Source organism: Schistocerca cancellata, chromosome 1 (assembly GCF_023864275.1).
Source record: "Schistocerca cancellata isolate TAMUIC-IGC-003103 chromosome 1, iqSchCanc2.1, whole genome shotgun sequence".
NCBI classification, from domain to species: domain Eukaryota; kingdom Metazoa; phylum Arthropoda; class Insecta; order Orthoptera; family Acrididae; genus Schistocerca; species Schistocerca cancellata.
Window position 1 is genome coordinate 941,326,605 of NC_064626.1, and position 72,089 is coordinate 941,398,693.

Sequence of the window (72,089 nt, forward strand, 5' to 3'; positions counted from 1 at the left end):
AACCTATACAGTAAAATCAATGATGATACCTTGATCCTAGACAAACTGGATATTACTGTCTCCCATCAGAAGTCAAACATGCAGTAGACAATATGAAAAAAAGGACTGCTCCAGGTAGTGATGACCTCCCAGGCGATGTTCTAAAGCTGATGGGTGAGGAATCCATAAAGCATTTAGATAAGATATTTTCAGGTTGGTCGCGCTGTGGAACAATACCAAGGGTCTAGAATAAAGTCAAAATAATTCTAATACATAAAAAACGTAGTACCAAAGATATAAAGAAGTATCGCCCTATCAGCTTCCTCTCCAAAGTGTACAAGGTTTTCACTGGGATCTTGAATACCAGATTGAGAACTACACTCGACCAGGCTCAGCCCATTGAGCAAGCCGGTTTCCGATCAGGATTTAGCACAGTTGGCCATATCTTCACGCTATAGGAAATAATTAGTAGAACAAATGAGTACCATCTACCCCTTTGCCTTGCTTTTACAGGCTTTGAAAAGACCTTTGATTCGATGTCACACAGCTATGTCTTTGGGGCTCTACAAGAACAAGGAGTAGAACAGGTCTATATCAAAATAATACATAACATTTACAAAACCCCCACAGCCTTTGTGAGTGTTGACGAAGATAGTGATGAATTTCCCGCTGAAAAGGTTGTAAAGCAAGGTGACATTACATTACGCTTATCGTTTTCCATGGATCCCTTGGTGAGGAGTCTCTGGGATGTGGAAAGAGTCAAAGGTTTTTTTCTCAAAAAATGGTTCAAATGACTCAGAGCACTATGGGACTTAACATCCGTGGTCATCAGTCCCCTAGAACTTAGAACTACTTAAAACTAACTAACCTAAGGACATCACACACATCCATGCCCGAGGCAGGATTCGAACCTGAGACCGTAGCAGTCGCGCGGTTCCGGACTGCGCGCCTAGAACCGCTAGACCACCGCGGCCGGCGGTTTTTTTCTCAGATGCGAGGATATTGCACAATTTTAATGCAGACAGAGTTATGAGCTATAATCCTTGTGAAGATATTCATCGATGGAGTAGAAGGAGTTGGCCAACAGGAAGTTCTTTAATTCACTCTGAAACCGATCTTTATCACTTACAAGACCTTTGATATGCTCTGGTAAGTTATTGAATACATGAGTACCCATGTATTTGACTCCTTTTTGTACTAATGTAAGCTTTCATAGTCCTTATACAGATTGTTTTTGGTTCTGGTATTATAATCATGTTTTACACTATTTTGTGTAAAAAGAGACATGTTTGAAATGACAATGGACATCAGTGAGTATATGCACTGAGAAATAGTAGTTAGAATACCAAGTTTCTTAAAGAGGTCTCTGCATGATGATCTAGGACTGACACCAGATATAATTCTGATGACTCGTTTCTGAATTTTGAAAATGATCTCTTTGTGAGAGGAGTTTCCCCAAAAGATGATTCCATAACTCATTAGTGAATGGAAGTAGGCCGAATAAACTAATTTCTTCATTTTTAATCACCTATTTCTGCTATCATGCGTACTGCAAATGTAGCTGAACTAAGGCGTTTCATTAAGTCTAGAGTGTGAGATTTCCAATTTAGGTTGTGGTCAATATGTAGCCCTAAAAATATGGCACTGTCTGCAGCTTTAATTTCATTGTTTGAATACCTTATAGGGTCAGGTATTCTTTGTGAGGTACTAAACTGTATGTACTGGGTCTTGTCGAAATTCAGTGACAATCCATTTGCTGTGGACTACTCATTGATACTTACAAATATTTCATTAGCTGATTGTTCATTGAGATCATGGGTACTGCTTTTTATACCAGTACTTGTATCATCTGCAAATAAGACAAAATTTGCATTTTGTGGCACTACATATGGAAGGTCATTAATATATAATAGGAACAACAAGGGACCTAAAATAGAGCCCTGGGGCACCCCTTGTCTGATGGTTTCATATTTTGAATTACTATTGTTATATGGTAAGACTGATACAGACACTCACTCTTTTCTTTTAAAAAGATGGGATGAGAACCATGAGCCTGCTACTCCTGTCATCACATAATGTTTTAACTTTTGTATAAGGATATCATGCTTAACACAATCAAAAGCCGCAACCAGGTCACAGAATATTCAAAGTGATAACAACTTTTGATTTATTGCTTCTAATATATCATCTGTAAAAGTGAATATAGCTTGATCAGTTGACAATCCTTTCTGAAATCCAAACTGATTGTGAATGAGAATATTATACTGTACTAAGTGTTTACAAAGTCTATTGTACATAACCCTTTCAAACACTTTTGAAAATATTGCCAATAATGAAATGGGACAGAGGTTTCCCACTGATGATTTTCCTTTTTTGTATAATGGTTTGAGAATAGCATATTTAAGCCTACCTGGAAAAGTACCACTGTGGAGGGATTCATTACACAAGTAATTCAGTACGTCACGAAGTTCTGAGGAGCAACATTTAATTATGGTAGTGCTGATTTCATCATAACCAGTGGAACATTTCTTTTTAAGAGAACTAATAATATTAGGAATATCTTTTGGTGAGGTAGGATATAATTGGATTTTGTCAAACTTCTGTAGAAATGCATTTTTTTAAATATTTTAAGCTGTCCTCTGAGAAACTATACAAACCTAAGTTGTCTGCTACTGAAAGGAAAAAGTTGTTGAAAGTGACTGCAATTTTGGAGGTATCTCCCATCAACTCATTATTTACATTTAACATAATTTCCTCATTTGCATGATTAGGTTTTCCTGTTTCACTTTTTACTATTTTCCATATAGTTTTTATCTTGTTATTAGAGGCATTTATTTTTTCTTGAAAATAAATACATTTTAGGGTTCTGATTACTTTGTTCAGAATTTTACAATAAAATTTGTAATGTGATTTACTCTGTAGTCATCATTTTCCCTTGACATTAAGTACAGTCTTCTTTTTGTTTTGCAAGATACTTTTATTCCATTTGTAATCCAAGGTTTTGAAACATTTAATGTACATGCTTTGATTACTTTCTTAGGGCAGCAGTTTTCAATGTGACCTATGACCATATTAGAGAAACAGGTATATTTCTCATTTATCCCAGGTGAATTGAATACATCTTTCCAGTCAAACAGCTTTTTATAACTTCAATTCCTGTTTCATTTATTATTCATATGGTTTCCTACTTCCCGTTATTAGTTGAATCAGACCCCACTATATTAAATGTAAGCAACTGGGCATCATAATCTGAAAGGCCATTAAACATTGGATTTATTCTATAATTTGCTAGTGTGGTAGTATCTATGAAAATGTTATTAATAGCACTGCTGCTGGTACCTATAACCCTGATTGGGAACTGTACTAAGGGAATGAGATTATAAGAAGTGGTAAGAGACTCTAGTATGGATCTTGAGTAACTATCCTCCAGAAAATTTAAATTAAAATCTCCACTTAGTATGAGTTCATTATTTTTAGAAGTTAAGAAATTTAATACTGCATCAGGTTGTTTAGTGAACAGCTGGAAATCACCAGTTGGAGCCCTGGATATTGTGACTATAGTTATTTTTTCTTTTGTCTGTTTTTATTGGGTGGCACATGTTTCAAAATGCTGATCACTACAGTATTTAAGAATGTTTTTATAATTGTGACCCTTTCTAATGTAAATGTGAACTTCTCCTTTCTCCATCTCTTTTCTATAATACTTTGAAGCTAAGGTATACCCTTCCATATTAAGCATTTCAATTTCACTATCTAAATGATGATCAGAAATACAAATAATATCAACAGGATTTGTAGACTGTAGCTCATCTAAATAGATATGAAATTCATTAATTTTGTTTTTTAAGCCTCTGATATTTTGATGTAGTAAATTTACTGTTACTTTTTTTGTTTTCGTACGTATTATGCTTAACATTTTCAGATGTATTTTGTTTCAATATTGAATGTGTAGTTAATGAGCTTAACCTAAGAAAGAACTACTTCCATGAGTTGCAATGTCCCCCCTTAATGAATTTTCTGTCAACCTAGCCAGTATATCCTTCACTATTCTCCTGAGATGCAGGCCATGGGAAGTAAAGTCCCACCTACCAATAGTGTCAACAGGAACCAAACCAATCCCTGAAACAGCACCAGCCTGAAGCAGTCGATCCAACTCCATATTGATCCTCTTCACAGAGCCATTCAACTAGGGTCGATCGTACCACTTTAAAATAAGCACAAACTTAGCATTAGTATGGTTCGTTGCTGATGCTATTTTTACCAGGTCACTCTCAATGTGGTAGCCTTGGTCCCTATCGATACTGTTCCCTGCTCCACCCACTATTACAACATGATTCTCCTTGGTGAAACCTTTACACAAAGATCCTATGCCGTCTATCACTTGGATGAGAGATGCACTAGGATTGAAAAAGTTTGTGACCTGGTAGCTGTCACCTAATTTTCCCTGCAGAAGTTGGTCCTCACCTCTTCCATAACTGCTACCCAACAGCAGAATTTTCCTACTTCCTACTTTTTCTGAAGCAACAGGCTTCCTAACTGAATTCTGCTGTGCATCAGCTACACCTACATCTACATGAGGGTCTTCATTACATACGTGTGGCAGCAGGGCAAATCTATTTTTTGTACCAACAATGAAACTGTCCTCTTTCTGTGGCCCCTGTTCCGTGCTACCACTTCCCACTTCTCTTCACCCTTCTCCCCCCTTAACCTAATTAGTTCCTTCCTAGCTTCATCTAATTCAGTCTGAAAGGCTCAAATCTTCCCCTCCTGTTCTACTATTTTCACATCCTGTGAAGACATTCTACAGTACCTAGGAAGAGTTTCATTTTGTTCCCCAATTTCCATGCCATTTCATCCCCCCCCCCCCCCCCAGTGAAACCAACTGTCACAACAGCTGCATAGCACCCCAGAACTAACTTTCCTACAGCAGCGAAAACACTGATACTATATCTCCCAAACTATTTTCAGTAGCCAGTGGTTCTAGGAGCTACAGTCTGGAACCGCGCGTCCGCTACGGTCGCAGGTTCGAATCCTGCCTCGGACATGGATGTGTGTGATGTCCTTAGGTTAATTAGGTTTAAGTTGCTTTAAGTTCTAGGGGACTGATGACCTCAGCAGCTAAGTCCCATAGTGCTCAGAGTCATTTGAACCATTATTTTGAGCAGTCTTAGAAAAAGCCATGTCAAAACTGAATTGGTGAGAAAAGAGAATTCAAGTTCTCTGAAAAAGACTGAACAACTTGAGGTTTGCGGATGATATTGTCCTATTTGCTAATGACATAGAAGAACTTCAAGTATTAGTTAACGAACTTGCATTAGTGTGCTCTGAAGTTGGACTATAAATGAACATTGATAAAATCAAGATAATGATCAATGAATGGACACCTGAGGGAATTACATCATCAGTTGGAAGTACACAACTCCAAAGAATCACAGAATATATCTATCTGTGTCAACTGATAAACATGAAAGGAGATCTAAAACCAGAAATATTAAGACGAATTAAATTGAGCTGACAGTCTTATGGGAGGCATTCTTCAATTTTGAAATCTACGATTATGATTGAGCTGAATAATTCTACTTTTGACCAATGAATATTGCCAGTAATAACTTATGGCTGCGAAACATGGGCATTAAATGAGTTCATTTGTTAGGAACCCTTCACTGGCCCAAAAAGGAATGGAAAGATCAATGTCGGGTTACACGAAAAAAAGAAGAGAGCAATTGAAATAAGACGAACTACGAAGGTCACTGACATAATTGAAAGAGTGAATACATTGAAATGGCAGTGAGCTGTACATGTTGCTCGAACAAAAGATGGCAGATGGTCTAAAGAAGTCCTCGACGAGCCCAATTTACCAAAAAGGACCTAGAGGAAGACCACCAGACAGATGGAACAAGGATATAAGGGACAATAGGATTCAATTGACAACAGGAAGATCAGGATCAGAAGAAATTGACGATCTTACTGGGATGTTTTGTTACACGCCTACTCAAAGACGCCACATCATTAAGTGACCGAACTGGCTAATGAATATGATGATGATGATGATGATGATGATGATGACACATGTACCAACGAACCGACCTACCGACAAACTGGAGTGTGCAGGCGCTTTGGCCAACCGATAGAAAAACTTTTCTTGTCGGGTTGTCGGTCGAGTAAGACCACCCGACAGCTGAACCTCCACTGCTGCCCCCCCCCCTCCCCGCTCCCCCCCACAGCCCCACCGGTAGCAATGTAGTGCCAACTGTCCGACAGAAGTTCGTCTTTTGTCACTGCACGCGGAATTAAACGCTGCTCTAATGTACGTGGACAGAGTGAGAGACAGACGAAACTTTATTGACACAGTTCCTGAAGAAATTTAATGTTTGCGAACGTTCGCTGGACATCTTTTGTGCGAGTACGTCGCATCCAAGTTAACCCATTCGCTGAGGATTTGATCACGCAGTACCACCAAATTGCGAGGTTGCTAATGTTGGCGGTTTACCCGCTGTTCCAACACGTCTCACAGATTTTCTATGTGGTTCAAGTCACGTGATATTTCAGGCTAGTCAAAACGCAATAGGATGGAGAAGTGTTCAGAATATCACACACGTATTCTTCCAGCCCGATGAACTCTATTGCTGTTGACTTGAAAAATAGGGTAGTCAATAGGATACCCGTCGTGCAGATGTTGACTGAAAGGCAACACCTGATCATTTCCAATTCTGGTTCATATTGGTGGTCACATGAGTGAGTGGGCACAATTCAGGATAATAAAAACATCACAGACCGGCTTAAACCTGACCTTGCACAAATTCTGGATGAAATGCTTCATTTGGTCTTCGGTGCATTCGACGGCGTGCGTCATTTGAATATAGACAAAACCGTGATTCGTCAATCAGTTATTTTTAGTCCCATTCATCCAGCCTTCTGCTATGAAGAGCAAAGTGTGAGATTTTTTATTTTTCAGATCTAACAGTTGCTAAATGCTTCATTTCATACGTATCAGTTGCATTTATTTGATGACGTGCGCCACCATTTTTAGTCTTTATTCTTCTAATTTGAAATGAGTTTCTTAAACTTACAGTGGCATCTTTTATGCTACATATAGATACATAAATAAATTAATAAAGTTTACACGAAAAACTTTTGTTTTATTTATTTTAGTTTACCTTGACGTATTTCTCAGGCAACTATAAATCGCGTTACAGGTTTTAGGAATGGTTTTAGTTAATGGTTATGGGCTTACAACAGCACTGAATTTGAGGTCACCTTAACTTCTGCAAGCGGCTAGGAACCGTAATGTAGCTAACAGCCTCTTCTCGCATCTTATAGCCTCTCTCATTACTGTTTTCGTTTTCGTTGAGAGTGGTTTGATTGTGTTCAGCAGCTTCTAAATGCATGTTTCATCCATTCTTAGATGATTGCGAAAATCATTGTCTCCCAGCTCCTTAAATAACAGAGCGTGGGTGAATTTCTTTCTTTGCATTAGCCCCTTCTTTGCCCACAGCTTTCTCTCGTTTTTTTTTTTTTCTCCTTGTTCCGTCTAAGACAGACGCGGAATGCCGCAGAACATAAACTTAATGAACGCAAGATAAACGAATCACATGGCGCCGCTGTAATCGCTGAATGGAGTCGGTCGGGATGTGTGTAGGCTGCCAAAAAATTGATCTGTCCGTCGGTGGGCCGATAAATTGATGCCTATTTAGGGGCCCTAAGAAGTGCAAAATAGGAACAGGAAAGGCAAGGAAAAAATGAAAAAGAAAAACAAGATTAGAATTTGACGTCCCCTCCACATCGAGTTCAATAGAGACGAAGCACAAGCTCAGATCGTTCCAAGGATGGTGAAGGAAATCGGCCGTGCTCTTTCAAAGGAACCACCCCAGCATTTTCCTGGAGCGAATTACGGAAATCACGGAAAATCCAAAACTGGATGGCCGGACGCGGATTTGAATCGTCGACCTCCCGAATGCAGGGGCAGTGCGGTAATAACTGTGTTACCTCGCTCGATAGGTAGAAGGGGGAAGAAGTAGCAAGTAAAAAGGAGGACGTAAAAGAACAGAGGAAAGTGAAGTGGGAAGAGGGGGCAGATGAATGGAAGGAAGTATTGAAAAGATTGCAGAGGAGTTAAATATGTATTGCCAGTAACTGCACGTCGCAGTAAGCGTTTCATTTCATTATATGTTAAAATTTAAGCCGCTCAGGATACTTTTATTGGCCGACGATATACAGCATGTGAATTGAAAGTGCCTCCTAATGTAATCTTCATGCGTTTGTTACAGTTTATGTTGTGTTCTTATATTGTACACACGCAAGGAAATTTCTTGTATACAACGCTAATAATATTCAGCTTGCCTAACAGGCTATTGCGAACATATTTGTTCGCTCCAATAGTAAGTAATTAGTTATGTTATCATCTGTCAGCTGTCCGCCTTCGTAGCGTAGCGGTAGTGTTGCCGCCTACCACGCAAGGGGGCCCGGGTTCGATTTCCGGCAGGGGACTGGGTGTTCTGTGTCCTTCATCATCATTGACACGCAAGTCGCCGAAGTGGCGTCAACTAAAAAGACTAGCCCTGAAGAGGCTATCCCGGTCAATAAATGCCATCCGACCATTTCATTTCATGTGTCAGCTACCAATACCCTCGCTTGTAACGGTAGTTTTTGTGTTAGCACGTACGACAATAACGCCTTTACGAGTATATGCACTCACTTGCTGATCTTTTCCACAGATCTGCAGGAGTACTCCAAGGACTCGTCCTGCCACCGCTCCTTTATTTACTATACACCATCCCCTTTCCTGTGTACCTACTCCAGTACCCTAACGACAGCGCCTTCCTTCCCATCCATCCTACCCTTCAGTCATTCAGAACGACCTCTTGAACTCCATCTTAATAGTTTCATCTCCTGCTGTAATCAGTGCTACCGCTCCATCGGTTTCTTAAAAAAAAACAATGTTTGTAGGAAAAACCGCCCGACCTTTCAGTCTCCGAAACCTTTACCTTACAATCCACATCCATCCTGTCACCCTAAAATATCTCGGACTACTCGCTCAGAAACTGACCAGGAATCAACACCTACCTCATCTAGAAGGAAAACCAGAAAAGACTAAAACTATTAAAGTCGTGAACAGACCGAAAATCCTCCTAATATTCTCAACAAAAGACCCTCATACGTCCCATTCTTACATACGCCAATGTTTCATGTACCTCTCCGCCTCCAAACTCACTCCAAATAACGGAGCACCATGCATTCCGACCTGCCTTCCATGTCCGTCTACTTCTCGCCTCCCGCCTTCTTCACCAGTTAATCAAATTTCCTCATCTTCCACAACGCTTAGGACGCCTTTGCCTTTGCATCTTTCATTGACTTTGATCCCAACATCTTGCAGTCAGCTTTTAGAACCTTGGCCTGCTGCCACACCTCTGTCGACAGGTCCCCAACTTCCCTCCATCTCTAGGCACTCCATATTCTTTTCAAACGGAATTCAATCGACTACCTTTACAGACAGAGAATTTATCCTTGAGAAGAAGGGAAACTTTATCATTTCGGGAATTTGTGTGTGCCTCTGCCTTCTACAATGGCACTTGTGTCTGTTTTCATCTACCAGGTGGTGCCACTCTCGTTGTATTAAGCGCGCCAGCACAACGAAAGTTTAATGGGCATGTTTTTCGTTCGTTGTGTTTGGTTGTTGTGGTTTTGCATTGATCGCAGTGAAAGTATGAAAAAGGAACGATGTCACTGTTGCGATCATTACCAACTTGGTTTATTTCCCATGTCTTCAGCCGCATTATTCAAATAAGAGCTACAGCATAATTCGTTCCAGAATCTTACTCGTAGTGCGAAATACCCGTTAAGCGAAACAATTTATCCCACACAAATTAATGTAAAATACGGTGCTGCGCTCCATGCAGAGAAAGTACTAGAATTTCATCTTATTCATGCCATCTATGCAAAGAAAATTATATATATACAGTTGTTGTTGTTGTGGTCTTCAGTCCTGAGACTGGTTTGATGCAGCTCTCCATGCTACTCTACACCGTGCAAACCTCTTCATCTCCCAGTACCTACCGCAACCTACATCCTTCTGAATCTGCTTAGTGTATTCATCTCTTGGTCTCCCTCTACGATTTTTACCTTCCACTCTGCCCTCCAATACTAAATTAGTGATCCCTTGATGCCTCAGAACATGTCCTACCAACCGATCCCTTCTTCTAGTCAGTTTGTGCCACAAACTTCTCTTCTCCCCAATCCTGTTCAATACTTCCTCATTAGTTATGTGATCTACCCATCTCATCTTCAGCATTCTTCTGTAGCACCACATTTCAAAAGCTTCTATTCTCTTCTTGTCCAAACTATTTATCGTCCACGTTTCACTTCCATACATGGTTACACTCCATACGAATACTTTCAGAAATGACTTCCTGTTGTATACAGTATACAGTATGATGTACTTTATTATTTACGATACATAACTAATTCTTTTTCACTTGGAAGGTATCTATAATCACTTGTTTCTGTCGACGCTTCAACACTTGGCGAAAAAGCGACACAGCATTATCGTCAAATAAATTTGTAACGCGGGTAGCCACTGCTTTAGTGTGGTGATGATTTTCAATGTACGATGCAATCGATTCTCATCCTTTCAGCATTTCTCTTATTGCGCCAGAGGATTCCTGCTTTGCTGTTACCACCACCACCTCCTCCTCCTCCTCCTCCTCTGAAGATCTCCTCTCCACAACGTCTTGCTGTGAAACACACTGCAAATCCATAAGCTCTTCGGTGGTCATTTTTTGGCTGTCGTCTTCCGCAAGCTCATCGACATCGTTGTTATCCACATCTAGTGCCATGCTCTAAGCCAAAGACACGATCTCGTTGATACACGCTCCGCAGGTACTGACGCAGGTGCTTCAGAGTCACATTCGACAACGCACTCTGGCCAAACCTTCTTCCGAGCAGAAATAACAGTTCTCTTTATAACCCCTTCCTATGACTTTTCGACCGTCTTGATGAAGGCAACGATGTTGAAGTGATATTTCCAAAACCGTCTGAGAATGAGATTGTTAAGTTCAGTCAACTCAAAGCAATGCTCGAAGAGTACTTTAGTGTAGACCTTCTTAAAGTTAGAAATTATCTGCTGGTCTATAGGGTGGAGTACCGGAGCGGTGCTGGGAAGCAGGAACTGGATCTTGACGAATTGAAATTCTTCAAGGAGATGGGCAGTAGCGTTATCCATAACAAGCAAGACTTGGAATGGCAGGTTCATCTCAAGCAAAAATATGTTCACCGTAGGCCCAAGTCTAGTTGTTAGTCCTCCACATCACATTTAACCCGTTCTTCTGGATTTTACACTTCTTAAGAGGCTCGTGGAGTTTCTGAATGGTAAACAAGCAACGGTTTAATTTTCAAGTCGCCGCCTACATTGGCACAGAACAAGAGCGTGAGACTGTCTTTCATTGGCTTGTGACCAGGCGAAACATTCTCCTCTGCTGTTATAAAGATACGTTTCTGCACGTTTTTCTAGAATAGATCCGTATCCTTACAATTAAAAACCTATTGCGGCAGATAACCCAAGGGATCTACGAGCATCTTGAAGTTGCTGATGAATTTTTCTGCTTCCTTTACGTCAGAGCTGTGGACGCCGTTTCTTCTCTTAAACTTCTTGAACCACACACGGATTCCCTTATACACTTCTTCGGCCGCTGATGATCCTGGCGTCTTCATAACGAAGTCGGAGAAAATAATTCTCGCCTTCTCACAAATGATGTTCTAGTAAATACTGTCGGCCTCCAGTTGCTTTTCATTTATCCATATAAAGAGCAATCTTTCGACATCGTCCAGAACACGAAACCGTTGTTTAGATACTCTTGTCACTCCCTTTGAAGCATCTGTCTCAATAATCTTGTCCCAGCAAATAGTACAAATACACTCCTGGAAATGGAAAAAAGAACACATTGACACCGGTGTGTCAGACCCACCATACTTGCTCCGGACACTGCGAGAGGGCTGTACAAGCAATGATCACACGCACGGCACAGCGGACACACCAGGAACCGCGGTGTTGGCCGTCGAATGGCGCTAGCTGCGCAGCATTTGTGCACCGCCGCCGTCAGTGTCAGCCAGTTTGCCGTGGCATACGGAGCTCCATCGCAGTCTTTAACATTGGTAGCATGCCGCGACAGCGTGGACGTGAACCGTATGTGCAGTTGACGGACTTTGAGCGAGGGCGTATAGTGGGCATGCGGGAGGCCGGGTGGACGTACCGACGAATTGCTCAACACGTGGGGCGTGAGGTCTCCACAGTACATCGATGTTGTCGCCAGTGGTCGGCGGAAGGTGCACGTGCCCATCGACCTGGGACCGGACCGCAGCGACGCACAGATGCACGCCAAGACCGTAGGATCCTACGCAGTGCCGTAGGGGACCGCACCGCCACTTCCCAGCAAATTAGGGACACTGTTGCTCCTGGGGTATCGGCGAGGACCATTCGCAACCGTCTCCATGAAGCTGGGCTACGGTCCCGCACACCGTTAGGCCGTCTTCCGCTCACGCCCCAACATCGTGCAGCCCGCCTCCAGTGGTGTCGCGACAGGCGTGAATGGAGGGACGAATGGAGACGTGTCGTCTTCAGCGATGAGAGTCGCTTCTGCCTTGGTGCCAATGATGGTCGTATGCGTGTTTGGCGCCGTGCAGGTGAGCGCCACAATCAGGACTGCATACGACCGAGGCACACAGGGCCAACACCCGGCATCATGGTGTGGGGAGCGATCTCCTACACTGGCCGTACACCACTGGTGATCGTCGAGGGGACACTGAATAGTGCACGGTACATCCAAACCGTCATCGAACCCATCGTTCTACCATTCCTAGACCGGCAAGGGAACTTGCTGTTCCAACAGGACAATGCACGTCCGCATGTATCTCGTGCCACCCAACGTGCTCTAGAAGGTGTAAGTCAACTACCCTGGCCAGCAAGATCTCCGGATCTGTCCCCCATTGAGCATGTTTGGGACTGGATGAAGCGTCGTCTCACGCGGTCTGCACGTCCAGCACGAACGCTGGTCCAACTGAGGCGCCGGGTGGAAATGGCATGGCAAGCCGTTCCACAGGACTACATCCAGCATCTCTACGATCGTCTCCATGGGAGAATAGCAGCCTGCATTGCTGCGAAAGGTGGATATACACTGTACTAGTGCCGACATTGTGCATGCTCTGTTGCCTGTGTCTATGTGCCTGTGGTTCTGTCAGTGTGATCATGTGATGTATCTGACCCCAGAAATGTGTCAATAAAGTTTCCCCTTACTGGGACAATGAATTCACGGTGTTCTTATTTCAATTTCCAGGAGTGTAGTTGATATAAACCGATTGTATGCGCGTGCTAAATCAGCAACGCTCGCACCACATTCGCGTTTTTAAATGATTTTATGTTTCATTTCTAACGTCATTTTCTTTCTCTTATGGTCGTCTTCTTGTGGTTTTATCTTCGGGGACATTTCTGCGAAGGTTATTAAAATTTCCACACAAAAAAACACTGTGTGAACACAAGTTTAGAAAAATGTGTCCTCACAAGCTGCACTAAGATAGTAGGAGAAAGAGCTCTAAACCCAGACTACAGCACGTACTGAAGACATTGTTCATAAGCCGCTGCCGACAGTGATAAGTGTTCATATTGTTGAACGTTTCTCCCATCGTGCACGAACGGCTAGTGACGTCACACTATATCGTCATCACACATGATGCGAAACATCGCTCGTTGAGCGAGTCATTTTTTCACAATTTGTTTTACTCGTTATGCGAATTGCGCTTCATGGGAGGTGCTCATTAAGCAAAGTTCCACTTGTAAATTGAACTGAGTACCTGTTACTTCATTTTAAAGTTGTGCTGTTCTAAGTAAACAGAATAAACAGGCTAGATAATGACAGTTGAACAAAAAATGGAGATTTCTCGAAAGGTATTGGGGGTGGGGGGGGGGGCGGAAGCGCGAAGTTGAAATTTTCTCTGGGCGCCAGTTAGCCCATTTGCACCTTGCACGGGTTAACTAGGTTACAGCCGTATACACGACTAACAAAAGTCAGATCTCGGCACATCTGATAATTGATAGGTCATATGGTCAAACGTTTCTCGTATTCCTACTTGATCGTAGTAAAAGCACTGCATTATCTTCGAACTGCAGAACAATGACTGTCCAAAAGCGATGGGATGGAAACTTCGCCAGTTCAATGTTCATTCCCGCTCCCTGTGAATTCCTTCCCGCCCATCGTTGAATCTACACCAACATTGACATCAACAGTTACACTTGTACTCCGAAAGCCACCTCACAATGTATGGCATAGCACACATGGGGTAGTGCTCTCAATTACCGATTTTGCATTACAATAACGGATGTTACATGGGAAGAATGGCCATCGGTACCCGTCAGTACGGAACGAAATTCTTCTACTTCTAGAGTCGTATTCTCTAGCTGGTGTGCACTATTTATGTGACAGGTGAAAACCCCTCAGACTTTAAGAACAATGTAATCATTCCTACTTCTACGACCTAGCTCTCTCCAGAAAAACTCGATCGCCAGGTATACCCGAGCAACTAACGCTTAATGATGTAATCATGCAGGGCACGATAGTGCAAAAAGAAAGCAGCAACGGTAGCACATCTTCGTATAAAGCTTGCAGATAGGACTGCTATTAGTTTACCATGAATGAAGAAATGCCCGGCAATACGACAACACCGAATTCTATACCAAAATCATCACTTTAGAGTAGCAGACTACCTTCGATGTATCTGCCAAGTAAAAGCTGACGTCTAACTATTACTTGTGATTCTACTTCTTTACCTCTCTGTTAACACTGACATTCATTCATCTGTAAACTTTACGCCATAGGTTAAAAGACGGTTTTCGCCCAAACTGAATCTCACCCTTTCTGTAAACCGAACCCGATGTTGTGGGTCGTCCTTGCCGAGATGTAATATTTCCGTTTCGGAAACGTGCCATTAGTATGTGGACAAAATAATTATCCACCAGGGTAAGGCATCGCGGTAATAAGCCAGCTGCTTAGGAAAGCGCCCTGACGATGATGGACGAACTAGTCGTCAAGGCCAGCTGATCAGCCCGTAAAAATAGCCACCGTGTTGCGGTCTTTGGCGGGCCGCTCAACTGGGTCATCTCTGGCAACCGACGAGGCACTCCGTTTGTCGCATAAATCTCTCTGGGCGTCCCTCGTCTCGCCTGTCACGCACAATAAAGCGTTCCACCGTTGGCAGCACTGCGCAAAGATGGCGGCTGCGATACTGGCAAGCGCACGGCGCGCCGTTTTATAACGAGGCGGGCCCGGGCGGGCTTGTCTGCCGTTGCGTAACGCGGGCCGCAGATTCGCACATGTTTGGCCGCCGGCCAGCTTCTCATACTCCTGTCTCGGGCTTAAGTTACGTCGAGTTAAATTTGTCAGCCCAGCGTGGGCGGCACGAATTAAATGCTAGCAACCGCTGCTTGCAATAATAAAGGGTGTTCGGGTTCAGTAGGCGCCCAAATCCTGAAATTTGTGATGACTTTATAGACTGTGGAGCACGTGACTCACTTGGGCCGCGCAATGACGGCAGTAGTAGTGCTACCAACTCTACACGGTTTGTCGTGCTAGATGTTCTCGATATGCTCAATTAAATGTGTTGCGAAAGTTCTTTTTCTCTTCTTAATTATGAGATCTGTTGTATGCAGGACCTATAAATAATTTTATGGTATGTTGGCTATTATGACTATGAACATGACTGAATAAAACACAATTTTTGGCGCCATGCGCTTTTCACCATTATTCTTTGCATGGCATCTTCAGTGCCCTGGAATATGTACATATTTTTGTTTATACTGTTTAGTTAACATCCAGAACGTCGTGTATACAGGTTGTTCACAGATCTGGGACTTTTTACTTTCCCATGAAGTAGCTTAGCAATAATGTAAAGTTCTAAATGGTTCAAATGGCTCTGAGCACTATGGGACTTAACATCTGAGGTCATCAGTCCCCTAGAATGTAGAACTACTTAAACCTAACTTACCTAAGGACATCACACACATCCATGCCCGAGGCAGGATTCGAACCTACGACCGTAGCGGTTCGCCTAGAACCGCTCGGCCACTGCGGCCGGTTAAAGTTCTACTAACCGATTTCATACATGTTGATCCGCATGTTACGTTTTAGTTTTTTATTACAGCTGTTTTTCTTCTGATAACTGTCATTTGAAATTTCATTTCCAGACTTCACAGCATTAGGAACTGAACACATATTTTGATGTTATGTTTTGGATGGTGTTGCCAACTGACAAATGTTATTGCAAACTAACATTCGACAGTTGTCAACACCATCTAAAACTCAACATCAAAAATGTGTGTTCAATTCCTAATGCCATGAAAAAGAGTGAAACTGAAATTTCAAGTGGCAGTTATCAGAAGAACAGTAGCTGTAACAAAAGAACTAGAATACGATATATAGATCAACATCCACGAAATCTGCAAGTAGAACTTTAAATTATTACATACCATAAAAAAACGTAAAGTGCCAGAATTGTTTATAACCAATATTTACAATGTCCTAAATGAATACTGAATCGTATAAACAAGTAGGTATACAGTCCACACCACTGAATATGCTTTGCAAAGAATAAAGGCGCAAAAAACGTATGGCACAAAAATTGTATCGTATGTAGCTGAGATTCTACTGTCCCAAAGTAATAATTATCAACACATGGTAACATTATATGCAATTGAGGAGAACAGGTGTACAAAACTTGAAGATGTCAGTAAACAATTGTTTCAAGGAGTACATTCTCAATTCTTATGTTGCTGTACATACACTGAGACTGAATTTAAATCCTAAAATGATCCACTTAAGCTTTCAGTGTATCTAGTTGGCATTCTAAACATAAGAAACAAATTATAAACCTAGGATTGAATGCTGCAGAAATCTGTTACTGACATCTCCTTACCCAGAGAAATCTATCCTGTCTACATATTTTTGAACTATGTAGCACATTTTTCTGTATTTCCTTGATCAGCAGTGATGTTAGTCATATGTTACCTATTCTTTTAATATCCTAAAAGCTCAGTTTTTCTAATAGTAAATTACTGAATCAGATATGGCAGATAGAAAAGAGAGGCAACCACATGGACAAGACAGCAGTATCATTTGCTAAGAATATTATTACTAACAAGGTAAAACACCATTGTGGAATACCACACTTTCACCAAAAAAATTAGAAGCTATGAGTGAATTTCCTTATTATTGAAATCTCTCATATTATATGAAATCTGTGTGTGTGTGTGTGTGTGTGTGTGTGTGTGTGTGTGTGTGTGTGTGTGTGTGTGTGTGAGCATGCTCATGTTCCACACTAACTCTGTAGTACCTGACACATAACGAAGATGACAGAATAGTTTAATATGTCACAAACAGTGAAACAGTATGAGTTATGAATTATATTTCACAATGTTTTTGCCAACCTGGAATCTTTAACTACCAGCAATAACCTTATAGATGGAAAAATGTATTTATAATGATGGACATGTTTACACACTCTCTCACCACTACCACTGTATAACTGTCATTGATATAATATGCTATTAGTTGCCACCTGTGCGTAATATCTTCTGGCAGCTCATAATTCTAAACAAAACAGACAATGATGTCAGACTAAGGAAACTGATACAAATTCTATAAACATTGCATATAAGTCAATAGGTACCTATTCAACAAAAAGTCGTTCTAGCATTTTGCTTTCTACTCTTTTAAGTATATCTGGCTTAATATTGACTTAAAAAGCCAAAGATCGGTATTTTTGTTACATGTCACGAACAAACTTTTCACAGCAAGGCACATTTGTACTCCTGCTGAAAGAGTAGTATACACACTTTAGCAAGATCTGTAAAGTTATTGTGCTATTTTCAGTACCATCAAAGGTGCTGATGTTGGTCATGTGTGCCAATCGCAACATTATGCGTACATCAATAAACTACATGAATTACATTTATTTCAATCACATTTGAAATGCGAAAATTTAGTAATTGAATTGGTAAAAAACATGTTCCACTTGTCTCTAGAATACTTTGTTGCAGATTTACTGTGTAACTTCACTTCCAACAAGCTCAGTGACTACCAACATCCTGAGTACAGGTTGTTACATCACATGAGTGACCATCAAAGATAACTACAGAGACATAGACCACTGATCTCTCACAGTATGCCTTGCTTAATGTCGATCAGTCCGCTGTATTTCTCCATACATTTATCTAAAAAATGAGTGCTAAGTTTTTCTAAGTATTATTATACATTTCTTTCACTTAAATGGTGCTATTGTCCATGGAAAACTATCATTTACTCTTTTCAGTTTCTGATAATAATAGATACATAAATGACAATCTATTATGTAGTGTGAATTGCTGTTTTAATAAGATTAATACACAACCACTCAAAAGTTATTTTGTATGATAATAATTACACACATTTTGGCATGAGAAAACTACATTGTCAAACACATAAATTCAAGTAGTTATAAAATATTAGAAAACAATTATTTAAGTTTTGAACTTTTATATGAATTGAATCAAGATTGGCTACAAGGTAAAACCTAAAACAACAGTTAAAAACTTCCAGCATTGCAGCACATCAGTAATTGTAAGTATAAACGGTACATATCTACCAAGTCAGTAATATTACTTATCTCAACCCTGTGTGTGCTGTCTTGCCCCAGCCAACATACGATGGTATTGGTATTTGTAAAAAAATTTTATTGCGTCTTGCCGCTGTAGGTGTTCATTTTAGCCTTTGACTATGCCTGTTTAGGCAAGCTGTTTTATATTTGTTCTGAAGAAGGCGTGGTTACACACGCTGAAACCTAGGTAAACACCAGGTAGTTTGTGCAATCGAGGTGGATTTTTCATAATTATTTCAACAGTTAAAACTTAACACAATGGCAGTGGATGTCAAAGTTTTATGTTATGCTATAGGGTACAACATAATAATGGTTTTTATAGTTACACATTATGTCTGGATTGTGTTATCAAAGAAACAGGAGACAATCTATGATAACTTCATGTTTAATGTGTCTCTTCTTACAGATATACTATTTTAAAAAAGTTAAAATAACAGTATTTCTTTATAAAATTATCCAAAAATACCACAAGACCTCTGTTCATGTTATAGTGGGAATAACTAAGAGACACATAAAATATTCCACATCGTACATCACAGCACCATATGAATTATAATTCATCTATGTAAATAGGACACAAATTGTCTGATATATTTAGACACTTAATTCTTTAAAATGTCAGTGTGTAGTTGAGCTTCATACTGTATGTATTATGAATTAAAGGTACTCTACTGTTTTCTGTATGTCGGTGAAATATTGTTCCTATTACATCCCTTATTTCTACATTTATATCATATCTTGTAAATGTCTGTTAAAAATATTTCCTCTGTTACTTGTATAAGACTTACCTCAAATATAGGCTGAAACATTTTTACTCCACCACTGATGACCCTATACCTCTAAATGATGACATATCTGTTTATTAAGATATTTATTCTTTCTTGAATTATGTTCATTCTAGGGAGTCCTCATATGAGTTAATTGTAATTCACTACATTTTATGTACTCAATTAATGTTTTAGCAATCATATCCAAGTTTAATACAAATAATGTTGGCAAATGTACTTATTGCTAAAGGAAATGCACATAGAAACATGGAGCTTTCGTGAAAAAAACTCAGTCCCAACTAGATATAACTCAAGAACGCTTGAAACAATTTAAGCCAAACATGGTACACATGTGATTTATTATCTGTAAAAAAATTATTGTTGGGATAAGACACACACAATAGCCTAATGGAAGGTATGGTGTTGTGAAAGGTTTGACATGTAAAAACAATCAGGAATGAATGATGTTAGAGTCACATCAGAAATTCCCTGCATTGCTAAACTGATTGGAAAGATTCTTGATGACATTTCATTTTGTGAGTGTGAAAGAAGGGAAACAAAATTCTTGTCTACCTATATTTAGTTAATGTTTCCAACACACTGCTCACCGCTTTAAGAACACAAAAGAGAGAACAAGCTACAGGAGCAATAATAGTTAACAACTATTGAGATTTAAGCCACATAAATCGAAATATTTCTTACAATTAGGTTTGTATACAATTAGTCCTGCACAAAGCGCTCGGTTTCATTTTGGTCAAGCGAGAAGAAAACACACGATGATAAGTGGCAGTAGCCCCTTCACATTTGCTGCACATTTAGAGGACTCCAAGCATAGGTCACTTAGTGATTAGTTACAGGTTTAACGTAAGGTGTAAAAAAGTAAAGTAACGGACTGATAAGTGAGATACAAATTTATACCCATCCAAGGAACCAATCTGATAGAATTCCAAATGAATTGCAAAATGGAAAATTTCTGAAAAATTTGTCCCCTGCTCCATGATGAGGTATTGTAGGGCTACAGGAAAAGCTGTTGCTGCTATGGTGTCAAACATATATGGCATCAATGTGACGGACTACATAGCCATACAATGACAAATTGTGGTGGTTTTTTATTATACAGCTGTAAGAGTACCACTTAATTGGATTTTAGTTTATGTGACTGGTAAACTACACTCATGCTCATAAATTAAGGATAATGCTGATACATGGTGAAACAACGCTCTGGTGGGCGGTTTGGGGGTTTAAATCACCTCGGAGTATGACCATGCGGTGCATTTGACCTGCGGTCGTGGCATGGTGCCGCTGGCAGCAGTCCACATATGCAGAGGTGTGTTGGTGCATGCCAGAGTACGGGGCAGCGAGTAAGTGTGCAGACGTTTTCAGACGTGCTAATGGTGACTGTGTGTTGAAAATGGCTCAAAGAACACATATTGATGACGTTATGAGGGGTAGAATACTAGGGCAACTGGAGGCTGGTCAAACACAGCAGGTCGTAGCTCGAGCCCTCCGTGTGCCACAAAGTGTGATCTCTAGATTATGGCAACGATACCAGCAGACAGGAAACGTGTCCAGGCGCTACAGTACTGGACATACACAGTGTACAACACCACAAGAAGACCAATATCTCACCATCAGTGCCCGCAGACGGCCACGGAGTACTGCAGGTAGCCTCGCTCAGGACCTTACTGCAGCCACTGAAACAGTTGTCTCCAGACACCCAGTCTACAGGCGATGAACAGACATGGTTTATCTGCCTGGAGACATGCAAGGTGCATTCCACTGACCCTGATCACAGGAGAGCCCGCAAGGCCTGGTGTCAAGAACATAGTACATGGTCATTGGAACAGTGGTCCCAGGTTATGTTCACAGACGAGTCCGGGTATAGTCTGAACAGTGAGTCACGCCGGGTTTTCATCTGGCGTGAACCAGGAACCAGACACCAACCCCTTAATGTACTTGAAAGGGACCTGTATGGAGGTCATAGTTTGATGGTGTGGTGTGAGATTATGATTGGTGCACGTACACATCTGCATGTCTTTGACAGATGAACTGTAACAGGTCAGGTGTACCGGGACGTCATTTTGCACCAGTATGTCCGCCTTTTCAGAGGTGCAGTGGGTCCCACCTTCCTCCTGATGGATGATAACGCACGGCCCCACCGAGTTGCCAACGTGGAGGAGCACCTTGAAACCTGCCTGTTCTCCAGACCTGAACCCCATTGAGCACATCTGGGGTGCTCTCGGTCAACGTATCGCTGCACGTCTTCAAACCCCTAGAACACTTCAGGAGCTCAGACAGGCACTGGTGCAAGAATGGAAGGCTATACCCCAACAGCTGCTCGACCACCTGATCCAGAGTATGCCAACCCACTGTGTTGCTTGTGTACATGTGCATGGTAATCATATCCCATATTGATGTCGGGGTACATGAGCAGGAAACAGTGGCGTTTTGTAGCACATGTGTTTCGGGACGGTTTTCTCCACTTATCACCAATACTGTGGACTTACAGATCTGTGTCGCGTGCGTTCCCTATGGGCCTATTCTGTTAGCGTCACTTTCGGGTAGTGCCATGTTGTGTGGCACCACATTCTCCAATTATCCTTAATTTATGAGCATGAGTGTATACATTTTGATCTTTTAATTTTACCTATCTTATCACTCTTAAGTTCATATGAAGGAAAATACCTGTGTGCCTCATCTAAGCACCTTAAGTGCATGTCTTTTTATTTCTATGATACTCTAATATAAGATCTTTGAAACAACATTTTCACAGTACCATGGCCAAATTAAACGTTGTTTGGCTAAAGTGTGTACATTGAATGCGATGGTATGTGAACTACACAAAAATTACAAGACCATGATGTGGACCGATACTAATGGCGGCAGTAATATTGATTTATGACAACTATGGCACCTGCACTTATAAGCAAAATAACGGTGGAAGCTATTTAAATATATGCAGGTGCAGAGACTTGTATAGAAACATACATCAGAAGGATCACCTAGGCTAAGCTACTGAAAATACTAACTGGCCGAACTTCAGGATTACACCTCATCCACTATTCTCCCCACCGACAAAATTTTTATGTGACCCATCCTTTCCTAAGAAACTGTTGGATGGATATCAGCTGCAACCAAGTTTTATTAGCCCGGTGAAATCCATGAACGCCATGCACTCCACTTTATCTTCTGCATCCGTTCACCCTCTCCCTCGTGGATCCTCTACCACCTCATCAAATTTCCACCCTTTCTCACCCACGTCGAACACATCTGCATATCCCATATTCTAATAACCCTACTGTTTACCCTCTGATCACCAATTCTGCTACGCTGCTGCAACTTTACAAACACATCCCACGTTTCATATCCTATACCATAAAAACTTCATTCGACTCTCTCTCTCAGACAATGAAATCCGTCCAGATATATATCCATCCTACGTATTATAATTCGTCGTCTATCTCATTCCACGTCAGGGCTTACCCGCTGCCGCTTCATTCGCCGTCTCCCTATCCCCTTTCGCCTTGATAACGTGGCTCTGTCCACCCACCAAACTCACCTTCTCTTTCTGTCTTCCCACTATCCACCCTAACACCAACCTTCGTTTTCTCAGATGCCTCCCAATGGCCTGTATATTTACACCTGAACAGTCTCCCCGCCCTAAGAGAGCACATCGCTACCTCTCCCATCTTTTATTCTAGTGCAGGTCCCTTAGCTTTTTAATGAAACTGCGGTGTCCCTTCTTAATGAACATCCCCATCCTTTTTCTTCTTAACTTTAGCTGTTAGTCTCTTGTTTTCAATAAAAAATGAAAAGAACTATATTTTACATAAATCGTATCATACATTCATCTCATACATTTTTCACCTTTTTTGTGATACTGCGGTGCCCCTTTTTGATGAACGTCGCCAACCTTTTTCTCTTTAACTACTTTAGCTGCTAGTCGCTTTTGATTTCAATTTGAAAGAAAAACCAAGGAAAACAACTTTATATTTTATATAAATAGTACCATACAATCACCTCAGATTTTAAAGACCTCGTGACTTTGTGCCCTTAATTTCTTGTTGTCACGTCCTTTATCTAAATCGTAAGGACTTTTGACTGAAAAGCGGGGTATTGTATCGCTGGCAACCAGCCCCCGCCCATATGAGGCGAGGGGGAGGAAATCACCGTAAAGAAAAGAGAGAGACTTATTGACATGTGCCATGGACGAATTTTTGTAAATATTTATCAATATGAGTGCCAACGTATTCCAAGATGTGACATGTTATTATGTTAGTTACGTGTAACAGAAGCATTAGAGTGCAGACAGTCAAAATGGGTCTGGAAAAGGTGAGCAGGGATTAACTCGCAATGCTGTTCAAATGGTTCAAATGGCTCTGAGCACTATGGGACTCAACTGCTGAGGTCATAAGTCCCCTATAACTTAGAACTACTTAAACCTAACTAACCTAAGGACATCACACACATCCATGCCCGAGGCAGGATTCGAACCTGCGACCGTAGCGGTCGCGCGGTTCCAGACTGTAGCGCCAGAACCGCTCGGCCACCAGCGGCCAGCCGTAATGCTGTTGTATCACATCAACAGCATGAGTGTTGCTTCTCTTCGCAATTATCGACGCATTGAAAGAATACGGAGGGGTCCTCTTTCTACACCGAGGATGAAGAACATGATTTGCAAGTTCCTGGGAGAGGACGATGGCCACCTGCACCACGAATTGTTGAAGACAGCTGTGGCTGAGAATGTTGAATGCAATGTGCTATCTTCAAGCAGTGCACAGCTGAACAATCCGCTATCCACGGTTCGAAAAATGCTGCAAACAGTTCTGGAACGGCAACCGTAGTGCGGCTCCAGGCTGTCATGGATGCAAATGTAGTCACATCGAGCCACGTTGTAGCCTGTAGAGTAAACATGGGACGCAATCAACAAATGTTACCCTCTCACGTAGAAAATATAATGTGTTTCTTTCAATGGTTTATTAGTTATTTGTCTTCCGTATCTCCTTACAAATGTTTCCACAAAGTTTCATTGTCCTACGATTACTCTTCTCTCAACGGTGCCCCCTCAAGAAAGGAAAGTTTAATTATACCCATCCTGTGTGTTGTTACCGTTTAATAGGACACTTGATAATGGTCTAAGACCTAAATTGTGCAATGAATAAAGAAAAAATTACAGCTGCAGGTGGCATTACATCATTTAAACAATTCATCGCTGCTGCGGACCACGTTTCATGAAAGGTCATCTCTCAGAGTCGTCAATGAGGTTTTTACTGCTTGGTACTGGGAGCCAAATACATAATTGTTACATAGCTAGTGCTGAGAGCCGTATCAATGGACGGTTGGTCTCTGTGGCCGACTGAATGCACATATGGGGCTCGACTCACAGGAACGCTGGGTAAAAGGAAAGATGGAGGGAGGGAGGGAGGGAGGGAGGGAGGGAGAGAGAGAGAGAGGGAGAGAGAGAGAGAAACCACAAACACACACACACTACAAAAATGTTTTCTGACTAATTTCATGCTCCCCCATATCTGCAACTGTTTCACATTATTTTGCCATACGTGTCTACAAATATCTCTTGTCCCCGCAACCTAATTCTACGCGTAGAGTCCGCGTCTAGTCGGTCCCTGTCTGGACATACCCAGTCAGTCCAAATATCTTTCGAGACTGGATTAGTAAAAAATACTGCTTCAGGTGTTCTGCATAGTTCCCTCCTTCTTGAGTACAATGCACAGAACGTTCATACAGGCACATGGAACTATAAAAAGTCCTTCTTTGAAGTCTCATTATGTCGTTACAATGTTTGTTCCTTCATATGAATTTCTGCACTGTGTCGTTTGTGATGGGTCGCCACTATGACACTAACTCTCGTCACATATGATGTTTTTTTCCAGAAAACAGTTACCCACGTTTTGCATTTCAGTCAAGCCTCTGCAGGTATCCAATCGTCGTCGTTTCTATTCGAGTACGGACAGGCTCTTCACACTTCTCTCTTCTTCAAAAAATCTGTAGAATGTCTTGTACACTTGATTTAGAGATGTTGCTCCATTATAATTTGTAATACATCAATATTGACACAGTGGTTGCACTGTGGTCCACTATTTAACACTGCTTGCTCATAACTGACTGATCGAACGCATTTTTGTCGTTTATAGTGTTGTTAGCTCAAGCTGTCAACGTAGTAACAGTGTTTGGAATGTTTATGTAACAATCGGCGGGTGAGGTTTGAAGTGGTCACTGTAGCAAGTGGATATCTACTAATACCAGAAGTGTTGGTCCCTGCTTCGATCACAAGCGAAGTAGATTATTCCTACACGACGGTCAGGGGCCTGAAGATGGCGTAATAAAGCACCGAAACTGGTTGCCTGATAAAATAAGGTTGAAAATTGACGGCTGAAATGTGTTTAATTTGACATCCTGTATCAAATAGCCGAAGCCCGCGACCATCGCTAAAAACATAGACATGCAGAGACTAGTTACTGTGCTGCTGTCGCCTATACGTCAGTAATAAAATCAGTCTCGGAACTTTTTCGACGAACGCTGTACAGTAGAAACAGACGTTTCCGGATAGCCGTGCGCGTCAGCACGCTGCTTCCGGGATTCGGGGTGGTGAGCCTAGCCCAGATCGTGTCCGTCTCGCGGATTAACGACGAACGTCTGTAAACCAGTCAGCTTTGATGTGGTTTCTAGGTTTCCCCCATCCGAGTAGATGCATACAAGGGTCGTGCAAACGTGCCACCTCTGTTACACTATTTGCAGTTGCCGGCTTGGGTGGCCAAGCGGTTAAAGGCGCTACAGTCTGGAACCGTGCGACCGCTCCGGTCGCAGGTTCGAATCTTGCCTCGGGCATGGCTGTTTGTGATGTCCTTAGGTTTAAGTAGTTCTAAGTTCTAGGGGACTGATGACCTTAGAAGTTAAGTCCCATAGTGCTCAGAGCCATTTGAACCATTTGAACTATTTGCAGTTATCTGGATAACATTTGCACACTTTCATATTGGATCACACTACACGCAGACGCAAATTCCGTCCAGAGGGAGGGAGGGAGGGGTGGCGACAGGAAGGCCATTCGGCCGCCCTGTACCACTAAAATTACCAAATCCAATAATTAATACACCGACTCCATGACAACACGGCCTGCCGCTGTGACCGAGCGGTTCTAGGCTCTTCAGTTGGGAACCGCGCAGCTGCTACGGTCGCAGGTTCGAATCCTGCCTCGGGCATGGATGTGTGTGATGTCCTTAGGTTAGTTCGGTTTAAGTAGTTCTAAGTTCTAGGGGGCTGATGACCTCAGATGTTAAGTCCCATAGTGCTCAGAGCCATTGGAATCATGACGAGATAAGGGCCACGAAAAACCAAGAAAGTGTAGAATACAGACTGGAGGACGGTTTCTGGCGTCTTCCTTAGCACCTGGCTCTAATTCACACTATGAGCCGATACATTACGACCAGTGCCCACCACAAGATGTAGTGTCGCCTGGTGTTGCTGCGAGCACCAGATACGGTAAGGAGCGGAGACGAATGGGAAATCATGTTAGGAACGGCTACAAATGAGGAAATCCACGGGAATAAGCTACTCTGACAAATGCCAGGGCCGGCCGCGGTGGCCGTGCGGTTCTGGCGCTGCAGTCCGGAACCGCGGGATTGCTACGGTCGCAGGTTCGAATCCTGCCTCGGGCATGGGTGTGTGTGATGTCCTTAGGTTAGTTAGGTTTAAGTAGTTCTAAGTTCTAGGGGACTTATGACCTAAGATATTGAGTCCCATAGTGCTCAGAGCCATTTGAACCAAATGCCAGGTTACTATAATCTGGCGCCTGGGAACAAACATCAAGGAACGGCGAAGCTGGTCGACTTTCGCGTGGTACTATTTAGAACATCTATGGAAAGAATTTCAAGGACGATGAAACCACGAGCAGGCGAAAAGGTGTTGGACATTTTATTTTACACCCTGCAGACCGCTGGGGCTGTATTAAGCTATGGGGAGAATATTCACAAAAACTTTCATAGGACCTGTGGGAGTAAGCGAAGGAGCTCTGACGACTGTGGACTACTTAAATACTCTTACTGTTGTGGACGACCTTCATATTTGATCTTCCTCGACGGCGATGGAAGCTTCCAGAAGGATAACAGTCCATGTGACGTGGCCAGAATCACAATACATGGTTTGAGGAGCGTGATAGGTAACTCAAGTTGACGTCGTGGCCACCAAATTCACCTGATCTGTACCCATTGGAATTCGTCTGGGACGCTATCGGGTACCACATCTGGGGCCGCATCCCACCGGCCCGTAATTTACGGGAACTGTGTGACCTGTGAGTAAACATCCGGGGCCACATACCTCCAGAAACCCACCAAGGATTTCTCCAATCGAAGTCAAGTAGAATCGCTGCTGTACTGCATTCCAAAGGTGGACCAACATGCTGTTAAACAGGTGGTCACCTTGCTTTGGCTCACCAGTGTACAAACAGATTCTGGAGGTTTAGATACCAAGAGATTACGTCCCACACTCCCTCCACACTGTCTCTCGCTGTCCTTATACTCCAAATTACCTTCCTTCTCGACTGTATTGTTGGAGGTTGTTGCCAACAACACCTGAAGATGGCACTGAACATCATCGGTTCTAAACCAATGTTCCTTGAATCACTCTCCAATGGTGTACCAACGTTTGTTAGGTAACGGCTGTCATGTGCAGCCCACATTCAGAGTTTACCCAAAAGGAAAGTTCTTACACGACTCAATATGTCAAACCAGGGGGGCGATTGCAGACATTGAAGTAAAGGTGTCTATAAATGTCTGACGTCCTCTCATAAAGCGCTGATTAGCTTTCATACTCATTGTAACAAAATAATTGGATGCAAATTACTTTATGCTATCATCGGAATGCTGTACGGAATTCGACAGCGTACCTTCCACTACACATCACTGAAGCTAGAAACAATAACAAGCTCGGTTAAAAAGTAAAAGGTGAGTGACTATGAAATACTTAACCGACTGCAGTGGTATGGAAATACCGTGTGGCGAGGGCCATCCGTCGGGTAGACCATTCACCTGGTGCAAGTATTTCAAGATCACGACACTTCGGTGACTTGCGTGTTGATGGGAATGAAATGATCATGATAACGACAACACAACACCCAGTCCGTGAGCAGAGAATATCTCCGACCCAGGCGGGTTCAAAAATGGTTCAAATGGCTCTGAGCACTATGGGTCTCAACTGCTGTGGTCATCAGTCCCCTAGAACTTAGAACTACTTAAACCTAACTAACCTAAGGACATCACACACACCCATGGCCGAGGCAGGATTCGAACCTGCGACCGTAGCAGCAGCGCGGCTCCGGACTGGAGCGCCTAGAACCGCACGACCACCGCAGCCGGCGACCCAGGCGGGAATCGAACCCAAGCCGTTAGGTATGACATTCTCTCGCGCTGACCACTCAGCTACCAGGAGCGTACGACTGCAGTGGTCAGTCAGCGCTTAAGGGCCGTGGCCAGAAATGGCCTCAAATAATCCGCCTGTTATTAATGAAAGTTTTCAATCCGCTGTTGCTTTTCTTTGTTTCACAGCAAGTTAAACTAGCGGTGAAAGACAAACAATTACCCAGCATACGGATTTCAGCCGATGATACTTCAGAGTCTCACTATCGTTGGCGATGAAAAATAGATTTCTTACGCCGAAGAGATTCTAACTAGTAAAGTTGGCAGTGGTGACATTTTAATTCGCCAAAGTGAAAAGTGTTCAAAAATACACGAGCTACAGAGAAAACGAACATAACTGTTTTCGGACCAATACGGTTGGTGGACTCCATCCATAAAACCGGAACTCAGCCTTGGGTTTAGATATTGCCGACGTGGAAAGTTGATATGGGTTCTCTTGATTTACTACAATAAACGCTCGCATCGATCGCTTCCAATGAAGTTCGGATGTAAATCAGGAACACCGGCATCACAACTTGATCTCAAATCCAGTGACAACATCTCTTCTCGCAACTCAAGCGATAGCTTGCTCCTCATCGTTTTAAAGGTAATAACGGAGAGAGAGCGCGCACTTGTGTGTGTGTGTGTGTGTGTGTGTGTGTGTGTGTGTGTGTAATAGGGGAGAGAAAGTAGTTTTATTGATGTAAAACATGCCAATAGCATCGCAGAAGTTGCCACTAAATCTGTATACATTTATATATGAACTACGGATGTTTTACATCTAGAAACGTGCTGTAGTAAGCAGTACAGAGACAATTTCTGAATGCGATACACTCTCTCAAATGCATCAGAGAAGCAAGAACAACTTGTTTTGGACTGTTTGAATATCAGAAACACAAACTATACTTATCGTCATTCCAGTTTTTTAAGAGCAACATGATCATGATTTTGAAATGAACACAATACAGCCTGTACAATGCGCTTCACCGAAAGAGCAAAGACGACGGTTTTGGAGCACTGAATTTGCGCTAACAGTGTTTTACTTGCGCAGAAAAATACAGACGCAGCATCTTATGTTTCTCATTACACTGCGCATGCCGGCCGCAGTGGCCGTGCGGTTCTAGGCGCTCAGTCCGGAACCGCGTGACTGGTACGGTCGCAGGTTCGAATCCTGCCTCGGGCATGGATGTGTGTGATGTCCTGAGGTTAGTTAGGTTTAAGTAGTTCTAAGTTCTAGGGGACTGAAGACCACAGATGTTAAGTCCCATAGTGCTCAGAGCCATTTGATTTTGAACACTGCGCATGATACGTTCATTTCGAAACTAATTTTCCTTCTTTTGCCTTTGTCCTGTGCCTGCGCAGAGGCGGCATACTGTAGTTAATTTAAAGGGATGTGGGATATGGGAAATCGACTGAAAACTACATCCAGGCTGGCCGGCGCACCGAGCCTCGTCGTTAGTCCGCCGGGTGGATTCGGTCGGAGCCAGTGCACCTCTCAAGCCCGGAAGCGGCGCTTTAACAAGCACGGGTATCCGGGTGGATGTCGATACTGACTGATAATACATATGGGAAATCTGAAAGGAAGAACAAATTCCCATATGGTAATATATTAGTGTTAGAAGGCATTTCACCTCACCCATCACTTAAAGAAGAAAAAAGTTTTCGTTCTTTCTCCTCAAACTACGGATTAGCATACACATCTAGGTCTGCATTCTCAGACTGTAGATGACTCTACGGCATTACAGTCCATGGTCAGGGCGAGTGCTTTTTGTCTACGTCACAAGGCTGTCAACGGGACCGAAATTATAGCGCCGCAGTAAACTGCGATAGCTATGAGATTTGTCAGCAAGAGCGTCACAGGTGTGAGTGAGTGCAGGGGCCGTGAGCCCCCCGGCATAGTTGAACGGCGCGGAGAAGCGAGTGCTGACCGCCGCGAAACGCCACCAAAATATACAGGCGTGTCTCTCCGCGCTAGTTGGCGCCTGACAGCCGGTCGCGGGCTGCAGTTTGCCAGGGCACTCCAGCCCTCGCGTGCGTACACGGCGTTCCGCGTGAGCCTCGCTGTTGGCTCGTCCACGACTTACCAGTTATTTCTTGCGGCCAGATGCCTTTGACAAAAAAAAAAAGTTCAAATGTGTGTGAAATCTTATGGGACTTAACTGCTAAGGTCATCATTCCCTAAGCTTACACACTACTTAACCTAAATTATCCTAAGGACAAACTCACACATACCCATGCCCGAGGGAGGACTCGAACCTCCGCCGAGACTAGCCACACAGTCCATAACGATGCCTTTGACGTCATCGCAAGCACCTATTACTCTAACAGAAGAAAGTAGTGAGCAACGTCTTTCTCTGAGTCGCTCAATTGTATGAATTTTGTTCTGCGCCCAGAAGTTACCGAGACAATTGTGGGAAACTCAGTAAAAACTGTACTCAAGCTGGCCGGTATACCAGAGCAACGGTCATTAATCCGGCACCAAAATTCGATTCACGTCTGCAGCACCTCCACTTCTCAGAAGTCATCACACTGCACATTAAGGCGGACGGACAAGGCCACATCCAGAAAGTCAGATAGCGGAAGTGAATATCGCAGTTTATTGCTGCTGATGTATCGAGTGTTTTGACAGCAATCGGAACCTTTCTGAACAGGCATAGCGTAAGATACATCATACCGTTAAACAAGTCCACACCTTTTAAAATTTTGTCACGCGATTCCTCAAAAAATATTTGTTCCAGAATCAGTTTGTAATGTTGATCCATTTCCTTTAATAATATCCGGATTATTCACAAAATAAGAGCACATATCGTAAAGATTTTAGTAACTGGATGTTCAAATAAGCTTCCAGCCAATTACATATATGCAAAAAATGCCACAAATAGATGTCCTAGCAACGTTATGAGTAGTACCTCTTCTCCATCCCCTTAATGACCTGGTGGAAGCGTCCTTCCTGTTTTCACTAATATGTCCCAGAATTTCTTGGAAGTAGTCAGTATGAGAGCGTGGGTAATGCACTTTTACGCTCATACTACTTCTTTAAATTTTCCAACACGATTTTTACAGCGTTCCTATAATGTTTCTTACTTTCTTGTAACAGACCTGAGGATATTTATGTGTCTTCTTCTGCAACATCCATTGTGTCTTGAAATGAGTGGTCCTTCATCAGTTTTACGTATTTGAGAGATGGCAAAAAAATTTAAGTTTGAGGTTTTCTATTCTGATGAACGGAAATATCGTAGAAGGATACTTAAACCAGGAGTCATCTTGTGAAAGGGCCTTCACGAACTGCTTCATCAATCCCAGTTTGATATGTAGTCAAGGAAGCAATATTATTTGTCGTTCGATTTTCAGCTTCTCCAGGCGTAGTGCCTCATGAAATAGTTCACGGATGAACGGCTGGATGTCACTATCCAACAAGCTGAATATTTGACCAAGAGACGATGTTGTCATCATCACGTGTTTTCATGCACTAACTGCTTAGGAGTCGGAAAGAACTGCAACGCGGAATAGCAAATTCGGAGAGCCCTATGTCCTATATCCAATGCCTGAGGATGATGCACACATTGTGGTTACTCTCTTTTGTGGCGCAATATCCGGAAAGATAGGATATACCCTCCACAAACACCAAGTAAAGAAATTCTTCCGCTCACCAACTAAAACACGGGCACTGTTTGGTAGAGGCAAAGATGACCTCGGACTATGGGAATCCGGTGTCTATCTGTGGGACGCGCATTTGTATCTTATCATTTCACAGAAGGCAGCAGATATCAAACATACACAGCTGGTGTTAAACAATTTTATTTACCTTACACAATTTAAAACAACAAGACAGCTTGGTGTTTAAAAACCACACGACAATTACAATAAAACCTTCCTCAGACCACTATGAACGGTTACTTAATTTATAAAGCCTTAATTAAAGTTGATCCTGGCACAAACAACTCAAATCGCCAAGACTAGACCCTACAATGACTTCCCTTTGCAATAACATTTCATAACAAAGGAGTAATGTAAATAAATATTACAAAACCCAAGGAATAAAAAGGTAACTTCTAAAACCTTAACGCTCCTTACTGCAGGCAGTGCCCAAACTCCTGACTAAAGAATGATCAAGTAGGTGCCAGTACAGATAAACACTAATTAAAATAGCAAACAATTAACAAAAGAGACCCTTAACATTGCTTGGTAAGACACACACGTAAGACCTTGCTTTATAAAAATTTAAACCTTTACAATTCACACACAAGATACAACAAACAACATCCGAAATGATAAAAAAGGGACAATTAACCAAGCGGAGCCTTAATGAATTTGATTGGGCACTAATGACAGAGTCCCTCAACATTACAAGGTCGAAGTCATACTTCATGCCCGAAGTACATTCGCCAGAACGGGCTACCAAGCTTAACGACCTGACGGAGCCAGAAACAAAGAGCGAAGCTATACGCCACTTAAAGACGTGACCGAGGAACAGGGCCTCCACATGGAGCCGGTCAAACGAATCACAGTTCCGCTGGAAACGGCCAAGTCGTCAAATTCCGATGCCACGCGCCACCGTACCGGACGAAATGCTTTGCGCTCCACGTAACTGAAACATAAAGAAACTACAACAGCACACTTGCATTTACATATTCCTACTGCAGAAGACATAAAACCATAACATTTAAAACAGGAAAGCTTGCCTAAAAACGGTTTTTAACTCACCAACTTAAGCATTCATTTAAACACCATAACACCACGCGATAGTAACAGCTGAGTTTATTTTAAAGACAAGGCCGAGAAGAACTATATTTTCATGAGACATGATGTGATTTTACGAGACAGCGTCGTCTTCCGTTACTCGTCACTAATGTGTAGATACTTGTGTTTAAAAAGCACGGTTAGCACCACCGCAAATATACAATCACTAAATAATGAGCAGCTCAGCAGTCTTGCTGACATATATCTGCTGCTGCTTTATCAAGTAGTACGAAACCAAGGTGGAACGCCTAAGGCCCGTTATCATGGCCTGTGTGACTTAACTCGTCATGGCACACTCTGGACCAAACTCAGAGTTGGCGGACGGTTAATCCAGGCGACGCTCCGTCAAGCTCTTCTTCTCAACATTCACTGCGTGGTGAGCACAAAACCAAACACCACACGTCGTGCCAGAACTCAACTTCGCCGCCGTCTCCGGCCACAGCACCCCACTCGTAACATGCTCAATGAGCATGCGGACCAAATAAGGGCCAGCCTCCCGTCCCCGTAGTACCTCGCGACCGACAAGCTACACAGTGACACGCTGCCTCGACGCTGCAGGCTTAAATAGCCGGACCCGCAATGAACAACCGACTCGCGGCCGATCGAAGGAAAATCGTCCGCCCCAGTAGCTGAATGGTCAGCGTCACGGACCGCCGTCCTAAGGGGCACGGGTTCGATCCCCGGCTGGGTCGGGGATTTTATCCTCTCAGGGACTGGGTGTTGTGTTGTTTTCATCATCATTTCATCCCCATCCGGTGCCTAATGTGGCGTCGAATGTAATAAGACCCGCACCAAGGCGGCCGGACCTGCCCCGTAAGGGGCCTCCCGGCCAATGATGCCAAACGCTCATTTCCATTTCAAAGGAAAATCGAAAGCAAAGATGACACTAGCAGGACAGAAGTACTGGCGCCAGCCGCGTGACGTATTAGTCAGATATCCTGCTTATGTGGCAAGAGATGTATAGGTCAGGCAGTGTATGCTGTCTAAGATCCTTGTCCGCAGCTCGTGGTCTCGCGGTCGCATTCTCGCTTCCCGAGCACGAGGTCACGGATTCGATTCCCGGCGGGGTTGAGCTCCCCACAAACCAAACATCATCATCATCATCATCATTTATGATCATTGCCGAGAACGCCAGTGGCACATAAGATTGCAGCAGCCTAACAACTCGGCAGTCACGAAAGATTTCCAGTCGGAACTACGAGCAATGGATTACGACCATACTTAAGTTCTGTCACACATTGCTAAGTTCCGGGACTGTGTCGCTGAAGAAGATACCGACATGGGAACCGTCGTGGTAGACGTTACATCCGTATTAAGGCTTGGGATTCTGCGATTATTGTGATTAAGAAGAGCAAGGAGATGCCTCACAACGAAGTGACTTCGGAGTCAGGTGGAACAGTAGCAGAGGTGTTGTCAGCGCATGTCCCATGGTGCGAGTCTCGTACGGAACGACGTGTTGGCGGGAGGAAGGGAGCGTGGAGATACTGGGCGGATGGAGTGATAGACTGGTGGGAGGGGGGGGGGGGTCAGATGAAAGGGTTGTGCCAGTCCCTATGCAGTCAGTTCACCGGCGCAGCTGGTTATGGCAATGTGGTCGCTAGCCGAAATATTGTGCCCGTTGTACATTGATATCCAGCTATTCACCGATGGACTATTTCGTCTGTATTATTTGTGGTATACAAGCGATTCATGTAAGATGCATGTAGTTCGAGGCACAAGATGTCTTCGATTTGACCAAACGTTTTCACTCCAATGCTTTTTCATTGCCTGGCTACCTCACTCACATAAAAAGCAGGACATTTTCCCGTGCTCAGCTAACTTTCCGTATTAAATTCGTGAGTTAACGAAGAACGTTATTAATCAACATTATTAATTAATCTGATCACTCGGAGAAAATCCGAGAGATCAGAAAAATCATATAATAAAAGACTAAACTTTATTCCATTTTGTAAACACTGTATGTGACAGAGGAAACTACGGAAAGTAGCCGGTGGAACATTTACGTGCATCCCTAAACTTCGTTATCCTGTTCTTGCTATCCTCAATCTAAACCCATGACAGCAACATCGCAGTCTGTCATCAACATTTGTCGTCCACACTTTTTCAACAGTTGTTGTTGTTATTGTTGTTGTCTTCAGTCCAGAGATTGGTTTGATGCAGCTCTCCATGCTACTCTATCCTGTGCAAGCTTCTTCATCTCCCAGTACCTACTGCAACCTACATCCTTCTGAATCTGCTTAGTGTATTCATCTGTTGGTCTCCCTCTACGATTTTTACCCTCTTTTCAACAGTATTTCATGGAAATAAGACCTCCATTTTTAAAGAGATTCCTTTGTAAGAACACAGAGCAGCTCCGTAACACAATCGTTCGACCTGAACCATCCAGTTGAAAACTCTTACAGCACATGTACAAAATCCGTCCTTAATCCTTTCGGAAACTTCAAGAGTGTAGAATTGCAGCATGTCCCATCTGATGCGAATCCGGGATTATTAATTTTCCAATTTTGATTCAGCTAGTTGTGTTATCTCGATAAATCTCCGCCTCCTGATACTTGCTTGACTACATGTAAATACCATCCCACTTTACGTGAAACCTTGGACTGATCGTATCTCTGTGATAGAGCAGGTTACTGCGAAGCCTCTACCGGCGAGCCCGAAGATAACTTAATCTGTTGCCGCGAATAACGTTGTGTGACTGCCACGAGGAACCGTCGTTTGCTCGACATCCCTGAAAGACTGACTTGTGAATACGAGAACAGTCACTGCATCGGCGTATTTACTATTATTACTCTCTCTATGTGTAGGAATCGCTCAATACGTTTTCTCTTCTCTTTTATACCACTAGTGACACACCGGTTACGATTCTCTGCTATGGTTCAATCAAAGGAAATAATTGCGCAGTCAAAAATACCGACTTGGCAGGTAAAACCTGATAAGGCGTTCGGCAGACATTTCCAGCACTTTATGAAATCAAATTATCTTGCACCTCAATAGTAAACAGTGGACGGCCTCGTTCACTCGGTTCGCCTAAGATGGAGATGCGTGCATTACTTTTGTGGAGGAAAATACTGGAACCAGTGTGCGATGACTGCCATACATGCTATGAAAAAGTGGTCAGATCACGTAAAGTATTTGTGTTTCCGAACCCACGTTTATGGTACTACTTTTTCTTGTTTAGATCCGTACTAACACCTCTCAAAAAATTCAACACATTTCTGACACACTGCTAAAGTCAGGAAAAACTGACGATATCTACTTATTTCGCATTCATTCTGATAGGACTTTAGCATCACTGCCGTATACTTCAAACATGATCTGCTATTAAAAACGGAGTAAGTCAGTCGATTTTCGTATTGTCATTCACCATGGAAATACAGAGTGCTAAACATAATAGGTCAGGGGTTTGCTACACACAGGTGACGGCTACTCGGGTAGCGTGGGCTGTGTGTAATGAACTGGACAGTTTTTTGAGTTAGTCGGCCTCGGGAAATTACAGAAAGGACTTCAGTCTTGAAGGTAACAGGGAAAACCCAGGACGAGAGTACACCTACAAATAATTGGTACTGTAATTGTATATCGTCTTAGCTGTTGAAAAAGAACCACAGCTCGAAGCGCTAATTGAAAGCGCTGAAGCTCAAATCGTTATAGGTATTGAAAGCTGGCGATAACCGGAGATAATTTCAGCCAACATTTTTGCAAAGAACCTAACGATGTTCAGAATTATTCAGATTAAGTACAGCTGTTATTGGAGTGTTTATTGCTGTTACATGTTTGAAGTCGGCGGCAGGCATAAAACAACGACCGAAATCAAACTGAACGCTTCCTACGAAAGTAATGTTGAAAAATTAGTTCAACAGCCTACTCGAAATGTAAATGGTTGTGAAGATGTATTTGACCTTTTAACAACAAATAAATCTGAGTAAATAGGAAGCACCAAGACGGGTACAAGGATTAGTGATCACAAGATCGTTATAGCGAAACTGAATACGTAACATCCAAATCCACCAAAAATAAACTCAAAATATAACTATTTAAAATAAGCTGGTAAAAATTCATTTGATGCTTTCGTACGGCACACGTCACACTCCTTCCAAACTATATAAGCGTAGACCCCATTTGGATTAAAGTCAAAACGAGATGCTTTTAATAACTTCCTCAACGAAACTCTGTTCTAAATCAAAAGAGATTCTTGTCTTACGAAATGTACCCCAGCCGAAAGATACAATCGCTACCTTCACTGCGCGATAGCAGTGACAATGTTATGATAATGTTATTGATGACAGTGCCATCAAAGCTGAATCACTAAACACGGTTTTCCAAATTCCTTCACCAAAGAAGATGAAGTAAATGTTCCAGAATTCGAATCAAGAACAGATGCCAACATGAGTTAACTTGAGCGTAAATATCCTCGGTGTAGTAAAGCAGCTTAAATCAATAAAGCCAATTCTTCTGTTCTAGATTGTTGACCACTTGGATCCCTCAAAGTGTATGCTAATACAATAGTTACACACTTAGCAATCATACACAACGGCTCACTCGATGGAGTGTTTTCAGTAGCATTTTGGAACATTATAAAGTACCTCGTATTAACCGATATATTGATAAATAGTGAGCGCTGTGTCATAAAATATCGTTCTGAAACACAACTCGCTCTTTATGCACTCGGAGTAATAATTGTATCGACTGAGGATCTCAAATTAATTCCGTATTTCTACACTTGTAGACGGCTTTTAATACCGCAACTTCTAATCAAATTGCGTGTCTCCGGAGTATAGTCTGTTGAGCGACTAGATTCGTGATTTCCTGTCAGAAAGGTCACAGCTCGGAGTAAATGACGGAAGGTCATCGAGTATAACAGAAGTGACATTTGGCGTTGCCCATGGAATTATTATAAGCCCTCTCCTGTTGCTAATCTGTATAAGTGATGTAGAAGGCACTCTGAGCAGCATGCAGATGATGCTGTCGTTTATCGTCTAGTAAAGCCATCAGAAGATCAACATCAGTTGCAAAATGATTTAGACAAAATAACTGTAAGTGAGAAAAGTGGAAACTGATCCAAGATAATTATACTAGATAATGACAAGGTTGAGGTCATCAACATGAGTACTAAAAGGTATCTGTTAAAATTCGGCTACACGATAAATCAACTATATAACGGGGTGTCAAATCAACTACATACCTATGAATTACAATTACAAACAACTTAAATTGGAACCCTCACATAGAATATGTTGTGGGGAAAGCAAACCAAAGACTGCGGTTTAAATGAAGCAAGAAGTCTACTAAAGAGACTGCCTTCACTACACTACACTTGCATGTTCTCTGCTAGAGTATTGCTGTGTGGTGTGGAATCCATATCAGATAGGATTGACGGAGGCAATCGAAAAATTTCAAAGAAGGACAGCTAGTTCACAAAATAGGGGAGAGAGTGACACAGATATGAAACCTGAGTTGACGTGTCAATCACTAAAAGAGACATTTTTCTTTACGGGAGGATTACTTCACGAAATTTTAATCAACAACTTTCTACTCTGAATGCGAAAATATTTCGTTGGAGGTTTCCTACATACAGAGAAATGATCATCATGATACAATAAGAGAAATGACAGATAGTTCGTAAATATTCAAGTATTCTGATTGCCCGCGCTTCGTTCGACAGTGAAACGGTAGAGAAATAGCTTGGAGTGTGGTTCGATGAACCCTCTGTCAGGCACTTAATTGTGAATTGCAAAATAGGCACACAGAAGTAGATACAGCAATGATCATTTTGTATCTTTTAACGTCAGAGAATCCATCTATGGATGCAAAAGTTAAACTCAATTTTGTATATTCTTACGAAACACATTATAAGACGACATTGTCTTTAAATCTTCAACAGTTCATTTTGCTTCTCTGATTTTACTTCGAGTCTCTTCATAGCTCGCTCTTAACCTATTTCAGATCCTATGATGAAACTCTTGTACTCGAGTGTAAATGGAATAGAGCAGAATAGTAGGTCTATATACTGTCGCAGGGATTGCCTGTTTTTTCTATTCATTAGAAAACATAACGAAGAACTTTATGCCAACATTAATTAATGGAGAAGTTTTAAGTGCCACCACCGCACCTTAGAAAAAAATTTATAACATTTGTTTCAGCGGTTACGCTAACCAGATTTCAGTCTCCAGAGGGAAGGATTTCTGTGCCTCAAAAACAAACATATAAGCCTTTACGGCTGATACCGAGTCAATTTTTTCAAAGAGGTGACTTGTACGTCCGACGAAAAAACCTGTGAACCACAAAATTGCAAAAACAAGCCATGTAGTTATATGTAGGAACGCATAAAAATGAGACGATAATAATAATAACCCTAAGGTACTGAAGTTCCCATAACTTTGTGCGAGATCATCAGCAGAATCTGAAACGAACGGAAGGCTCTAGCACTAAGTGTATGCTTCGAGAGGAATAAATACAGTTTTTGGCTGAAAATCTAATAATTGTAAGTAGTAATTTATTAATGTTAAAATAAAGACATGAAATGTGTTCTAACCTAAATGCAAAGCATATAAAAACAAAACTGTATTATTCCAGATTACCAGATATTGATTACGACGGCAAAAAGGCGTCTCAGCTTATAAAATGCTTGCTGCGGATAATGGCTACACCGACAAACTTGTTAAAAAATAATGATTCACTTGTTACCTGAGCTCTACAGTTTTCAGTACGACCTCACTCTTTAAGCTCTTCGATACTTCGTATAAAATCAAATTAGTCCGACTTCAAGTAAAGTATTAAATTATATGATGAAATTAATTGTCCCAAACACAACAAAACTGCACAGCAGTCTTTTCTTTTAAGCAAGGTTGCCTTGCATATATTACTGTTTGTAATAAAATGTCGCTTACGTGCAGTAGCAGCGGCGTACTAAGTTTGTGTAGTATGAACACAATTCTTGAACTATGCATCTCATTTTGTTAATAAATCTGCGTCCGACACATGCTAATGTGAACTTTCCGATGTGCGATAAGGACGCGCTGCGAGTAACTGAGTTACTTTCATTTCACGCAAAAGAAGTTTTGCCTTTTCATCTACATATACAGCAAATGTCAATTTTTCATGCTTCTTGTAAACTCTCCTATAATCAAGCGGTAATATGTTGTGCCACTATTACGCACAAACAAATCATGTCACTGATGAGACACCACTGCGCATTATACACTCTGCTCCAACATTATTGCCACCACTTCGACAGCCCATTTCGTGAATAAACACCTCCCAGAAAAAACAACTATTTTCACACTACAGCAAGTAGTCTCAGCATCCGTTCTTCAATATTGTATTCAAGGTATTTTTGTGCAGCTCGAGGTTCGTGCACTATTTCCCTCTGTAGTCGTGCTTCACAGCTTCTTGGTTATAGTCACTCGTTGAAAGCATCATCAGTCACGAAATGTATAGCACCAGACGAACAACACACAAGAAAAGATCATGCAGTTATCTTGCACACGCCTTCATTGCTACACAAACAACATAGACCCTTAATTTGTGCGTGAAATACATTTTAAATGCTTTGAACGTTCTGTCCAAGATACCTGACGAACACAACAGCTTCATTCAATGTACTCAGTGATACTGAAAATTATTTCTCTTTGTATTTATTTAGTTGTGTTTGCTGATATTTAGGATTAGATACTAGACATGGCTCCTGGCACAGATTTTCTATAAACCGCCTTCACATTACGATTACTTGTTGACCATTTACAGACGACGGAAATCCTCTAAGGGCTCTAGAATTGACAAATAAATGGTTCATATATTTTTAACAGTAGCGGAACTGTCTTTTATGAGCACGCCTTATGTTCATAACATTTGCAGTTAACGATTTATAAGAATTGGCACAAGAGAAGTAAAACTACGTTAAAACTACGTTAACAGAAGTAGGAAAATCATAATGGTCTAACTAAAGGTATTTATAAAAATACGTAAAATTACCAGGGATACGCAACTATTCTAAGTCGAGAAAATTAACTGAAATTTCGAGAAGTTGCTTGTTATGTTAGAAATTTATAATTTCAAGAACAAAAGTTAACATAACATTACGATAGTTAGTAATTAAACTGGATAGCTATCGAAGGAGAAAAATGGTTATTATTAAAGACAACGACCACATTTTATATATTACCATGTAATTGGCTTATATATATTTTAATATAACTCAGAAAATAGACATCTCAAACAAAAGAAAAACATTCCATTATATACCACAAGAATAGCGTAAGTATTCAATCGCTTGAGCTTAGGGTACTTCTAGCAAAATGAAAATATTAATTCATTTTAAATGCAAGACCTTTTGCGAAATCACATTTCATGTGATACTTGATAAGCCTGTTCTCTTCATACAACTGGGCATTATATTTGGTCATACACATACCACTTTCACAGAATACATGTCCAGACAGACTGAAATATGAAATTATTAGATCTTTACATGACATGATTCGTATGTATGGTGTTAATCACGATCAACCTGTTTCTCTGTGGACAATCCCTTTAATTTTTAGAGAAACTTATAGTCCCTAACATTTATTGAATACCTCTACAAAAATAAGATTCTTAGTAATCACTATATGTATTACAGGATGTTAGCAACATGTCAGTAGTATTTACAACTTTACCAACAACGTAATAAAACACGTAAATAAGAAAGCATGCCAACTGACTTTCTAATTTGTCTAAGAATTTTGAGTGTACAGATCAGATATATTATCACAAAAAGCCAAATGTTCTGTCACATTGACTGTACAGTTGAATATTATTTCTTTTTTTAAGTAATGTGAAGCAGGGGGTCATGTAAGAAACTCCATTAGTTTACATAGTGTGTCGTTTTCTGAACATGGAAACTGTTTAAAAGTCTGCTTGTGAAACATACGTGAAAGGAGTGCCAAATAAATTATTAGTAATTTGATGAATTAGTATCTTCAATAGGATAACCACACAACACAGAAAAACAAATTATATACAGTTCTGTATGAAGAAGAATTTTTAGTTATCACTAAGTGGAGTAGAAGAAATACAAAATGTAACAGTTATTCACTATCTGGTCAAAAGAACATGGACATCTCCATACAATGTGGAATTGACCACTAAATGTAACACTCTGCCAGCATAAAAGGAGTCTGCATAAAACCACTCTTCGGACTGAAACCACAACAAGAATAATTTAAATACTTAACCCTTACTCTGTTTTAGATTTAAGTGTTTTTAACATTTTTTTGTTGGAGAACAGCATTTTGGACAGCTGTCAGGCCATCTTCTTCCATAAGGGTCGAGAATATTGAAAAGCAATAATGAAAAAAAATAATAAACGTAGTGACGTCATAGCGAAGAGTGCACAGGCAGAAACAACCTGACGCTAGGAAATGACACAGTTACAACTTCAGAAACGAAATACCTGCTCCTGTCCATCGCCAATTTTATTCGAACAGAAAGTAACATTGTACAGGAAAGCAGTGTACCATTTTCTAGCTAGCACCCCGCAACGTGAATGTTAGTGAGGCAGTGAGTGTTGCAGAGTGGAAGTCTGCGTGTGGTACAGTCGCTGGCGAGCGCCTGCTTGCCCCGGGCACTGGCTGGCGCACGGAACCTCTTCCTCCCTGCCTCGCTGTTGCTGCCGCCGCTGACTGCAAGGGTAAACAGTTTACGCGGTGCTGACGGACGCGGCGGCGGCCTCCCGGCACAACGGCGCCGTAAAAACCGCTTTATTAACACGTGAGGGTCCGCGGCGAGTATCAGCTGCTCCCGGCTGCCGGCGACACGGAACACCTGGGGAGGGGCGCAGCGCGCAGCTTCCGCGGCGGTGTCGACAGTTCCGTGATGACGACAAACCACTGTGCACCTTCAGCGCATACTGGGATAACTTATCACGAAACAGAAAAGCAACTACAACCGCTGTGTAGTGGAAAGGCATCAGGACCAGATGAGATACCTGTAATATTCTGCAGAGATAATTCGAAAGAAATTGTCCGCTTCAGGCAGCAGCTTACCGTAGGTCGCTGGAGCAACGAAGGGTACTGAGCGACTGGAAAAAAGCCCAGGTCATTCCCATTTTCAGCAAGAGTCGTAGGACAGATGCACATATATATATAGACCTATATCGTTGACGTCAGTCTGTTGTAGAATTATGGAACATGTTATATGCGCAAGTACTATGAAGTTTCTGGAGAATGAAAAATCTCGATAAAAATTAACATGGATTCCGCAGATATCTCGCTCTCTTCCTCCACGGTGCTGTAGCCATCGGCGCCCAGGTTCATGCCGTGTTCCTTGACTTCATCAAAGCATTTGACATCGTCCCGCATTGCCGTTTAGTGACAAAATACGATGTGATTCTTCAATTTCCTAGGCGTATTTTATGACGAAATAAATCTCGGGTGAACAGCCTGGTATGAGTGTGCATTGGACACAATATATTCGGCAATCGACCACGTTGCTATCATCAGCGCACCTGATGATGGCAACGTGGTCGATTGCCGAATATATTGTGTCCAATGCACACTCATACCACGCTGTTCACCCGAGATTTATTTCGTGACAAAATACGGGTTTACCGAGTGTAGGTCCAGATTTGCGACTGAATTCAAGTCTTCCTTGCAGATGCAATTCAACACTTCGTTCTTAACGAAAAAAAATATTGACAGATGTAAAAGTAATTTCGGAGGTACCCCAAGGAAGTGTCAGAGGCCAGTTACAGTTTACAATGCGTATAAAAATGATCTAGTAGAGCCGGCCGGGATGGCCGAGCGGTTCTAGGCGCTACAGTCTGGAACCGCGCGGCCACTACGGTTGCAGATTCGAATCCTGCCTCGGGCATGGATGTGTGTGGCGTCCTTAAGTTAGTTAGGTTTAAGTAGTTCTAAGTTCTAGGGGACTGATGACCTTAGAAGCTAAGTCCCATGGTGCTCAGAGCCATTTGAACCATTTGATCTAGTAGAATCCGTCGGAAACTCCTTAAGGCTGTTTGCAGATCATGCAGCTGTCTACAAGAAGGTAACAACGCCAGAAGACAGTATCGATATGCAAGACTACATACAATATATTGATGGATTGATGAATAGTGCAGACTGTGGCAGGTAACCCTCGGCGTAAATAAATGTAACACATTGCGCGTACTTAGGTAAAGAAATCCACTACCGTACAACTACGCTATTGATAGCAAATTGCTGAAAACAGTAACCACCGTAAAATATGTATGTGGATGTATCCTGAGCGACCTTATGTGAAATGACCACATAAAACAAACAGTACGAAAAGCAAATGCGAGGCTTTCATAGGAGGAATCTTAACAAATTGTAATTCATCCACTAAAGAACAGGCTTACAAGCCGCTTGTTCGATCGATACTTAAGTATTATTCGTCAATCTGGGATCCTTACCATGGCGAACTAATAAAAGAGATAGAGTAGATCCAACGGAAAGCGGCGCGTTTCGTCGCGTAATCGTTTAGTCAGCGTGAGAGCTTTACAGAGATGGTCAACAAACTCGAGTCTCACACATTGCAAGAGAGACTTATTACTGAAATTTCGAGAGAGTACTTTCCGGCCGGGTAGACTCGGGCAATATATTACTTCCTCCCACTTAAGTCTCGCGCAATGACTCCAACGAGAAATTTCGAGAAATTACAGCTAATAGAGAGGCCTGCCCGACAACCATTGCCACGCGGGATTAGCCGAGCGGTCTATGGCACTGCAGTCATGGACTGTGCCGCTGATCCCAGCGGAGGTTCGAGTCCTCCCTCGGACATGGGTGTGTGTGTTTGTCCTTAAGATAATTTAGGTTAAGTAGTGTGTAAGGTTAGGGACTGATGACCTTAGCAGTTAAGTCCCATAAGATTTCACACACATTTGAACATTTTTTTGACAACCATTCTTCCCACTCATCTTTCGCGAATAGAGAAGGCAAGGGGGAATCAGTTAGTGGTACCCTCCGCAACTAAACGTCAGGCAGCTTGCACAGTATTGAAGTACATGTACATAACGTAGATGAGAATTTGTTACGTTGACTCACAACGGAATCATTACTTTAATTCTATAGCTAAACCAGATAATACTAAAAATCAAAAAGAAGATACATCTCCCAACAGTAAGTTCAAATACATTAGCTGATAACGACAGATGACGAGAGATAAAAAAGTAGCACATTTACCTGATAACGACAGACGATAGGAGATAAATAAAAAAGTTCCAGGTTTTGAAATTCACTCACCGGAACATTTCTAAACACAGTTCCATATTCACCTTCCGAGAATTTCATTCTTCTTCTCAGTCTTCGCGTCGGCCTCTCATTTGGTCACATTCTGTCGCAGATAGCGGTACTGAATCACGCGTTGCAGAGAAACCAAGTAAGCCGTCTGTATCATCAAAATGGCAACATTTTGCTCACATCCGCTTGTGGAGGAAACAAGTGGAATTACTTAGGCACTCATCTGAAACAACACATAAGAGTCTGTTATAGTTCATAGTATTCTCTTCGCCGAATTAGAAAACAGTAAAATTAAAATCTAAGACATTGCGTAACAAATAGTTCCTAAATGTACCATTTTTTTCTATGAAGAATTTCGCTTGCTTGGCTTCTATCTCACATTTAAATTTATCATTACCTCTCTATATAAACGGGAAACATGCCTTTTTTCAGTTGTGTATCCCTGATGATGTATTTCTGGTGGCAGTAGCGTCTGCTACACACTTGCGTCTAAATATACAATGGGGATGGACTAACTCAAAATAAAGTGTAGTTAGTATTCAATCACACAGTACATATTGAGCTGAATTTGTTTCAGGCAGGTATCAATCCGTGCAGTGTCGATGAGTGACAACGAGCTCTCAATTTAATGACAATATACCGACTGTTTGCTACAAGCCTAATGCAAGCTACAGAGGAAGAAAGTATAAAGTATTAAGTCATGAAGCATCTGTCCGACATCTACCAAACTTTGTGGATGTGTTCACAGCGAACATTTATCAAATCATTAAATTTTCATTCCATTCCAAATTGGCGTCCATCATCAACACAATTATAAGTTGAGAGGTCACAGGCGGGACTACACTATGCTGTCGCGAAGAAGCAAAGCTAGTAAATGTCATATTGAAAAATTTATTGGGACAGTACTCTACTCCTTCCCAATCGGCCTATTGGATAACGATGTAAATGACCGTGATCGCAATCTGCCTAATGACATTTTACAGCTCGTAAGGCTATCTTTACTGAAGGAAAGTAATACCGGTTAGTAGCAGGAAAGTGTACAATAGATCAAATGTTCAAATGTGTGTGAAATCTTATGGGACTGAACTGCTAAGGTCATCAGTCCCTAAGCTTACACACAACTTAACCTAAATTATCCTAAGGACAAACACACACACACACACACCCAAGCCCGAGGGAGGACTCGAACCTTCGCTGGGACCATCCGCACAGTCCATGACTGCAGCGCCTCAGACCGCTCGGCTAATCCCGCGCGGCTACAATAGATCATTCTGAAGGAAGAATCTATTCTAAACCTAATCTAAATACTCATATTTTTGAAATGGTGGAATACGGTGCAGACGCTCACGAACCGCGCAGGAGAGGAAAATGGTACCACGTAATGTTTAATAGAAAACATACTGATGGCAATAGAAGGTTGGCATGCTTTTCCACAACACAACAGTTCAAGAAAAAATAAATGAATCAGACAGCATTGAGTTTGCAGGTTCTTATTCTGAATTACTAAATTTTGAAATTAAAGTTAAATGAAGTTGCTTGGTAAATAAATGACTGGCTGTTTCTGAAATTTTGTACATAAAAAGGTACTTTCAGTAACCTCAGCGTAACGTAATGCAAAATTTGGAAAAAGGCATGCTATTTATTTTTGATTATTGTAAGATTAAATTGAATGCAAATGAACAACCGATTTACTTTTAACATAACAACAACAAAATATCTACCAAGCCAGCAGAAGCCACTCCCTAAGCTAAATACAGAATAAATGAAATTGCGCACTCTCGTTTTGTGACGTACTTTTAGCTATTAGTTTTGCCACTGAAATTTTACGTTACTTTGAGTGAGTTAATTTAATACTCAAAATTCCAAATTCTTTAAGCTTCTGTTATTCAATACAAGAATGAACAGTCACTGAGGCAGCAAAATTTAGACTGCAACTGGTCATTAGAAAACAAACGAAACTGGCAGTAAATATTTAATCAATTTTCATATTTTTCCGACACTCGGTGATTGCATTGACGGGAAAGGGACCCTGCTTCGTAATAATATTTGAGGACAATGAGAACACGGTTCCCTACAAGTTTTAACTATTGCAGGTTATTTTTCAAGAAAGAGCTTGTGAAAGAAATGCCACTGAGTAATGCCTGTACAACACTAGCTGTACTCCGTCAGTCATCAGTCTTACGATGTTGTAGCTGTGTGGGCGACAGACAATGTAGCCGATGAAAATGCTGAGCTGCTGCTGTCCCTGCTGGTTGCGAACCACGAGTCGTTTCCAGAGCCACGGATAATTATGGAACAGGCAATAGCTGGAATTGCAGCTTTCTCCGCCTATCCACTCCCACCGTGCCCTCAATACTTGTGGGTAAACAAAGTAGGCGCGCTTACACTGGCGCGATCATAGCTGCACCCCGCGTCTGCCGGAGCGCCCAACGAACACTTCCGCATTCTTTCAAGACTCAAGCGGCCCTGCTTCCTCTATGCTCGCAGCGCTACAGAGACTCGCGAAGATAAACAACGACACAGCTACTGCCATTTCATCGTTGCTGTCGATATATTTAAAGAAAGTTCACTTGTCTGTTACCCAGCAATTTAAAATATTTACATTATAATTACAATCAATAATATCCAGTCAGAAATAAATAAATTATTACGTCCATGACGTACTGAATATAGTTTCTGTAATTAAACTTTCAAATACAGATTAGAAGTATTATTATTATTATTATGTAGTATTCTGCCTAGGGGCAGGTCCATGTCTTCGTACGGAGAATTTCTGATTCCACTCTTCCCTGTCTTCAGCTTCTTCCTTCAGTCTGTTGTATCTCCTTCGAACTTTCATGTCGTCCAGATGTTGAATTCTTCTTCTTCCTCGTCCTGCGTTTCCTCTGAGTTTCCCTTCGATGACATCATGCATGAGTCCCTCATGTCTAAGTACATGTCCAATCCAGTTGGCCTTTCTCTGAAGAATTGTACGTAGAATACTTCTCTTCTCTCCTACTCTTCGCAGTACATCGTCATTTTTTATGCGATCTGTCCACTCGAGCTTTTCCATTCTCCTGCAGCACCACATTTCAAAGTTCTCTGAGTATTTTTTCTCCTTCTTTCTCATGGTCCATGTCTCTGCTCCATACAGTGCAATGCTCCAAATGTAGCACTTCATCAGTTTTTTCCTCAATGCCAAACTCAACTTGCTGGTCAGCAGAGTCCTCTTCTTGTTAAAAGCAGCTTTGGCCATGGCGATTCTTGCTCGGATTTCGTTGCTGCAGTGGGCATCCTTTGTGATAAAACTTCCCAGGTACTTGAACCGATTCACATTTTCAAGTTCCCGATTGTCAACAGTTTCCTTCAAGTGTTTCTCACGTTTTGATATGCGCGTCACTTTTGATTTTTCAATGTTGATTTCCATGCCGTATTTTCTTCTCGTTTCCACCAAATTGTTCATCATGTATTTCAGCTGTCTCCGATTTTTGGCGAGCACTCCCAGATCGTCTGCATACTTGATGGTGTTGATGAGACGTCCTCCTACTTTGAAGTATCCGCATCAACGGATATTAAACAGCAAAAAATTTTGGATGGTGAAGAAGGTACTTCATCTGCATTTTCGGTGTTACAGGATGCGTGAAACACAATCTGTGCTAGTACGTGAAGACTGCTGGCTGTGGGCTGGTGTGAAGTTACACCGATAAGCGAAGACATTATTACCACCTGTTTAATAGCGTGTTGTTCCACTTTTCAAACACATTATGACAGAGACACTGCTTGGCATGACAATGCAAGTCCTTGACAGGATTCCAGAAGTATGTTGCACCAGACGTCTACGCACAGTCAAGCAATTCCCGCAAATTACGGGATGGTGGTTTACGGGCACCCAGCTGGCGCCCGATGTGTGTGCCAGTGGGTACAGATGAGGCACATTTGCTGGCCAAGACATCGTGTGAATTGACTGTAATGTCCATTGAACGACTGAAGCACGATTCTGACCTTGCAACACGGACAGTTATCCTGCTGGAAGATGTCATCGCAGTACGGGGAGACCTCACACATGAAGCGATGCAGGTGGTCCGCAATAATGTTCACGTAGTTCACTGCTGCCATGATGCCTTCGATTACCACCACAGATCCCATGGAGGCATAACTCAGTGTACCCCATAGCATAATTCTTCCCTCATCGGCCTACACCTGTGGCGTGGTGTATGTTTTGTGCAGCCATTCGCTAGGATGACTGCGTGTAAGATCTCAACCTTCGACTTAGCGTAAGAAGAAATGCGATTCATTCGACAGGTGACACATTTCTACTGATCCACGGTAAAAAGTCAATGATGCTGTGCCCGTTGTAGTCATAACTAATGATGTCGCTGGGTATACACAGGAACACGTAGAGGTCGTGTGCGGTGGAGCTCCATGCTCAACATCGTTCTTTGAGCGGTTTGCCTGCACCAGCATTGTACTCTGTTGTCAGATCTGACACAGACCGCTGTCCATCCTAAATTACGCATGGAGGGTCCTCCGATCTCAACGTTCCGTGTTGAGACGTGGTCGTCCGATACCATACGGCCTACTCGTAATTTCACCATCCTCCAACCACTGTCCATTGGTGCTCACGTCAATAAACAAAATTGAAGCATTTGGGGGACTCAGAGCCCACATTTCGCGATCGAGAAGTCTCTTCACCCTCAACGGGTGACTGTGTGGTGTGTAATGTCCAGTCACGGAATAATAGGTGCGACATTCCTTGATGGCACGGTGACTACCAAACGGTATATGGAGGTTTTGGAAGATGATTTCACCCCCATTATCCAAAGTGATCCTGATTTCGACAAGATGTGGTTCATGTAAGACGGAGCTCGAGCCCATCGAAGCAGGAGAGTGTCTGATGTCCTGCGGGAGCACTTTGAGGATCACAGTCTGGTTCTGGGGTCCCACAGGCCACTGGCGTGGGCCTCGATTCGCCGTCATATTCTCAGGATCTGAACACATGTTACTCCTTTTTGTGGGCCTTTATTAAAACCAAGATGTACAACAATAATCCTAAAATCATTGCTGAGCTGAAACCAGGCATTCAGGCCGTCATTGACGGCATCGATGTTCCGACACTTCAGAGTGACATGCAAAATTTCGCTATTCGTCTGCGTCACATCATCGCCAATGATGGCAGGCACATCGAACATGTGACAAACTAAATCCGAATATCTGTAGAGACGTTTACATGTTGAATAAAATGTGTGCACGCCGTAGATTGTAATAATTTACGTTTTTTTCATATAGTTCAATAATTGTCACCTTGTATGTATTGTAACAGCGCAATTAAAATGCCCAGCTACTTGAAAAGGTACCTACATAACATCCGTGGGTAAACACCACATATTATTCCTACTCCTTTCTTTTGTGCAATCAATACTTTCTTTCGAAGCGCTGACTCAGCCCAAAAAATTATTCCATAAGACGTCACTGAATGGAAATGTGCAACATGTATTAAGAGGTTGATTCATTTGTTTCTAAAATTATAAATTATACGAAGAGCAAAACTAGCTGAACTTAATTTTCTGAGGAACTCAGTAATATGCTTCATGAATATGTACATCCAAAAATCTGGAGCATTCTACACTGTTTACTAGCTCCTGGTCATGTGCTACATCCCAATTGTTGGTATAACTTTATTTATTGTGCAGAAGTGAATATAGTGTGTTTCTTCAAAATTTATGGAGATTTCATTTTCTGAGAACGACTTCATAATTGTTTAGAAACTATCATTTACTATCTCTTCTGTTGCTTTCTTCTTAACGAGATTCATTATAATGCTAGTGTTGTCTGCAAAAAGTACCAGTCCTGCTTGTTGAATTTTAAGTGGAAAATCATACACTTATTCAGTATTAGGAATGGGAGTGGGCCCAAAATTGAACCCTGTGGAACTCGCTTTGCGATTTCTCCACAATCACTAAAACTTTCTACCCTTTCGAGATTATTTGAATAATCAGCATAAGCTTTTGCACACTGTTTGTTACATACGATTCAATCCAATTGTACATGAAGCTACCAGTTCCACAAAATTTGAGATTTTATGAAGAAGCAGGGGCCCTACACAATCAAACGCCTTGGAAAGATCACAAAAACATCGACTGGGGATATTTTATTATTTAAGGCTTGTACTATTTGTTAATTAATGTATAAACTACATTCTCTGTCATGTAACCCTTCTGAAATCCAAACTGAGGTACGCTAAATAAATTATTTCCACTTAAGTGTGAGACAACTCTTGAGTACATATTTTTTCGAATATTTTGGAAAACGGAGCGTGGGGAAACTCTCTTGAGTACATTACTTTTTCAAATATTTTGGAAAAAGATGTCAGTAAGGAAACTGGACGATAATTGTTTAGGTCTTTCTTGTCACCTTTATTGTGAAGAGGTTTAACAGCTGCATATGTTAACCTGTTTGGAAAAATTCCCTGCCCCAGTGATGCACAGCACATATCACTAAGGCCTTTACTTATTAAGCTGGAACAACGTTTCAGAATTCTATTTCACGGGTAACAAATCAGGTGACCAAATAAGTCAGCCAAATGTCAATAAATTCCTCAAGATGTTTGTCTTGCGCATTACAGTGCGGGGTTTTGCTTTATCGTGCAGGAGAATGCCATTTGGTACGCCGGTAATGAAGGTTATGACAGCAGGGTTTCTTATTCTTGCCTCATATTGGACTGGACTCAGCTTCCGTTCAGTAATTACTAAATAAGTCCTGTAGCAATATCCAGTATATCCCCACACCATGACCTCAGGAGCTGGTGAGGTATTGGCCTCGAAAATACCTGCTTCCTGTGGCCTTTCACTAGTTCGTATACGAACACGCTACCGTCCCTCTGACTGTCACAGGCAGAAGCGAGATTCGTCGCAGAACAGTGCAGAGTGCTACTCAATGTGGCTCTGGATAATGCAAGTATGTAGTATGGTATCAGTAGTAAATAATGTATGGCTACTCTAGATCTCAACCCAGCTTTCAGTAATGTGTTTTGGGATGGCTCGTGACGATACTTTGCCTGTAACATTTAACATTTGTCATCCAGCTATTCGCCAGAGCCAGTCGAACAGTCCTACGACCTCCTCGTGTTGTAGTACCTCCGAGTGGACCTGTGTCGAATCTTCTTGTCATACTATTATCGTAAGTTCAGCTCCTCGTCAATCATTATGTATTCCTTGAACTGCAGCCGATATGTCGGTATGATGCTCATGTGTCCCTCATCCTAATGATTCGATGACTCCAGAAGATTACGATAAGCTGCACTTATAGGGCTTCTTGTGTTGCGATCTTCACCTGAAAAATTCCAGTAACGTTAGACACACGCAATAACCGGAATTTGCCCACGCCATTCTTCATCTACAGGAATGGATTTTTTCTGAACTGAACATGTGGTCGTACAATTGGGCACTGAGAATCATAAGGGCCTAAAGCACATCGTCATCGATTTTCAGATAATAACATGTATGCATGCTCCTGAGATCTGCTGATCTTATGGTGAACGAGTTTTATCTGTCTCCGTAGACCTACATTTTTTATGTGAACATTCACGAAAAGTTGACTCACCGATTTCTCTGGTATTCATTTCCACATGGGCCCAAAGTACAGAGAATAATTTTGTTGCTCTGCGCTATTTAATTGTTATCTAGTGTTGCTAATATAATTTAGTGGCCACATCACATACGAAATAGTAGTATTTCGTAATCGCGGGTATATCTGCAGCTTTTTCTGAACCTCAATCCAAGGAATGTGCGTATTGAAAACGATGATAACGAGGACCATGACGTGTTGGAATAGCTCATAACTGTGTGTGTACGTGTCGTGCGTTTAGTATCTGTACTTAATGTTCTAATTGTAGCTTCACATTAATGACAAATTTTACAACTGTCAAAAGACACTATTGTCACTTGCCTATACATGGAAATTTTGTGAATTAACATTAATAATAAATATAGTCCTAAATATTAATTAATATTTAGTAACATTAAGTGGGTATATTACTTTTTCATAGGAAATATAGGATTTGAGACTTGATTAGAAAACAATACAGACCTATGAGACTGGTGGTTTGGCTACAAATTTCGTTTTCACAGACATCTGTTTTTCTCAAAAGCTTTGGGCCCCTTCGGTTCTAAGAGCATCAATTGTAATCAACATATCCCACAGCCACGGAAATAATTATACCAGCTTGTCAGCGTTCTGTGGGAGTGTTTAAGGTAACACCGTTTCCTTTCTCACCAGAATGGTTACCATGCCCTTCCAACGGTTCAAATGGCTCTGAGCACTACGCGACTTAACTTCTGAGGTCATCAGTCGCCTAGAACCTAGAACTCATTAAACCTAACTAACCTAAGGACATCACACACATCCATGCCCGAGGCAGGATTCGAACCTGCGACCGTAGCGGTCGCTCTGTTCCAGACTGTAGCGCCTAGAACCGCACGGCCACTCCGGCCGGCGCCCTTCCAATACTGGATCTCCTCACTGGAAGTTGAGCTTATCCGTGCCGAGGTAAAAGCTGCTGTTCTCCACACGGTGACGCCTCGTGTGACGTTGCTCCGAGGCGGGCCTCTCCACTCGATGGCTTCACCTACAGGATGCGCAGTCGCCGGTCCCCATGGCGTCGCGAAATCTCCGACAAAAACGAGGCCGAAGAGTCGCTGTCTCAGGGGCCGGAGACGGGCCGTTAATTTTAGAGTAGCAATACGGGTCGCTGGATGGCGCAACGGGGAACGCCAACTTCCAAGTGGGTCTAGTTCGCCCAGGGTGTTTACGTGGCGGCGGCCAGGCGCACGTCAGCACGTGGCTGGTCAAGGCCGCACGGGGAGCGCCAACGGAGCTGAGTCCAGAATGGCTGCTTGCCGTGACCCGGAAAGACAAGCATGGGTGCTGAATTACACTGAGAAGAAGAAAACGTAGATTATGGTGTATCGCTGACGATAAGGGCAGAGTCGGATTGTGAAAGAAACTAGGCGTATCTTTTTCATAGAACCCTTCCCTGCATTTAGGCAAACCATGAAGAATCTGTGTCCGCAGCTCGTGGTCGTGCGGTAGCGTTCTCGCTTCCCGCGCTCGGGTTCGCGGGTTCGATTCCCGGCGGGGTCAGGGATTTTCTCTGTCTCGTGATGACTGGGTGTTGTGTTACTACAAAAATTCTGCAGAGAGGGTCTGCATATAATTTGTCTAACAGCTCCCGGAAAATTGCGTATAACCGATACAGACTTCAGGGAGTGTGAGAGTACGAGTACAATTTACTGTTGAGTGCTCCTGTGGATTGGTCGTCCTAGAAAATAATTCGTTATAAAATCAAAGAAATAGAGATGAGCGACGGAAATATTTGGCGGAAACATTCCATTTCAGTCCGTATAGGTGAAACAACCGATAATGTCGAGTGGGCCAGCGTGTTGTTCATCGTCGACCGTGTTTTCTTAAAATAGAATTTTCATTGGCGGTTTTGCAAAAAAAAAAATTGCAAAGTTTTATATAAAAAAGTTTCTTTTTAGCTCTCGGGCTACGATGTGAAAAAGGAAGTATGTGCAGATGACTGAAGTGCGGTTTTATTGACATCTTTCCCATGTTTTCGATGTAGTAACAATATTACGAAGATGGTTCAAATGGCTCTGAGCACCATGGGAGTTAACTTCTTAGGTCATCAGTCCCCTAGAACTTAGAACTACTTAAACCTAACTAACCTAAGGACATCACACACATACATGCCCGAGGCAGGATTCGAACCTGCGACCGTAGCGGTCGTGCGGTTCCAGACTGTAGCGCCTAGAACCGCTCGGCCACTTCGGCCGACTATTACGAAGAGTTACTTGTTTTGTTAATAAATAATTTTTTATATAGAAGTACAACAGCAGTGAATTTATTGAACGTTAGAGACATCGTTCCATCCCGCCTGTTATTGTTTAATTTGCAAGTCATTTTATTTGCTGCATTTCACACAAATGGCAAATTTCGTTCTTACAAGACTTTAAGGCCGAAACTGGCTACTCCTGCAAAATGCAGTAAGTAAACATACTTGCAAATCAAACAACAACAGTAGAGGTGGACCGATGTCTCAAACTTTCAATTTGATAGATTTAGGCACTGCTGTAGGTGCTACAGTGTGCTCGTATTTCAGACAAATTATTCTCAAATCGTATTTGAGCATCAGTGGTGAAACATCTCTAAATTTTTTCAAGATAATTATGCGAATTCTCTAACAAGAATGAGCCGAATTCTTCCGCTATCTTTTTTCATTTGAGAGTATGCCCCTGGCTACAGACCTTGCTGCCAACGCTACATTAACATAATTATGACGTCTTGCTGAAAAGTGATGCCTCCGAATATTTATGTGAAAATTCTTAAAGCTTTTTAAATAAAACAAACGTTATTAACATTCTACATCTTAATTCTTCATGTCTACATATTTATTTCTCAACATAGTAGCGGAGTGACGAACTTATTTCTCCCAACAAGAGACCAATTTGTTGGTATCGTAAATGCAGAGTGTTTGACATTGTTGACGGAGCCACAACCTTACATCTGCTTACACTGCTTCATCAATATCAAAGCTAAGTTCTCTAAGTCATTCTTTAAGTTTTGGAAGCAGACGAAAATCGGATGGGGCCAAGTCGGGACTTACGGAGCATGTTCGATGACAGTGAACTCAAGGCGTCGGATTGTTGCAGATGCCGCAGCGCTCGTGTGTGCTCCGGCATTGTCTTGCTGAAGGAGAGGGTGCTCCACGTGTGGACCAACTCTTCGAATTCGAAACTCAATTACAGCACACTGTTTCTCTCGCATCAGCACGGTTACATTACACACAGCATCGTTACACTCTACATTTCGGAGCCCTTTAGTGACAGAGGACTGAAAATACGTGTATGAAGAATAAAGATGTAGAATGTTAATAATGGTTCCTTTATTTAAACAGCTTTAAGAGATTTCACATAAAAAAATTCGGAGTCATTACTTCTCTTCGCGCCCTTGTACAAGTTAGTGTAAAAGAAGTTTACAGAGGATTTGCTAGCTTTCTTGCTTTGTGTTTCATCAATGAACGGTAATTCATAGTTGGGTGTAATATCCGTAGGTTCCTACTCACCGAATCAGTGAGGCTTAAACTCTTCACTTTCTCATATTGTACGTCTGTTTGACTGTTTTTAAACATTGCTATCGTGCGCGCACGGCGTTATAGGTTAAACGTTCACTACATCCCGGCTGACGAATGCAGTCAGTCTGCTTTTCTTTCGATTTTGCGATGTGTGAGTAACAGATGTGAGATAAATTAGTTAACAAGTCAATATACCTGTAGGCCAAGCGCAGGCACAGCACAGAACTTAATTCAAACGTAGCTGTTACTTTCTTCTTAAAAAAATAAAAAATAAAAAATAAAAAAAAACACGTCCATTTGAAAGTGGAACCAGAACTGCGACCGCAGATGGTATATCACTATCGAAGAGGAATCTATGTATTCTCGTAACAGAAACATACATATTATAAACAGTTATGACTATATTACTTTTGCCAATTACTTGGCCACTTCCAAGCAATTTCTGTTCCTCAATGAAGTTCATCTTCAGTGCAGGGGCTGGACACAGTCGGCGTTGAAGCATATGATGAACACTCTTGCCTTCTGCACAGTGACTGAATATAATGTTCGTCAGTATAGTCTCATCTTATCAGATTAAACTTTCACCTATCAGTTCCAGACCTCAGTCTACTCAGGGACTTCCAAATCGTCCATCTCACACCATATCCAGGAGGTAGAGTTTCTGAAACTCCTTTCTAGCCAGAGAGTAGCTAAATTGTAGCCCTCCACAGTTGCTTATTAGCAGTACTTCTAAGTGCTGCTGCTGTTCCAAGGAAACTCCTGCTTGACTTCAGTTTTCCCCTGCGTTTTTTTCAATTACGTTTTCTCCTGCTCCATTTTCTTTTTTTCGTCGTTCGCTGCTATTTGTCTTCGAACAGGCGGTGGTGCTACTCCTGCGAGGTGGTAAAGCCATTCGACTGGGGTGGGTTTGAAGCTACTTGTTACCATTCTCCATGTGTCCATCTGTTTGACATGTGCTGAATTATACCAAACAGAACATGCACACTCTGCTGCAGAATAGTATAATGCCACTGCAGAGGTTCGTAGAAATTTGGAAATTTCTGATAAGGACTATGGGAACAAACTGCTGAGGTCATCGGTCCCTAGGCTTACACAATACTTGATCAAACATAAACTAACTTACGCTAACAACAAGACGCACACCCAAGCCCGAGGAAGGACTCGAACCTCCGACTGGGGGAGCCGCGTAAACCGTGACAAGGTGCCTCATACCACGCGGCTTGTTTCGTGTAGAGTTTCGGGTTGACTACCCCCCACCCCCTCACCCCCCCAATGTGATCTGGCCCGTAGAAACTTGCAGTTCATGCAATGAGTCTTGAAAGTAAGCGATTTGTCATGTGTCACTCCTAGATATTTTGGGGTATCATAGTGTTCCATTTCGACACCCGAAATCTTTAAATTGTGATTATCTTCCCTGTTTCTCAGATGAAATGCACACTAGTGTCTCTGAGGGATTTGGCTTAAATCGGCTTCTGTTGTGGTAACTGGAAAGTTGTTTAATGGAATTCGTGAGGATGTTCTCCACTGATGCAAAATCTGCGCTTCGGGTGGCTAGAATAAGATCATCGGCATTCAAGCTTCTGCTGTTGGGTGCTGTGGATTGTTCATTCGTGTATACATTGAACAGAATTATAGCCAGTACATCTCACTCCCGGAGGCCGTTTTTCTTCATCGGCTACGCTATTCTTGGAGGTCGACGAAGAACCTGCAAGTCCGCAAAAGTGTAGCGACGAGCCTAGTTAGGCTAAAATTCTTGGTCAGGTTGTACACCTTGGCTAGTAGTAGATGGTGATTGACAGTGTCGTGTCCTGCTGATAAGTCGACAGATACAACTCCTGTCACCTTACGAACTTCAAATCCATCTTCTATAAACTGTGTGACATTTAGCAGCTGTCCGGTGCAGCTTTTGCCAGGCGAAAATCCAGATTCCTGAGGTGTAAGTAGGGAGTCAATTACAGGGGATAGGCGATTTAAAATCAATCTTCCAGTTATTTTTAAAGGTGACGTGGTAGTGCGACTGATATAAAGTTCTTTGGATTACACTCTAACATAAAAAGCGACGCACTCCGAAGAAATTATCCGAATGGTAAGGATATCAGTATACGTGATTTACATTTACAGACAAACAAATGATTAAAATTTCTGAAAAATTTGGTGGTTTATTCAAGAGAAAGAGCTTCACAAACTGAGCATGGCAGTAACTATTGGTCCATCTTTTTAATGCAAGAAGTTTGATTGAGGGAGTTGTTGGATGTCGTCCTGAGGGATATCGTGCAGATTTCTCTCCAACTGGCAGGTTAGATCGTAAAAACCCCGAACTGGTTGGAAGGCCCTGCTGATAACACCACAAATATTCTCAGTTGGGGAGAGCTCCAAAGACCTTGCTGGCCAACGTAGGGTTTGCAAAGCACGAAGACGATCAGCAGAAACTCTCACAATGTGAGGGTGGGCATTAACTTGCCGAGATATAAGCCTAGACTGGCTTGCCGTGAGGGGAACAGAACGGGACGTAGAATATCGTCGACTTACCACTGTGCTGTAAGGGTGGCGACGACGACAACCAAAGAGGTCCTGCTAAGAAATGAAAAAAATGTCACCCCAAACAATCACACACGGGTGTCGGGCGGTATGGCGTGCGCCAGGTTGGTACCCCATCGCTGTCACAGGCGTCTCCAAACACGCCTTTGCTGATCATCGAGGCTCAGTTCGAAGTGAGACTTATCACTGAAGTCAATACTACTCCAGTCAATGAAATTCCAGGCCAAATGTTCCCAACACCACTGCAAACGGGCTTATTGCCGTACAGATGTCAATGGTAGTTGGCGCAAGGGGCGCCATGAGCTCAGTCCCTTTTCTGTGAGCTGCCTATTAATGATCCTTGGTGTCACTGAAGCACCAGTTGCACGTCTGATCGATAATGACGAATCTGATGATAATGATTTATTTGACGTCTGCTCGGACCTCACGTTCTGTCGTCTCTCTAGGTCGACCACTTCCCTCTTGACGCTGTGTTCGGCCATGGTTCACCCATTCCTGCCAACATTGTCTAACAGTGGCATCGCCACTATTCAAATGTCGAGCGATTCGCCGATTACCCCAATAGCTCCTCTGAGCCCAACTTAACGTCCTTTCTCAAATGCTGACATCTGCGTACATTGTTCACGCACCTGTCTGTGTAGCATAGTTACTGTCCAATGTAGTAAACGGAATAAAATTCACTAAGAGTTTATGCGCTGGTATATCCCCTTTTTACTCTCCTTGTCAGCTGATGCGGTGAAATTGCGCTGCTCCATTACACTTTCATCCATCGGCTGCTAAAGTTTACTATTTTGCATTTTCCGTCGACACCTGCATGAATATCAATTTGTGACCACTTTGCGTAAGTTCTTCGTGGTGCGTCGTCTTCTTTTTTTCCTTTTTTGTTTTGTCTTAGAGGGTATTTCCTTCTTTGCCAACTTTCAGCAAAACGATCACTAGGCTCTTCCGCCTCGGCTTGAGGAAACCTCCACATCTGACGAAGAAATGTGTAAAACGGTTGTTAGACGGTTCCGAAACTCAAACGCATTACTTAGCAGAGGCGGATCATTTTAGGCAGGACCCAATTGCTTGTGTTTGCCGTCTGTTATCTTAGTTGTGACGTGGGTCTTCACATAATCCCAAAACCGAAACAGCGCTCGTAGTAGTCGGTTGTAATATTCGACTAAAGTGCTTTGTTAGTATTAGTCAGCGTTGTAGTAGGGGTTTGCCAGGCGGGTGGTTACCAGGGAGGCAACCCCCAGAGAGACGCTCTTTCAAAGTTCTTGTGTTGCTTCCCTTCGAGGAAAATAAGTCTTGGGAGAGTGGGGGGGCAAATTTCAAATCTTGCAGGGGCGGTCATGATCGTAGCTACAACGGTGCTATTGGGTATCCGTTGTTGTATACACGACGTCAAAGTCGCTGAAAGTAATCAGTAGCTGATTTATTTGTTTTAAAACTCAAATTCATCATGGTCTCGCAGGCGTTACATGTCTAAAGCATCAACAACAAATAAAGAGCACTTGAAGCTCATGAGATGCTTGTGTCAACTTATTCACAAAAATCTCTAAAAGTTTCTCGGTAAAGCTGTTAGCTGTTCTGTGCTCCTGTGACAGTGATAATGTGATGGCAAATGTTGGGATGAAGTAATGTAATATGAAGGTGACTCATTTGCGATGATGTGATTCGAGCCACAATGGCAGTTCATGTGAAATTAAAGCATAGCACCGCGACAAAAAGAGTCCTTTCCGGAAATGGCTCGTTAACTGTTTCTTGGCAGGCGCCTCAGCATACTACTCTGAGCCCTGGCTGTCTATTCAGATTCCACAACTGTAGGTAGCTGGTGAACACGTGCAGGCCAGCAGAGTGCAAAAAAATGTATCAAAGACGCCACTAGAAGGTAGCGAGTCTTACAACGAACTTTTCGAAGGCCGGAAGCATCTGGCAGCTATATGTGAAAATTTATAGTAGCAACAGGATTCTGGGGGATGAATAAAGTTGACACACAGAGGTCTTAGGGCAACTACAAGTCTGTAACGTCATATCTCATTGGCTGAAGAACACTTCTCGGACGAAACAATGCAAGTTCACCATGAGACACGAGAATAGCAGAACACTTCACCGCACAAAATTCTTCTATTCGAGTCTGGGAGACCCGGGATAACTCAGTAGCTGCCGCTGCATAGAAATTGTATCCTTGCCATCGTCTACCACAGCCGCTGTGCTCACATTCTGCTGGTGACAGCTTTCCATCGCGTCGGTCCAAAGCTCTCCACGGACTGGCCTGGTTACGATGCGAGACTGCTCCTGGCCGACCATCGCTTGCCTCTGCAGGGAGCACAGTCGGGCTATCCCAGAGGTGGGTACCCGCTGCCTTTCGTAAGCCTTGTCCCACTGAAGACCATAAACTGGAATGCGATACAACAGGGAGAGCCAAGAATTCGACACACGAGCAGTGCTCCTGCTTGTGTGGCATAGGTCTCTCGCCTGGCTACACACTTGCCCCACTGTCAGACACTTCCATCGCGACTGCACACTTCCCCCACCCCCTCAACACACTGTACGTGAGCGGTGGGAAGGAGGAGGGGGGGGGGGGGGAGGGGACTGCGAAAGCGGCGCATTTAGATGGTTTACGTGGTAACGCAGTCTCACTGCATACAACTTCATGTCATGTTTCTGAAAGCTATAGATCACAAACAAAACAATTTTTCAGTATTATTTAATTGTTTCTGGCGCGTCAAAGACATAATATAATTTTTATCTGGTACGAACTGTCGGAATATAGACAGATGGAGGCAATTTCACAGATTTTCGCACTTAGGTTGTCACGTAACCGTGACTTACTTAGTTTCATAATCAAGAAAGGCCTTTCACACAAGTATGTTGATTAAAATATTTTGTAACGCTTACAACCTCATTATGGAGACGTAGAAACTCTTTTTTAACAAAACAATGTAGGACCTAAACAGCAATTACATTGCAGATCAATGAGTTCCATCTGCACATGCACAGATATTCATTCAACTGTAAAGGCAATTGATCTTGAAAACAGCTCGAAAACAAACGCATGATCGACAGTGTTCTCAAACGTTCAGACAACTATCATTATAAGTCTGTCAGACCACAATGAAACCTTCAGACACCGAGTTTTCTTTAATACCAGTAACCTTAGGTAAACAGACGCTGTTCTTTATCAGAATTTGTCTCTTTCACAAAGCGATTTTCTTTTTAAATGTATCTCCATCAAATCAGAGATAATATATTTCTCACCTCGCATTTTCTTACCGTTCCGGCGTAAGATCAAGCGCCGCGCGGGATTAGCCGAGCGGTCTAAGGCGTTGCGGTCATGGACTGTGCGGCTGGTTTTGGTGGAGGTTCGAGTCCTCCCTCAGGCATGGGTGTGTGCGTTTGTCCTTCGGATAATTTAGGTTAAGTAGTGTGTAAGGTTAGGGACTGATGACCTTAGCAGTTAAGTCCCATAAGATTTCACACACACATTTTAAGATGAAGCGCCGGCACGTCGGCCTGGAACGATACAGCGGAGAAGGCTGTGAGACGACGTCAGCCAAGAGAACGCTGACTAGGATGACACCACGACAGGAATGGCACCTGCACGAAGGGAATAAAGCGCCGCTCCAGCTAGCCTCGGCCGCACTAGAAGAGCCGCACTAGAAGACCAGCTGTGATATAAACACTATAGCTGTGACTTGTCGACTGATTATTTGCTTGTAAGGAAATTGAATATTTCGAAGGCAATTGATTATTTACATGTCGTCATTTGCTTGCTACACCTGATTGGAAATACTCTAAGATAACTATTGTCAATTCAATTTACTGTAATAAACTCCATTAATATGATTTGCTTGAATTTTGTCTAGCTATCCGAGGAAACGGTTTCCTTTGCACCCTATATTAGACGACCTGGCCGGACACGACTCTTACTGTGGGCAGTGTGCAGTCAAGACCACTTAAAAATCGATGTCTGCAATCCATTCCAGACGTTCTAATTTTCGTTCCTACTCTCATTTTTCCTTCATAAGCCCAACAATAGCGAGTCTTAAATCTAAAAATAGTTCCAGGTAAGATCCTTGGCTGAACAAACGTAATTTTCAGTAATATGCAGTCTCCATGCTATTCATTCCATTCCATTGAAAACTGTTCCAGCTGGCAGTGGAATAATGCCTTCGACTTCATAAAATTCACTATTTATACAATTAGTTTAATCACGTGCTCCACGCCTGAAAATCTAGCATAAAATGCTTGGAACAACGAATCGCGTCCGTGCAACGTGGTAATGTTCTGCTCTTTCATCGCTAAACATATCTTTTAATTCTTTCTGCATGATGTTGTAGTGCCGCTATAGCAAATTTGCACTACCCATCGATTTGCGGCTGTACTCCGCATAATAGATTTTGAGAAGTCTTATCCTTCCATTTTGCCATTCCCATTTATTTTTAAAGACTTTTGACGATAGACCGCTAAACTACCTCTCTTTTTGCAACCACTGGACCTGTGAAGTTCTTAGACACCACAAAAAATTTGCGAATGGTAAACAGCGCTGACACCACGAACCTCCCGAACTGAAGAATGTTGTTCCGGCCGAAAAATGAGGCACCACAGTGTCAAATGAGATGTCGCGCTGTTCACCGTACTTCCGAGAAGTGCCGAGCAGACCGTGGCTGGCCGAGTTTCGGCTCGCACGCAGCCCGTACAGCGTGCTCGCGTGCAGCCTGGCATGCCTTGGTCGGCTCTGCCGTACAAGATGTCTCTAGTACACTGGTGTGCAAGAACGAAAGTAACTTTCACGTGATACGTAACTGACAAGTAACATAGATCGATAAAACTTGGGCCATGCATAGAAAGAACTGCTGTGGTGTAATGCAGAAGGTGTCTGAAAGAAATACACAATGAGACGAAAATAAATGGCAATAATTATATTGAAGTCACCACGATTTATTATAGTCCCCCGGAAGTTCCAAAAGGTTGATATGGCTCTTAATAGGGTGTGTGGTCACAACGGAGCAATGCTTCCAACGTGCTCCCATGCGGGCCACACGATTGGTAAGAGCTCTTGTGACAGGGTGTTCCATTCTTCCACACATGCGGTTGACCACTGCGTGGTCGTTGTTGCATGTTGACGTACTCCAGTGCCTCTCTCAACCGCTCGATGGGATTTAAGTCGGGAAAACGAGCAGGACAAGCCATTCGCAAAATTTCTTTTCGTTCCGTCGCTCTTCAGTGCGGTCGTGCTGTGTCTTCCATAAAAATTAAGTCAGGACCGAATGTATCCCTGAAAATATGCACATGTGGAGGGAATACAGTGCACAATAATGTTTTCCACTTAGTGTACCGTGTTCAAAGATTTGCAGATCAATACGCCCACGCAACATCTTGCATGCGCACACCATCACACCACAATCACCAAAACAATAATGTTCGACAATTTTCCTGTATGCGTTACATGTTCCTACCTCTCGTTATATGATGGTACGTTCCGAATCACTACGCGTATTGAATCTACTCTCACCCGAGAAGAGCACGTCCCGTTCCTACTGGGTCCAGTCCCTATTGTCTTTGTGATATTCGCGATCAACATATTAGAACTGATAGAAATAGGCTACTTTCATTCGATTTACATTTTCATTATTGCACTGTGTAATTAATAAGTAATGCAACTGTATCACACATTTACTAACTTCTAGTAATTCTTTAGTGTGAGTAGTACATCTGAAGATGAAGCTGGAAGCCTGAAACCATTTAATTGATTTAATTTTAGTCTGAGCCAAATTTATCTTCACTCACAGATCCAGAATGCAAAATTCTCGCAAGACATGTGGTCAAGGTATCACTAGATACACACTGGTGGTAAAATCTGAGTTATATGGCAGCATCATATTACTCTCCAAACATCTGCTGTACTCAATGTTCCGACATATGTTCTGTGATCTTCTTCAGGGATCCTATAATGTACCCGCGTGGCTGAATAGTGAAGACTCTTGAAGATCCTCCAACACACTGCACTGGTCGTCGGGCAATGAACCACACCCACGCAGTCGCCGTGTCACTGTGGAGCGTGAGATAGCGTGCCTTGCAGTCCTGTTAAATATTGTTGCAAGTGCAGCCGTTGTTTTTGACGTGGACCCTTCTTGCCTGTCGCACAATATAGTGAACATTTACTGCTGTAGCTGACTCTGGGCGACCATATCCTGACCTTCGGGCAGCAGTGCAGTGCCTGTGATATGGTACGCTCCTAATACACGTGAAACAGTGCTATGAGCATTACCGAACTCTTGTGCTACATTCGTCAATCTTCCAGTTCGCCTAGGTTTCTTCCCAGTGTCCCGTCTTTCAAATGTTGTCTCCGGACCTTGTTTTAATAAAGAACACCGCCACAGTGCACCATAACTGCTCTCTGGTGAGACACTCTGTCTTTTTCCCGTTACTTCAACTGCCTAGTGTTGCTGGAGCAGCCTCATTTAGCCTATAGTCACGCTGACGTTACGTCATTTGACGTCAAGCTCTCTGTGCATGACTGGGAGACCGCTGGCAATATGCTCCGGCACTTTCATTCATTGCCATCCATTAGTTAATGTGTTTTTTTATTTTATTTTATCTAGCTTTTCCTTAGGCTTTGCAGGGCAGTGCACGTAAATTTTGTGATCATTGCCACTAATGGCAAAACATACCGAATTGCCCAGCCGCGTCATATTCCGCCTCTAACTTCTCCGACACTCGACGTTTCGACGCCGCTTATGGGATCTTCAAGAGTCTTCACTACTCAGCCACGCGGGTACTTAGAAGATCCCTGAAGATCACAGAACATATGTCGGAACATTGAGTACAGCAGATGTTTGGAGAGTAATATGATACTGCCATATAAGTCAGATTTTACCACCAGTGTGTATCTAGTGATACCCTGACCACATGTCTTGCGAGAATTTTGCATTCTGGATCTGTGAGCGAAGATAAATTTGGCTCAGACTACAATTAAATCAATTAAATGATTTCAGGCTTCCAGCTTCATCTTCAGATGTACTACTCACATTAAAGAACTACTAGAAGTTAGTAAATATGTGATACAGTTGCATTACTTATTAATTACACTGTGCAACAATGACAATGTAAATCGAATGAAAATAGTTCTAATGTGCTGATCGCGAATATCACAAACACAATTCAAAATTAGCTCTACTTTTCATTTTACACTGTTTTATTATGGTGAGATAATTATACACGAATTTTTATGTTAAGTTTAAAATCAAATATTATAATAGTTTGTCGAAGTCATAATAACTAGTAACAATGGGTTATATTATTGTCCCTGGTCTTACTTGTGTGCAATATTTTGGATACAAACATTTCGATACCAATTTTAGTGATCTCTTTGTCTCCCTCCTCTTCAACTTCAGTGACTTCATTAATGCATGTAATAATTTTAGCACATTTCTTTCCAAATTAACTACCAGTTGTTCAAGTTGACTGCCACTGAGATGAACAAAAATGCCACGAGTTTGCGTTAACAGTGCTGACACATTTTGCTATGTATGTGGAGAAGCGACACTTGCTTCACAAAAGCAGCAAATAACTCCAGTGATTAAAAAAGCTTACAGTTGTTATTTTGGGTACAAAATAGGTGATCAGGATAAACCCTGGGCTTCACATGTGGTTCAAATGGTTCAAATGGCTCTGAGCACTATGGGACTTAACATCTGAGGTCATCAGTCCCCTAGAACTTAGAACTACTTAAACCTAACTAACCTAAGGACATCACACACATCGATGCCCGAGGCAGGATGCGAACCTGCGACCGTAGCGGTCGCGCGGTTCCAGATTGCAGCGCCTAGAACCACTCGGCCACACCGGCCGGCAACGGGACTCCACATGTGATCTGCAACACTTGTGCCAGCAACCTCAGGAATTGGATGCATGGGAAAGGACGTTCGATGCCCCTTGCAGTGCACATGATCTGGCGTGAACCAACTTACGATGTCAGTGACTGCTACTTCTGTATGGTTCCTCCTATCAAGACGGGAATATCTAAAAAGAAGAAGCGGACAGTGATCTGCCTAACATTCCAGCTGCCATACGTCCAGTTCTACATGGGGAAGGATTGCCTATACCAGAACCACCGACAGAGTACGAGATTACTTCTGGTGGGGATTCTGAATGTCCTGAACCATGTGCATTACAAGACAGAGAGTTTCTTCCAAATATATCAAATGATGATCCGCAAAAATTGTCTCAAATGAGTTAAGGGATCTCGTTAGAGATTTGGATCTCTCTAAAGCTAAGGCTGAGATTTAGCATCAAGAATGCAGCAGCGCAATTTACTGGAAAGCAATGTAAATGTTTCATTCTACCGCAGAAGAGAGCAACAGTTCACTCCTTTTCTAACATGCAATATAGTCTCGTGGCAAGTGTAGACATAAGTGGTCTAATGAAAGTTCTCAGAATTAAATACAACGATGAGAATGGAGACTCTTTATTGATTCGTCAAAGTTGAGCTTAAACGCAGTGCTTTTACATACTGTTAATGAGTTTCCTTCTATTCCAGTTGAGCATGGTGTGCATATGAAAGAGTCGTACCAAAACATGAAAATTTTACTAGGAGCCATCAAGTATAATGACTCTCAATGGCAGATTTGTGGTGACTTGAAAGTGGTTGCACTGCTATTAGGTATGCAGTTAGGGTATACTAAATATTGCTGCTTTCTCTGTTAATGGGATAGCCGAGCTCGTGCATCTCATTACAGTAAACATTAATGGCCCACCAGAAAATCTCTTCAACCAGGTATAAAGAACATTAAGAGTGAACCTCTAGTAGACCCTAAAAAGATTCTGCTCCCGCCCTTGCACATCAGTTTGGGTCCCATGAAACTCTTTGTTAAGGGAATGAACAAAGATGGTGACGCGTTTAAGTACTTAAGGCAAAAATAATCTTACTTCAGTAATACCAATGTGAAGGAGGGCATCTTTGTAGGCTCACAGACTCGAAAGCTTTTTGGAGACCATACTTTTGATAGAATCATACAAGGTGATGAAAAGCATGCGTGGGAATGTATTAAGACTGTTTATAGTTCTTAGGGAACAAAAGAGCGATAAATTACAAGGAGATTGTAAGTAACATGTCGTCATCTTATGAAAACTTCGTTGCAACATGTCACTGAAAATGCATTTCTTACATAGTCATGTTGACTTCCTCCCCAAAGTTTGTGGTGCTGTAAGTGATGAACATGGGGAGCGATTTCATCAAGATGTTGCCACATTTGAGAAGGGGTATGACAGAGAGTGGAGCCCTACTATTTTAGCAGATAACTACTGCACTGTCATAAGGGATGTTCCTGAGTATGTGTACAAAGGTCAAGCCAATCGAAAACGGCCATCTTTTGAATTTGTCTATGAACAAAATATGTAAGTGTATGTACTGTACACATGGACATTTAAAATTTGTAATCCTTTATATACATTTGTGACCAGCTTTTTTTGTGCATTACGTAGTTCTGGTACAAAGTAGACTAATATTTTTCTTAATATTTTACTATTGTACATCCAGAATGGCACTGAAATTTATCAGTGTACAACACATAACATAATTCAAGTAATTATTCACTTAAAATTTGTTGAATCTTGGAACATGAATGCATACAAGGTTTGTCCAGAAAGTAAGTTCCGATCAGTCGCGAAATGGAAACTACATTGAAAATCAAAAATGTTTTATTTGCGACAGTTTCCTCCATCTTCCAGCTACTTCTCTACATAGTCGCCACTCCAGCTAGGACATCTGTCGCACCGTTATACCAACTTTCCAATACCCTCGTCATAGAAGGCAGCCGCCTGTGCTTCCCGCCAATTCTCTACGCTCATCTATAGCTCTTTGTCTGTGCGAAAATGTTGTCTTAATGTGAGCAGAGATGAAACACAGAGGGAGCCAATTACCGACTGTAGTGCGTGTGATCAAACACTTCCCATAGAAAACGCTGCAGGAGCATTTTCATTGCCCCTGCGGATTGCTGCCGAGAACTGTCACGAAGTAGGAACCGTATGACAGTTCGGTAAGGCGGGCTGCATAACATCAGGCGAAATCTCTCACCAGGACCTCATACTTGATGCGAGACTCTATTTTCTACGCATCTTTATGTGCTCATCATGCGCTCAGAACTGAAAAGAGCGAAGTGATGCAACCGACAGGGAAACTAGAGACACTGTCGAACACATATGCGCAAAACTTTATTTGATTTTCACAGTAGTTTTCATTTCTTGACCGATCGGAACTTAACATTCCGAATAGCGCTTGTGATTTATTTATACAAAAATGTAGATTTAAAAAAAACTGGAGCTAAATATTTATGAAGATGATGATTTTGTATCATTTTATACTGAAATAAACATAACTAACTCAAAATCATGCAATTTACACACTTTTACTTCAAATTTGTTGTTCTGTGTTTCGTGTTAATGACTTCTTTAACTTCTTCAGGTAGTGAGATAAATTATTGCATTTATGAGTATTCAATGAACTGTGGCTGAAGCCCAACCAACAGGCATTACATGCATTGATCAAAAATGATAGTGCATTGAGAATGTCTAGTTTCTAGCTGAAATCTAGATCTGCTAATAAAATTTAAAAAGGACGACTGATAGCTGAAATCTATTATTTACAAGTCAATATAACAGTCGCTGAGTGCAACAGCCTTCTGAATGGAGGGTAATCTGATTACTATTGCATTTATGTTCGAATCAAAAATATATATAAAATTAGAATTTCGTATAGTGATAGGCAAGAAGCATCTATACAGTGATTTCGTCCAATTTACTGGGTGGTTATAATTAAAGTGCAGCTGCTCAAAGAGGTCCAGTGTGAGCTGTAATTATCGTACGACAGCAAAACTTGGAAGATATGCTATTGCGTTAATGCAGGTCAGATTTACGCTGGAAAAAAATTAATTCCAGTTGTGGCTACCAAATGCTAATCTGGCACTGTACAGTATGTCCTCGACGTCTCCGATGCTACTATAGGACAAATTGTGAAAGTGGATGTTAATCATATAATCAACATTCTGTCTTTCTCACCGGTTTCACCTTTTCTGGCCATGTTCCCTTCCTAATACATTAGATGTGGAAACACTTCTATGCGTCTTTCTTGCATACACAGCGCCAAATTTGCAACTGGTGGCCAAAATAGGAACTAATTTTTTCCAGCGATTCCACTTTAACGCATTAGAACATCTAGCTGGTGTCGTTGTCATACGATAATCACAGCCCACACTGTACCTCTATGAGTAGCTGCACTTAAATTATAACCACCCAATATGTAAGTTAATTATCATGATATGATGCTGTCAATTATATTATACTTTTAACTAATAAACTTTTACAATGAAATTATATGTATGCCACACTTCAGTGTCGTCATGCTCCTGTGCGCCAGAAATGAAGTAAAAACCTAGTGATTAAGGTGGGTAGTTCCTTAATGTAAAAGGCTCACGAATGTAAAAGTAGTACCAGTTCAATATCTAGATTACCATGGTGGAGCACCACATCGATGGTGGCCACCGTCATGGGCGGAAAGTTTAAATACAGCCAATATTTGAAGAATGAAAATGTGGAATGTTCTAGGTGTCAAATCTCACATTTGTCAGGAGAATCAAATACATCACTTTTTCTACATGGCTTATTTGTAACCAAACTCATCACAGCAAAAAGCAATGAGACTAATTAGAAAATAAACAATGTATTAAGAAATTTGTAGCTGCCATTCCAGAGGTCGGACTGGTCCTAAAGTGCCAAGTTTTTGTTTCAAGTGCCATTAACAGTTTCATTTGTGATAATATAAGTACAAAAAAACAGCATTAATATTTTAACTAATAGAAATGTAGTGAACAAAAACCGCTTATCGTATCTTTTTTTTTCATTTATTTTATTCGATTTTTTTTTTTACAAAAGAGGAACAAAAGTAAATTCAAAGAAAAAAAACTCCATTCTTGAGTTCAGACACTGCAAAGTTTATTGTAGAATACTTTCTGATGTTGAAGAAGAAATAGCAACATTGTCAACAGGGCTTGCAACTGATAAACATGAGCGGTCCGTCAGATACGCTATGGCATGGCATACGTGAGCCATTGCCTTTCTTCTTTTGAAAACACCGGCATTTTTCTATTCTTGTGTTCTGTTGTAAAAGTTTTTAATAGCTGTTTCAGATGGATGAGCATAAGACACTTTGATCACAATGCCTACATTGACAACAATGTTTCAGCAGCGTGTTTAAAACCATAGAAGTCAGCTGTATGCGTTGGAATTACATACAATGCGTTCATATCTTTAGCTGACTCTACAACTTTGTGCAAATTTTACAGAACAAAGGCGTTGCTTACCTACATTGGTTTCTCTATAATTGAAAAATCTCTGTCGCAACTCAAAAAGCTGTGAGTACTCATCAATAACATTGTGCGTTATCTCTGCGAACTATCTCTGGTTTACCAGAAACATCATTAAACTAAACAGAGAAAACTTTGACTCATGGCAATTGGAATTCCAGAAGGAACCATTGCATGCCACAATTACCATGTGTCCGGAGCTCAGATCACTAAATTAATTTATTCCCTTGAGCATAAACTAAACCCACATGAATTAATTATCCTAGAAAATCATGTCTCAAAATGCACTTTAT